Source organism: Oratosquilla oratoria, chromosome 33 (assembly GCF_046742065.1).
Source record: "Oratosquilla oratoria isolate Oo_2021 chromosome 33, ASM4674206v1, whole genome shotgun sequence".
Taxonomy (NCBI): Eukaryota; Metazoa; Arthropoda; class Malacostraca; order Stomatopoda; family Squillidae; genus Oratosquilla; species Oratosquilla oratoria.
In genome coordinates, this window is record NC_134809.1 from 14,828,039 (window position 1) to 14,895,917 (window position 67,879).

The 67,879-nt window shown below is 39.6% G+C and overlaps 3 protein-coding genes across 3 annotated transcripts in view; 2 read left to right on the top strand and 1 right to left on the bottom strand.

Moving 5' to 3' along the window:
• LOC143017775 (uncharacterized) overlaps positions 1–3,498 on the top strand; it is a 5,958-nt gene extending 2,460 nt beyond the window's left edge. Inside the window, exons 2-3 of the mRNA XM_076172648.1 lie at positions 2,396–2,552; positions 2,729–3,498. Coding sequence (XP_076028763.1) covers positions 2,396–2,552; positions 2,729–3,233 — 662 coding nt within the window. The 3' untranslated portion in view covers positions 3,234–3,498. The remainder of the gene's footprint in view (positions 1–2,395; positions 2,553–2,728) is intronic.
• A 4,149-nt stretch (positions 3,499–7,647) lies between these two features.
• LOC143017776 (U3 small nucleolar ribonucleoprotein MPP10) lies at positions 7,648–23,206 on the bottom strand. The gene is made up of 10 exons (XM_076172649.1): positions 23,053–23,206; positions 20,895–21,039; positions 20,061–20,663; positions 18,638–18,838; positions 16,818–16,989; positions 14,553–14,737; positions 12,915–13,058; positions 11,479–11,587; positions 9,816–10,030; positions 7,648–7,896 (listed from the first exon to the last, which is right to left on the bottom strand). Exons 1-10 carry the CDS (start codon positions 23,112–23,114, stop codon positions 7,780–7,782), a joined length of 1,953 nt encoding a protein of 650 aa, XP_076028764.1. The 5' UTR covers positions 23,115–23,206; the 3' UTR covers positions 7,648–7,779.
• A 9,005-nt stretch (positions 23,207–32,211) lies between these two features.
• LOC143017777 (negative elongation factor A-like) lies at positions 32,212–60,354 on the top strand. The gene is made up of 11 exons (XM_076172650.1): positions 32,212–32,445; positions 38,795–38,916; positions 39,918–40,062; positions 41,614–41,779; positions 45,788–45,951; positions 49,460–49,586; positions 50,144–50,260; positions 53,497–53,798; positions 53,906–54,088; positions 56,089–56,188; positions 59,452–60,354. The coding sequence occupies exons 1-11, from the start codon at positions 32,236–32,238 to the stop codon at positions 59,628–59,630; spliced, it is 1,815 nt and encodes a 604-aa protein (XP_076028765.1). The 5' UTR covers positions 32,212–32,235; the 3' UTR covers positions 59,631–60,354.
• Positions 60,355–67,879: the final 7,525 nt, after the last annotated feature.

Below are 67,879 nucleotides of genomic sequence, written 5' to 3' on the forward strand. Positions count from 1 at the left end.
ATGGTGTCTCCGTGCAGCAGCAAGGATGAGGCAACAATGGAATGCGTGTAAATGGGGTTTCCCCCACCCTATTCCTCCTACCCACTCCCACAAAATCCATCCTCCTACCCTCTCCCACCCCACTCTCCTTCGTAAGTGCTATGTGCGGGAAGAGACAATCACAAACGCTACAAAATCTGTGGGGCCGAGGTGTAGCCGCCCCATTACCTGCTAGAGTGTAGAGCCACGGCTATTCTTCGCCTAGCTCACCCCGACACTCACTGCGGCATCTCACAGTCTCCCCTTCTGAGGCAACCCTCAGCTTCTTGGGGGGCACACACCCCCGTTGGCGCCGCCTGCGGTTGAGAAATGCCCGCCCTCTGAGATCAGGGCATCGCGCGGACAACCGTGTATTTATGAACTGTGCCGGACCGCCTGAACGGTTGGGGTACGAGCGGGCACTTGCACCGCAAAAATAAATAAATAGATAAATAAGTAAATAAATAGAAATAATCTGGGAGTAAATTGATTGCAGTGTAAAAGATATGAAACACTTGCCCCAATCGCAATTCCAGAGGTACGTCTAGTGCGGGCCAATTCATACATACATATATTTACCAAAAGCTTTTTCCCCCTACACGGTGGGTATCCAAAAAAGACAAAGGCACAGAAACCACTCCCACCCATTCCATTTCCCAAATATTCCACTCCCCTCCACCCTCCCTCTTATCTTGGCACCTCCCGGATGACGGGTCATCCCTACATCCTGTCCACTGCCCTGGGTCAGAAGCAGTGTCGCAAGACACAGCACATCCACAGCAAGGCCGCTTCATAAATTCGGCGACCCCCCCCCCTCTCCGTCCCCTCATTCAGAAAAGGAGAAGACGAGGAGAAATCCCTTCGGGCTGCGTCAATTTTTTCTCATACAGTACATACTTCCTCATCCCCATCCCCCACCCACTCCCCCTCATGCATCACAGCATCATCTGTACACAACAACTCTCCATTCACCCCTATCTCCTCTCCTCTCCCGTCCTTCCTCCACAGACATTCCTCCCTTTTGTAATGCCCCTTTCACCCCATCCATCCATTTCATCCTAGGACGCCCCCTCATATTCACTTCTTCCACACTTCTTTTACTAATCTTTCTTCACTCATTATTTCCATGTGTCCAAACCATCCTAATACTCTTTCATCAACCCTATCTCCCAGTTCCCTTTCCACCCCTGTTCTCCTCAGACATTTAATCTCAAACACATTCAAACTCCTTCTCTCTTCCTCTCTCATATTCCACGTTTCTGCTCCGTACAATGCTGTTGGCACAATCACTCCTTCATATAACCTCCTCTTAGCATCCATTCCCAGCTGTCTATTTCTCATTACACTTTTCAATCCACGAAGGCATTTACTCACTTCTCTCAATCTACATTCTACCTCCACCCACACTCCTCCCCTTTCCTGCCACATTCGCACCCAAATATCTAAAACTATCCACTTCCTCCAGTCTCTCACCCTTAATGCTCACTTCCAGCCTGCTGTCACTCTCTCCCCTTGTACATCTCATCACCTTACTTTTACCCACATTTATCTTCAGCTTCCTTCTTTCACACACCTTCTCAAACTGTCACCAACTTCCTCAATCCCTCCTCTGATCCTGCTACAAGCGCAGTGTCGTCAGCAAACAACTGGCTTATCTCCCACTTTTCTCCGTTTTTTTTTAATCATCTCCAACCCCTGACCCACTACCCTTGCATTCACCTCTCGCACCACCCCATCCATGGAAAGATTGAACAGCCAGGGCAACATAACACATCTCTGACGAAGTCCCACCTTTATCTCAAACCATTCACTCTCTCCATGGGCCAACTCATGATTAAATATAATGGTTTCAACATGTTTGGGTGTAACCGGAAAGCATCATCACCGATAAAAATGTGAGGTAGCACAAGGTCAGACTCCGGTAGCTGGCCTGGAGAGTGGAAGTGGTGTGCCATAGTAGAACATCCTCCTCAAAGAGAACCTTATGAAAATTCCGGGATCATCTTTCTCAAAAGACCCAACGTCCATAGACATGAATATATAGTTCGCGTCAGTTGCAGTCGAGGGGAAAATGTTATTGTAAAAGAGGGAGCTGGATTTGTTGGTCTACATAATCTGGGTGTGTTTCGCATCAATTGATGCTCATTTTGGGAAATTCCATTTCTGATCAAATTTCTTTGCCTTTCGTTCTAAGTCCTCTGGCAGCGCTTCTTCCTTAGCGCTGCCAACGTATGTTTTATTATTTGGCTGATTTCACTCAACACGTAACTGAAACTGCAGTGAGTGAAAGGTAGCCAGAAACCTGTGAAAGAGAAATTTTAATATTTCTAAGGACTTTTACGACTACCTTCTAAATATTTTTTTGTGTCTTTTGTAGTTCATGACTGCAAGAAACGTTGGCGAAACATCAAAGACACGTACGACAGAAAAAAGATTAAGATAATTGTATCAGCTCCTCCACCTATGAAGAAAGGGAAAAAATGGGCCCTGGAGGAAAAATTGTCATTTCTTCAATCTGCTGATGAACTTCGAGGGTTAGTGAATTTTCATTGTCATTACCTGATTTAAGTTCCTAAATATATTAAAGGAATATGTGTGATTTAACTTAAAATCTGTTCTTCACTGTGCTCTTATTCTAAAGCCAAACAAAATATCACAATCTATACGTTGTTCAGTATATTTCATGAAACGAATTCTGTGTATTTTTCAGTTGTTTCTCAAGCGTCACTGCAACAAAAGAAGAATTTGTAGATGATCCAGAACAAGTCGTCATCGAGCCACTTTTGCCTGACGATACAAGTTCTAGGCACTCAGAACAGTCAATCCCTACTCCGTCAGCATCGTCGATCCCACTTCCTCCACAAACTTCATCTCAGCAGTCCTCCACTCGAACACAGGAAGCAACAAGCAACATATCGAGAACAAACCACCGAGAGAAAGATGTTGCCAATTTAGAGATGAGAATAGCAGAGCGAAACGAAATAATAAAGAACTTACTTTCCGCCGAACAAAACTTGGACGAGATCGACCTGTTTTTTCAAAGCATTGCCAAATCAGTTAAAAAATTACCACCTCACCTACAACATCGTGCAAAGGTCGAAACACTGACCACGATCGGTAAATTGGAGGTGGAAATGTTGAATTCATTTCATCCTGCATCTTTTCAATACCACCCTTCTCCCACTGCATCCGGTTCACTTCCAGCCAGTGAATAAAAACAATCCTCATTCTCCACCTTATGCATATTCAGCCCATACACACTACTCCCGATCATTCCCTATTTGATACATCTTCTCATCAATGTGAACCAACTCATGAATAGGCAGATAAGATATAATAATTCAAAGAGCATCACTGGTGTACTTTCTAGCGAAGATTTATTTACACTGCTCTCGTGATACATGTTAAAAATGGACGATGATTTTGTACCGTGACTTTTGGACGTTGTACTGTATCTTTCTATAAATTTGTTTAATATACTATGGTAATTACTGATCTTGTGTTTTATTTGATACCTCTTATTGATTTTTGTAAAATATATACATGAATTAGGCACTTGCCTCAATGTGATGTCAATTTTTTCTTCAAGGATCACTGGGTGTAGGTTTCTGTTGTAAGACTTCTTGGATAGGTATTTGATCAATTCAACCAGGAACTGTTGAAGAGAAAGGCGGGAAAATTCGGCAAATTTATGGTCCTCGCGTAAGTATTTTTCAATAGATTTCTGAAATACTCCCTCTTCATTCCTCAAATCAAACATAAAATAATTTTAACTCTTTTCCCTCCATGAATTTGAAAAAGAAATTCATCTTCCATTTCTTCAATTATATTCATCTAACAACTTTCCACTTTTACTCAATTTGCTCCAAGCCATTTTCTCGCGACAATACTTTCGTGGAACACCAGCCACGTAAGTCGAAAATCGCATAGACACGGACGCTCGAAGCAATATAACTTCTTTATCGTTCAACGATAATCGTTAAACAATCATCGTAGAGCGATAATCGTACTAAGCAAGACGTACGATAATTGTTCTCATTTTGGTGGACACTAACTAGTATGACGTCATGAGCACGTGTTCATTACTCATCTGTTACTACCCCTATTACACGAGTAAAGCAGATGAGGACAGTATTAGTGAAGGGGCTAGCTAACACCTGCAGGTACACCAGTCTGAGGGGTTAGCACTATACAATAATTGATATATGTGGGTAGAAAGACTGAGTTACATGCAGATCATAAATAAAATATATTTGGGAGTATTAACGGATAGATAGGACCATAGGTGACGCAAATATTAGCGACGAAAAAAATACCAACTTGAAACCAGCGAGTATCCAGTCGAGTTGCGTCAGTTTCTCGTGGTCCAAGGGACTTTGCCGCTGAATTGATTTGGCTGAAGTCCAGCAACTGGACAGGATTGATCGAATCGGCTCCATCCAGATTTGCTTCTTCTACCATTATGTTATTTCTCACGGTATCCATCAGCCCACCACCCATTTCATTTTCTCTGTCTCTTCTCTAGGGCCCATATTTATATATATATTTGGGGAAAGGGGAGCGTGTCCTCTTACTATGCACAAAATATCAGGCAGGTATACCCTTATGTAGGCTATTTATCTCCAACGTGGCTAATCATATCATTAATCATCTAATTCAGCATAGGCTACTTTAAGTTTTCCCTGTGCAATATTTTACTCATTTATTTATCTTAAAAAAAAAAAAATCTTTACACATTGGAAAAAAAAAAAGATTTTTGTCATTGATTTCCTTTAAAAGTTACTGTGTCTTTGCTCTTTCATCTTAAGTTGCATCTTTTCTAATCCAAATATTTTATATCTAACTTTTCTTCCTGTGCTCCCTTCCAAGATTTGCTGATCAATTAACCTACTATGGCTTGTGATTTAGTTGTTATTTCTATTTTCATTTGACATGAGCCATTCTCTTATACTGACGTAACCTAAACATGTCATCAATTTAATCCGCTGCAGCAGTCATTTCCCATAACCATGAAGATAATTTCCCCACTTTTGAATTTCAAATGCAGAAAGTAATCTCAATCATTTCAATTTAATTAAGTATTCACTTACCTCCAGTCTGAAGTTGTTGTGACCTTGAAAGCTATCCCTTTCTTTTATTTTAGCTACAGTGTGTATTTACCTAGTTGTATCTTACAGGAGAGGGAGCTATGCTCGTGGTGTCCCGTCTTTGTATTCTGCAGTGTCTAGTTTGCTTTTAAATTTGTGTGTTTTTTTAACACACTATTGTTTTGTCCAGTTTGATCCAGATTTCTACCACTCTGTGTGGATTTTTTTTTCTTCAGGCCTCTCCTATAACTGTCCTTTTTTATCTTTTTTTCATGTCCTCTTGTGTTTCTGTTTTCCCAATTTAGTAAGTCCTCTCTATCAAGGACTTCCATGCCCTTCATGATTCTGTAGATGGTCAGTAAGTTGCCTCTTTCTCTTCTTTGTTCCAAAGTCAGTGATTGATGATTTGATTTAATGTCACAAACTCCCTCCAATTGGGAGGCTAGGATGGTACCCCTTACAGTGGACTTTGTTATAGCATGGGATTTAATGAACCATGCCCTTAGTTCAACTTGCCCTAAGCAGGGTTTGAATTGCCATCATCTCGACCTTCACCACAAGTAACGATGCCCTAACCTGCTTGACCAGTCTCTCCTTATATGACAGGTTTGAAAGTGCTGGGGCAATTTTTGTGGTTGCTCTCTGGATTCTTTCAATTTTCTTTATATTCTTTTTGGTATTGGGTGACTATGGTGTCACAGCATACTCCAGTCTAGGCCTTATTAGTGTGACTAAGATTTTTTTAATTATTTCTTCATCTAAATAGGTAAAAGTCACCTTTATTGATGTTAGCAAGCTGTAGGATTCTCCAACAATTTTGTTTATTTGTTTATCAGGGGAAAAGTCATTTGAGATAATTACTCCCAAGTCTTTTTTAGATCCCACTTTCTTCACTTCCTTTGTTCCAATTGTATATTGTCCTGATATTTTTTTTTACTTTTTCTGAACTCCATTATGCTTCATTTTTTAATGTTGAAGTCTGCTTCCCACTTCTGACTCCATTTCCAAACCTTGTGTATGTGTGTGTATTTACCTAGTTTACCTAGTTGTATAATATGTGAAGGGGAGCTATGCCCATGTATTTACCTAGTTGTATTATATGGGAAGATGCTCATAGTGACCCATCTTTGTATCCCTCTGCATCTAGTTTCTTAAATTCTTGTATGGTTTTTGCACATACTATTTTTTTGTTCAATCTGTTCCAGACATATACCACTCTGTGCAGAAAACTATTCTATTTCAGATCTCTTCTATAATTATCCTTTTTGAGTTTCTTTTCATGTCTTCTTGTTTTTCTTCTGTCCTACTTTAATAAATCTTCTCTATCAAGGACTTCCATACCTTTCATGATTCTGTAAATGGCCAGTAGATCTCCCCTTTCTCTTCTTTGTTCCAGGGTTGTTGTTGTCGTTCCCTAGACTGTCTGTCTGAGCAGTTCTAGGGTTGTTAGTGCCAGTTTGGATAATCTTTGTTCATATGTCAATTTTTAGTGTTGTTGGTGCCATCTTTGTCATTGCTCTTTTGATTCTTTCTATTCCATTTTGTGTTAGGTGTCCATAGTGTCGCAGTGTACTCCAATCTTGGTCTTATCACCATTTCCTCATCCATGTAGTTAAAGGCCACCTTAATTGTTCTTAGTAAATTGTAGGTTTCTCCAACTATTTTGTTTATATGCTTGTCTGGTGACATATCTTTGCTAATAATTACTCCTAGGTCCTTTTCCGAGCTAACTCTTTTTACTTCTTTTGTACCAACCTTTATAACCCTGATATTCTGTTCTTACTTTTTCCAAACTCCATTTCTTGATGTTGAGGTTCACTTCCCACTTTTAGCTCCATTTCCAGACTTTGTCCAGATCTCTCTGAAGTGATTCAGTCTTTCTCTGTACTTATTTTCTTTAGTTTTTGCATCATATGCAAAGAAGTTCATAAATTATAACATTAAACACCTTCATCCATGTCATTTATATATATGGCAAACATTATCGGAGCTAGTACAGAACCTTGTGGGACTCCACTTATCATTTCTTCCCAGGTTGAGTTTTTGTCTCTAACTACCAGCCTCATTTTTCTCCCGGTCAGGAAATCTTCCATCCATTTAATTAATTTTCCTTGTACACCTCCTGTTGTTTTGAGTTTTTTTTTTTATTAGTTTTTTTGTGTGGTACCTTATCAAATGCCTTGTGTAAATCTAAAAAAGCACAACCCGCCCATCCGTCCCTTTCTTGTATTATGTCTATTAGCCTTGAATAAAAACAAATCAAGTTGGTGGAACATGATCTTTCTTGTCTAAAGCCAAATTGTTTTTATTCAGTATATTTTTTTTCCAGATATTTAGTCCATGTACATGTGTGTCCATATGTACTTATCCAATTGTATCTAACTGGTTGTAGTACATAAAGCCCACTCAACCACTTGTTCTGTCTCATCACCTCAGGGGTAAAGGGTTCCACTCTACTGGAAGGTTGTTTGGGTAACCTTTCCAACATAACACACGAAGTTACACAAAAGTTCTCTGGGTTCATGAAAGGAATCACCTTAACTAAAGATATAAATTTTATTTCTCAGTGCATTAAAAAATATGTTGTTTAAAGTATTTTACATGGATCTTCAATGTTATATCTACAGGAAGATTACCAACTACAGATGAGTTGGAAGAATTAATGTTAGTACTTTTATTTTTGGCGTTTTGCCCCTTGAACTGCCTTCTGCCTAGCCTCTGTTACACAGTCTTGTAACTGGCTGAAGAAGGCCTTAGAAGAAGTGAGTGACTGCCCTTCAGTAGATTCAAGCTGAAATGAAAACAGTCACATGAAATAACATACATACACCAAAGGCTTTTAACCCCTTACACGGGGGGTAGCCATTGAAATAACAACTATACATATTTGTATTTTTCATGTTTATTTACATATACACATTTTCTGCCAAGCAACAAGGAAAATAAAAACGTAAGTCACAAAGTTATTATAACTAATGAGACCAATGACAGCTGCCTGCATGTGTGGTCTTGCAAGGAAGTCAACACAGCTGCACATTCTCAAAACCCATCAACCCCCATTAAGACCATCTTTGGAATTGGTCCATGATCTCTATCATACATACATCAAATGCTTTTTTCCCCCTTATAAGGAAGGTAGCCAAAAAACAAAGGCATAAAAACCACTCCCACCCATTCCATCCCTAACATACTCCACTCCCATCCACCCTCTTCCCTCCCTCTTATCTTGGCACCACCTGGATCATCTCTATCAACTTCAGTTATATTTCTTACAGTTTTTCACGTGTGTAGACCTGACAACCAGTGACTGCTCTCCTCCTACTACTATTTTCAGCTAGTGACATAGAAATAGTCCCATACTAATGCAACATGGACAACTGTCAAATTTTCTCCCCCAGAAAAACATGTGGAAGAGCCCAAGAACCATTGCCAACCATTGCAGGGTTGCAGGTTTCCAGTCACAAAGACCTATGACAATAGTTAACCTCTTCAATACAATGACACCTACATAGGCATTGTGAGGTGCGAGTGGGTATATGAAAATGCCAGCGTCAGCATCATGATTATATTTATTTTGTTGTAGCTGAGTGACTCCCGAATTCTGTGAACTGGTTTGATAATATTTTCTGTGTTTATTATTACTTATCATTGGCTGCATTATGATGTGTTATGAGGATGTACCATGATGCAAATGTAACACAGGGGATGTAAACTTTCTTTGCACAAAAATAAAGAAGTGGAAGGAATGTATGAAGCCAGGTAAATAGGAATATAGAATAGGCCTATAGATATCGAAAAACGGCACCTGCCATTGGCACTGGGAAGTGCCCCACATATAAAAAAAAAAAAGGTTGCGTGCTGTAACACAGTCACACACTCATTCAGACCCCTTGTATCATGTGAGTCCACTCTGTAAATATTTTGTATCATGTAAGTAAACCAGGAGGTGCTAAGATAAGAGGGAGGGTGGAGGGGTGTGGAGTGTTTTCAGGGATGGAATGGGTGGGAATGATTTTATGCCTTTTCCTTTTTGGCTACCTCCCTTGTAAGGGGGGAAAAGCCTTGGTATATGTATGTATGTATGTAAGTAAACCAGTTATATATTTTGCATTTCACCTTTATTTCGTATCCAGTGTACGAAAGAAAATCTGATTAAAGGCAAAAAGCATGCTGACAACTGGATTGATACAACTGGTCAAACCATGGCCAGGTTTGATACAGAAAATAAAAAACAACACCAGAAGAAAGATCTTGGTAACAGTCCAGTGACTGAGTGTCAGCCCCTCAGGGCCGCACCTCCTGACGGAGTTGTGGAGTTCATGGGTTTTGAAAATGTGCAGCTCTTCTGCCCAATTTGCAGGATCACCCATGCAGGTACTTGTCACTGGTCCCTCAGGAGGTAGGAACGAAGCTTAAATGTGTTTTAGGACTATGGTAGATGTTACAAGGATGGAAATGTGGAGGTAAGGCAGAGAAAAGTAAAGAAAAAAAAAGGGCTGTCAAATAGGGTGGATAAAAGAGTGCTGAGGTCGTTTTGGCATGTGGAAACAATTGGAGAAGATAGAATAAAAAACAAGCATGGAAAGAAAAGGATGGAATAAATTCAAGAGGAATACAATGAACGACTGTTTAGTGAAATGACAGTTCCTGAGGATATCTAAACTTAGAATTATTTTCTATGGTACTAAACATCAAAATATGTTTACTTACCACTTTAACTCCTCCTGTCTTCACTGCTTTCTCGACTGCTTTGATGCTCATTCTTTTGTTGATCTTGCCACCTGGTCCTACCTTCTTCATTTCCTGCAGTTTTGCATCTTGGGCTTTAGCGTAATTCTTCTGTCTTGACTTCTTCTTCCTGCGGTCACGTTTTCTGTCTTCTGAAGTGCGTTCTGTCGCACCTTGTAATTCTCCTTTCCCTGGTTCTGTCAAAGTATACTCTATTTTAACAAGGTGCTATGTTTGTGAATATGAAGGATAAATTGCAGGAGAGGATGGAAAACTAAAACTAAAAATTTGTGTGCATTTGTACACTGGAAGACAAACCAAGACTACATTGACTTCAGTGAGTAAAGATAATTTTATAAATATATACCAAAAAGCCTTTTCCCTTTAAGGGAGGGGGCAGTCAAAGCATTCACCCATATCATTACCTATACCACACCCAACCCAGACTCTTCCCATCATGGATAAAGAGTCAGCCCCTTCTCCTGCCGCACCACTCAGGCCAAAGGCAATTCAGTGAGAAACTTTCCAGAACAGGGCCTAAAAGCCAGAACATATTTATCCCCCTTCATCCCATCCATCCATCTCATTCTTGGTCTATCCATTAGGTTCACTCCATCCACCTCTATCTTCCACACTTTTTTGGGTCATCTTTTTTCATATTTTTTGGCTACCTCCCTTGGAAGGGGGAAAAAGCCTTTGGTATATGTATGTATCTTTTTTCATTCATTCATTCCATGTGCCTAACCCATCACAGTACCCCTTCATCTACCCTTGCTGCCAGACCCCTTTCCACCATGTTCATCTCCTTTCTCACATTACCCATTCCATCCTTGTAACCCCCAAGATACTTCTAAAACATTTCATTTCAAACTCATCTAAATTTCTCCTTTCTGCCTCCCTTAAATTATAAGTCTCTCTTCCATACAGTGTCATAGGTGCAATAACCCCTTCATACACTCTTCTCTTCACATCCATCTCCAGATATCTATTTCTCATGATACTTTTCAGTCCCCCAAGACATTTACTTGTTTCCCTCACTCTACAGTTTACCTCCATTTTATGTTACATGTGACTCTAAATATTTAAAACTAGCCACATCCTCTAACCTCTCTACTTTAAAAATTACGCCGAACTCACTGCCGACTTCACCCCCTGAACATCTCATCACCTAACTTTTACCAACATTTACTTTAAACTCTCTCATCTTACGTATCTTCTCAAACCCCATTGGTAACTACATTAATCCCTCCCCTGATCCAGCCATCAGTGCAGTGTCATTCACAAATAACTGGATCATTCCACTTCCCTTCCCTCTCACTAACCATCTCCCATCCCTTATCCATCACCTTTGCATCTGCCTCCCATTCCACCCCATCTACGTACATATGTACATGTTCAACAACCATGGTGACATTATAAGGCAGGTGGCTAAATTAAAGCACACACCTACTTAATATACAAAACCCATAAAACAGTTAATTTCAGCAACTCATAGATGAAGGGTCATCCCTGTCCCATCACACCACTCAGGTGAGCGGCAATGCAGTGAGACATAGCTCTTCCACAGCTAGAGCTGATAAACTCTTACCATTTCAACACATGGAAACAATATATATTATAAACCACTCAACATTTATAAACCAACCTAGAACTTCCTCTGGTGCCAGTAAAGTTGCGTTGCTAACAAGAGTAGGCGTAGCTTCTTCCATCGTGATGGTGGGCATGTTGCTGACAATCTTTACCTCAGTATTTTTCTGTTGATTAAAAAAGAAAAGAAAAGAAAAAAATAAATAAATAAATAAATAAAAATACAAATATTCATTATAAACCAGAACTAAGTGGACTTGCATTATACACAATTTCTATTAGCTATCCCCCTCATACAATGTCATCTAGAAAGTTTTTAAGACAGTTTCTGGTTGTCTCGATTTTACTCATAAATATATCTCTATTTTTTATGGTTACCCTCTCATTTAAGTCCAGTGAGATGGTGTTTTTATTCTGCAACATTGAAGATTCTTGTATATAACTTATGTAACAACGGTACAACAAAATGTCATAACCTGGAAATTGCTCAGGTATTCAGCAATATTCTTTACTTGTACTCTTTTTAACATAACCTTGTTTTTTCTGTAACTCATCTTTTAACAAATGACTATTCAAACATATACAACAGCTTATGCCATAAAATACATTGACACAAAACACATTCACACCCAGATCACTATACAAGCTCTTCAAGACAGACCACTAAACTGAGTACTTCAACTACACACCCAAAACATCAACTCCACAAAAAAAAGTCCATCTCAAGGGAAGCAAGAACCACAATGGTACACTTGCATTCATGATACCACCCAGCACTAAAACAGTGTCAACACAGAATTGGTCTGACCATAGAATCACACTACTCTAGCTGCCCTAAATGCAACCACCACAGAAAAAACATTGATCACATCCTACAATCTCCACACTAACAATCCCAAGACAACAACACAGTATTTCTTCCCTGAGTAACCTATGGGCTCACCTGGTGGCTGTTGTTGATTCCATTCCATATATTTGCAGTGCAGTCCTCAATGCTTATCAACCCTGTCCTATGTCTTCTATAATTCCACACACACACACATATACAAAAATTCTTCCTCTTTGTCAAATACTTCTTTCATAGGTCTCTTACAACACTTGATTTATGTACCCTCTTCCTCTCCTATATCTGCACAACTTTTCCATAACTTCTCCCTCTGTTCCTCTCCTAATCCTCTTAGCATACACCTATAAAATTTGCTGATGACAGGAATCACACCAATCCTTCTAAAACTACTATTCATACTTAACCCCTTTCCCCTTGCACAGTGGTACTATACCGCACTCTTTCAATCCACCAGTACATTTCCTTCCCTTAGACACACATTAAACAATCTCACCCATCATTCCACTATAAATACTTAACCTTTTATAAGAAATTCCATGTAACACTGGTCCCTTGCCTACAACAGAGTAATTAGTTAAAATGTTATCACATTCTCTAAAAAAATTAATCTAATAGGAAATAGCTAAGAAATCACCCCTTGTATTTACCAATGACGGTGTGTAGTGGTTGTTGGCTAAGGCATCAAATTTACTAAATAAATCCAACATCATAGAATTAATCTCTTGGTGTTCTTTCAGCTCTTCCTGTTCTCCCATTCCTTCTTTCGCCTGTTTCTGCTTTTCAAGGTATTCCTGAAAGAATGATGAGCATAATTAAAATAAAAGAAAAAGTAAATAAAAAGACATCCATTATTCAGTCCTAAAACAGTTCTTTGTACAAATTGTTATTCTTATTTTAGGCATAGGGGATTGTATGGAGGGACGATTGTGCTGACAGCACTGTATGGGGCAAAATCATGAAACATAAGAGAAGAAATGTTTGGATGTGTTTGAAATGAAATGTCTGAGAAGTATGGTAGAGGTTACTAGGTTAGATAGAGTGAGAAATGAGGTGAGGAGGAGAGCGAGGGTGGAAAAGGAGTTGAGAGATAGGGTTGATGAAAGAGTATTGGGTTGGTTTGGACACATGTAAAGAATGAGTGAAGAAAGATTAGTAAAAGAGATGTGGAAGGTAGAGGTGGATGCAGTGAACAGGAGGGGATGACTGAGGATGAGATTGAAGGACAAGTTAAAATGGGCACTGAGAACGAGGGGGATGTCTGTTAGGAAGGGAGGGAGAAGACAGAAGATAGGGGTGAGTGGAGATGGTTGTATATTTATGAAGCTGTGATGCATGGAAGGGAGTGTGGATAGGGGGGTTAGGGGAGTGGTTATGTGTGAATGATATTTTGATGTAGCCCGAAGGGATTTCTCCCCATCTTCTCTTTATTTTGCATGAGGGGATGGAGAGGAGGATCACTAATTGAATGAAGTGGCCTTACTGTGGATGTGCTGTTTCTTGCTGCATTGCTTTTGACCCAGGGCAATGGTCAAGATGCAGGGATGACCCATCATCCAAAAGGAGCCAAGAAAAGAGTGAGAGAGGGAGGGGTGATGAATAGAAGTGGAGTGGGTGGGGATGAAATGGGTGGCAGTGGATTTATGCCATTTGACTTTGGCTACCTCCCTTGTAAGGGGGGGAAAAAGCCCTTAGTATATGTATGTATGTATATCCAAAGAACACATTTATATAATACATACATATACCTAGGCTTTTTCCCCCTTACAAGGGAGGTAGCCAAAAAGGAAAAGACATAAAATCATTTCCACCCATTCCATCCCTGAATACACTCCACACCCCCTCCACCCTTCCTCATATCTTAGCACCTCCTGGATGACGGGTCATCCCTGCACCTTGTCCACTGCCCTGGGTCAGAAGCAGTGTTGCAAGACACAGCACATCCACAGCAAGGCCACTTCATTAAATCGGCGACCCCACCTCTCCGTCCCCCCATTGCATAAAAGGAGAGGACGGGGAGAAATCCCTTCGGGCTGCGTCAAATTTTGCTCACACATACTACCTCACCCCCCATCCCCCCGCCCATTCCACCTCATGCAATAATAACTTATTATTTACATTCTATTTCCATAGCTTTAATCATACTTACATACTCAATTACAAATACTATACATAATCTTCCTTTACTTATCAAAATCAAATATATAGAGTGCATATTAATTATGACAAAGCTGTAAAGGTATAATTATTCACTGTTAATTTATTTTCCTATCTAATAATATACTTACTTTTTCATAAATTTCAGCCAAACTCTGTTTACTCTTTTCCTGTTCCAGCAATAATTTCTTCTTGAATTCATATGGATCCACATTTGGCTTGATTTTCCTTTCTACATCATCCCAAGCATTGCTTCGAATACGTTTCAAAATTAATTTTTCAACACTTACGGTTGTGTCTTCTGTAACCACTGGACCTGAGTAAACATATGAAAAAAAGATACTGTTTACAGTGGTCAGAGAATATAGGCATATCATTACTCTATCTACTGATGCAGTGCACATTCTGTGATACAAAACTAAATTATTATTGTACAAAAAATATGAATTTACCCAATTGATAGTACTGGTTCTGGAAGTCAAGAAAAATAATCTAATTTAGAGTAATAAACATTGTACTGGGGAACATGAGGACCCGTCATCCAGGAGGTGCCAAGATAAGAGGGAGGGTAGAGGGTGGAGGGGAGTGGAGTGTATTAGGGATGGAATGGGTGGGGATGGTTTTTATGCCTTTGTTTTTTGGCTACTTCCTTTGTAAGGGGGGGAAAGCCTTTGGTATATGTATGTATGTATTAATAAAGTAGAGCCTGTGTTAGATTTAGAAGTGGAGAGAGTGAGTGATTTGAGGTAAAGGTGGGACTTCACCAGGGATGTGTCATGTATGTTGCCATGGTTATTCAACTTATACATGGATGGGGTGGTGCAAGAGGTGGATGCTGGGGTGATGGGCAGGGAACTGGAGATGGTTAAAGAAAATGGAGAAAAATGGGAGATAAGCCAATTGTTGTTTGTTAATGACACTGTGCTTGTAGTAGGATCAGGGGAGGGATTAAGGAAGTTAGAGATGGAGTTTGGGGAGGTGTGTGAAAGAGGACAGTTGAAGATAAATGTGGGTAAAAGTAAGATGATGAGATGTACAAGGGGAGAAGATGGCAGCAAATTGGAAGTGAGTGTTAAGGGAGAGAGTCTGGAGGAAGCAAATAGCTTTAGATACTTGGGAGTGAGTGTGGCAGGGGGTGGAATGTTGACTGAAAGAAGTAGGTGAATGTCTTAAGGGATTAAAAAGTGTAATGAGAGGTAGACATTTGGGAGTGGATGCTGAAAGATGTATGAAGGGTTGACTGTGCCGACAGCACTGTATGGGGCAGAAATAATGAACATAAGAGAGGATGAGAGGTAGAGTTTAAATAATTTTTTAGATGAAATACCTGAGAAGTATAGCAGTGGTTACTAGGCTGAATGAAGTGAAAAACAAGATGAGGAGGAGAGTAGGGATGGAAAGGGAGCTGGGAGACAGAGTTGATGAAGGAGTATTGGGATGGTTTGGATGCATGGAGGGAATGAGTGAAGAAAGATTAATGAAAGAGGTGTGGAAGGCAGAAGTGGAGGGAGCGAACATGAGGGCATGACCAAGGATGAGATGGATGGATGGGGTGAAAGAGGCAATGGGTAAGAGGGTAGTGTCTGGTGGGGAAGGAAGGGAGAGGTCAGAAGATGGGGCAAGTGGAGAATGGATGTGTATGGATGATGCATCTCACTCATTGCCCTGGGTCAGAAACAATGCAGCAAGACACAACACATCCACACCAAGGCCGCTTCGTTGAATTGGTGATCCCACCCTACCTCTCTGTTCCCTCGTGCAGTGACACTGAAGATGGAGAGAAATCCCTTTGTGTTGCATCAAAAAATCATTCACACATAACCACTCCCTAACCCCCTTATCCCCCACCCACTCCCTTTTATGTATCACAGTATCATCCATACACAACCATTCTCCACTTACCCCTATCCTCTGCATTCTCCCTTCCTTCCTCTTCCTCAACATCCCTTTTACCCCATCCATCCACCTCATCCTCAGATGTCCCCTTATGTTCACTTCATCCACCTCTGCCTTCTACACTTCTTTCACTAATCTTTCTTCACTCATTCTTTCCATGTGTCAAAACCATTCCCAATGCTCTTTCATCAACCCTTTTGGTATGTGTGAATTAGGTATGTTCAATGACTTGACCTTCCCCCTTATGATCACAAGAGGGCCTTTGGTCTATTATGTATTTACCTAGTTGTATGTCCCTAGTTGCATTATACAGGAAGGGGAGCTATGCTCGTAGTGACCCGTCTTTGTATCTCACAACATCTAGTTTGCTCTTAAATTTTTGTATGGTGTTTGCACACACTATTGTTTCATCCAATTTGTTCCAGACATCCACCACTCTGTGTGGAAAACTACAACTAGGTAAATACACACTTTCTTTTCCAATGCTTTGCCATACTTACGATTTCTTACTGCAACATCACACTCTAGATCTTCCAAGGCTGAGTTTTCAGGTCTATTTTTCTTTTCAACTTCTCCTTGCAGGAACCACGGCTTTTCTTCCACATTTCCTTCTTCCAATTCCTCCATTGCTTTTAATTCTAACTTTCGCTTCTTCTCAAAGGTGGACTGTCCCTGTGGAAAGTTTGCTAGTTTTAATATATGCTGAAATTTCAATGAATTCTTCTGTAAGAAACCAACTCTAGCATCAAGTTTCTATGACTGGAAACCCACAACGCCAGAGTGGCAGGCAACAATCCTCATACCCTCTAAGAAATCATTCTTGGGGTGAGGCTGTGACTGCAGTCTGTATTGTATTGACCCCTTGAATAAGATGATACCTACATAGGTGTCATGGGGTGTGAGTTATATGAGGACACCAGCATTGGCTTCCTGATAATACTGGTATTTATTTTTTAGTTGTAGCCAAGTGACTTTCTTATTCTGTGAACAGGCTTTATCACTTTTTTTAGTGGTTGCAAACAATCTGGGCAAAAGAGAACGAGTATGACAGCTGTAACTTTATATTTTATAATGTGCATATTGTGATGCATCATTGCATGTTAGGCAGCTAATGTGTGCACAAATATTTGAGTTGTTTTGAAGAGGTTAATGTAAAATTGTTCATTGTCACTGGATTTTAGTAGCTGAGGATGGAAGACATCACTTATTGCCAGTTCTCCCGAGTAAAGGTTCAACAAGTTAAAAAAATTATTCTCTCTGATGTCTGTCTTAACAGGTACTAGCCCCTCCGGTTGCTATATAACCAACATTCACTGAACAAACCACAACTGGGGAAAACAAATAAACATCACAAACGTCAACTCGTAACAATACTACACAAGATCATATCCTTCTGTAACAAGACAAACTAAATAATTATTAACAAATACCACAGTAAATATAATCACAATCCAGACACAAATGGGTGTGAAGAATGAGGGCACCAGATTAGAACAGTGTTTTTATAATCTTCATATGATATTTTATGGGGAGGATTTTGGTTTAGGTCTGAGAGAATGACCACTAATGTACAATAATCATTAAAAAGATATATATATAATGGACCAAATTTTTTTTTATAAATTAGCTAGCTTTAGTGGTTTATTGATGTTATCACCATTAAGATTCTTATGCAATCAATGCATACAGATTTCATAATAAGATAATATCAAAATATAAATTTCATTGCTTTTTCCTTTAATTTTTAGGGGTACACAGGAATCTATAAAAATGCCCAAAGAGTACGGAGGGACAAACAGGTTGGGAACCCCTGCTATATACCATGGCAAAAAATAAAAGTACAGTTTTGGAAAAATTAGTAACCTATAATATGTTCATGACTGCTGGACTTTTGATTACTTTTTCTACCATAAAATCCCATATTTATAGCCCAGGTAAATTTCTATTGAATTTAAAATCCTTCTAGCCTCTCCAATTTATGCCGTCTCAAATCTTTTACCTATTATGTCACAAGAATTAATTTCAAGAGCTTCATTCCCATTTCCTCACATACCCAGCCAACAGAACAAGTCCTCCCTGCTATAGCACTTAATTTTCTTCACCACTCTTTACTCTATTGTCCTGTCTAGTCTTTATTCCCTGTTCCATATAAATACTTGTATAAAATTTCTACTTTTCTCCTTTTTACTTTCATAAATCATTTTACCAAGGCTGCTATTTCAAGGTTATTATGATTAGTCTATGAATGCATGTATACAACACAATACAGAACACTCTAATCATAATTTTCTCATTTATGAAAAAAAAATAGGAGTCTGACCTTTTCCTTATTTGAACCAAAGAGGGGAGAATTGTCTTCTGATTCTGCTGAATCCTCTTCGTCACTGGTCTCTCCTTCATCTTCATCATGATTACTTCCATCGTTATTATGAGTATCTTTTTTCGTATTTATTTTCTTGGTATTTTTTATGCCCTCCTCGGGAGTGTCAAAAAAGGCAGAGTACATGGCTGTGGCTCCATCCTGTAAAATACATTCACAGACAAGATATATAATCCAATAAAAATAAAATAACAGGAAAAGAAAAGAAGAAATAAAAAAGGGGGTATAAAATGGTTCTATGTTGGAAAAAGAAAAAAAAAAAGTCAACTCCCCCCCCTCCCCAACATACATAAAAAGTCCAAATTCTGTGTGAATGGATAGCATGACTTCCACAATAAATTCTAGTAGCTTTTTGGCTCAACACTGTCAGTAGAGGGGACAACTGATTGCCTGAGCAGTCTAATTCCAGTATCATGTATAAGAATGAAGGTAGGGTACCAGGATGATCAATCAATCCATTACCCTAAGTCTTACTCAAAGATAAAATATTGTGTTGTTGTCTGGGTATGGCTAATATACAAGCTTTTGAATGCCCTTAATAGGTTTTCCCTTATCTGCAATAAATACCTCCCACATTTCTCTCAGTTTTTGGTATTGTGTCCTTTTTCTTCTTACTCAACTTAACTCCAGCACCTATCTACCTCCCTACCTTTTCCTCATTCTCCATTTCCTCCATCCTCAATTTCCCTTTTACTAAAATAGGACCTGATATTCCCCCAGTTTCTCCCCTGAAAACATGAACATTCAGAATTCTTCCTATCCTTCCTTTGGATACCACTACACAGTCCATTAATGCCCTATGTCCACCACCTTTTCCCATGTATATTTCTAGCTCTGTTCTCAAACAATGTGTCCTTTTCTAAACAGATATATATACATACATATATATATATATATATATATATATATATATATATATACAGTACATATATATATATATATATACAGTACATATACCAAGGGCTTTTCCCCTTTACAAGGGAGGTAGCCAAAATCAAAAGGCATAATTCCACTCCTACCCATTTCACCACCACCCACTCAACTCCTATTCACCACCCCTCCCGCCCTCTCTCATCTTGACTCCTCATGGATGATGGGTCATTGATTTGATTTGATTTTGATGTGGTTTAACGTCACCCACTCCCCCCCCTATCGGGTGCCTAGGACGGTGCCCCTTAGAGAAGGCTTTGTAGAGTGGACTTTAATGAACCATGCCCTTGGTTCAACTTCACCGGTGGCAGGATTCGAACCACCCTCACCACGACCTTCACCACAAGTAACGATGCCTTAACCCGCTCAGCCAGCAAACTTCCTTATGATGGGTCATACATTCATCAAAATATGTACAGAAACTATAACGTACCTCATTGTCTGAACTATCGCCAGCATCTTCCATATAATCTAGCTCATCCTCCTTTTCATAATTGAAGTTATCGCCAATCATGTCATTGTCTGCAACCCATTCACTTTCTCGAAGCCTGAAGAACTGAGTATCAACTTGTGTTTTATCAAACTTGATTAAATCTTTCCTTTTTTTACTTTTAGCATCATGTTCGTCTTTCTCACTATCTGTACTTCCAGATTCCTGGTCTTCATCTTCGAATTCTCTTCCTTCTTCTTCTTCTTCTTCTGCATCATGTAGATCAAACTCATCTTTTTCATCATCAGATTCATCATCAAAAACATCAAAAGCATTATCTATCTCATGTTTATTTGATAGTTTTTTATCACCAAGGTCTACATCCTCATATTCTTGTCCTGAATCATAATCTACATCTTCTTCATGATTTTGAGTATTTTCTTCTACAAATGATACTTTGCCATTTGCTTCAATGCCAAGTCTGTTTAATTTTGCAAGACTACTAAGCTTTGCAACTGCATAGCACAAGCTTAACTCATCCACATTACTGAAGTCTTCAGATGCAGCTAGTAGATATCTGTTCTGTAGTTCCACCTGCTGCCATATCTGTCAAAGACAAAAGCATTCCCCATATAAAAACATTTCTTTCACATTAACATTGAAAATATATCTGCCATTATGTAGTAGAGTAATACAGTGTTTCTAATAAGAATATATATATATATATATATATATATATATATATACACACACACACACATATATATATATATACACTGTTCAAAGTCTATGCAAACTTCAGTAACTAAAATGTCATTAAACCTAATAACTTCATACCTGCTCACTATGAAGGCCATTTGTGCACAATTCTTTCAAAATCTCACTTGAAACTGTTAAGTCATAAATCTCTTCTTCATTCTTCATAAGATCATAAATCTCCTTTGTTTGTTGAACCCATGCATCTTGGAGAGTTCTACTTGCTCTGAAATAATCATAAAAATACAAGTTTAAATACAGGCTCACCATGAAAATTATTACTAATAGGTATCCCACAGTATACAAATTAACAAAATGCAGATATTTGTAAAATTAGCTAAAAATCTTGAGCATAAATATGGAATAGTATTTTTAATATTGACAAAAATTTGCTCACTTTGCAGTTGATTTAAACTAACTGCACCAATCACACTATCCGTCATTGAGATGGTGCCAACACTAAATAGGTTTGGCCACAGATTCAAACTGCCCCAGATGCAACCACCACACAGATGACATAGAACACCTCATACTACAATGACAACAACACAATGACTTATGGTCCTGCCTGCAGGCTGTCTGAAATGCCCTAGTTCTGCCACACAAAAAAAGTGATACCCAAGAAACAAAGAAGGTATAAAGATCCTTCACTAGACTCAGCTACTTGAACTAATAATATATGACTGTAAAATCCTGGAAAACATTGTGCCCAACCCTTCACACTCCACAACATATGCATGTGAAGATAAAAGGACTGGAAGATATAGCAGAATTACCTTGCTAGCATGTGCATTACAGGATGGATACAGAACTTATTAGCCTTAAGCTTCTGTCATGATGTGCTTAGAATCTTCAACATCCACCCTAAATGACTCAAAGAAATGAAGAGGTGTTCTGTGGCTACCTTCAAGAGGATGCTGGACAATTTCTGAGAACACTTACACTACCTGATGAGGCAGCAGCAGAGGGATACACTGTTAGCTGCTGAGTAGTCACTAACTCAATACCAGACCAGATGTCTCAAATGATGAAAGACATCAGGGACAGGGGTCTGCCTAAATACACCACCAAACTGCATTAGACCATAAGAGACCCAATCAGACTCTACTGTACCAAACCAAACCCCACCAGAGGCAATGAGATGGCTATCAAACCCAACTATTGCTATATCACATAGGTGTGCACTTCTAAAAAAAAATACCTGGAATTAATGTTCAATTTTCAATTGAAAAAAACAAAATAAAAAAACAAACAGAATTAATGTTTAATTTCTTATTGCTATATAACTTAGGTGTGTACTTCTTTAAGTTTACTAAAACTGGAAAGTGACGCCCGCTCAAACAGCTACTCATGATTGGTTCAACTGGATTCAATATGAATATGGTCCAATGCAGCTCACTGGTGTATTTAGTCATTCCAAGGGAGAGCAGCAGCATTGGACCACCACAAATGTGAAGCAAAAGCCTCTAAAATCAACCAAGTAAACCAAGTGAGGGAGGATGAGACCAGAGTTAATTCACAGGTCTACAAAAGTAAGACAAGAACAGGAAGTATCCTTATAAGGCTTATTCAAACAGGATTGTCAACGATTGGAATGACTTCCCTGATTGGGTTGTACATGCAGAACAAATGCAATGGTGAGATTTCAAATTAACCTTAACTAACAATGTGTGGGTCGGAAACATAAATTCAATTATAGGGCAAAGACTGGCCATAGTGAGGTTACCTAAAACTGCAACAAGGTAGGTAGATTATAGATACAACCATCTCACAAAACAAATGTCACAGTAACAGGGTCTTAAACTGGAGTCACAGGTACTTTTACCAGAACTTTATTTGTGCATATTTCCAAGTTTCTGATTTATCTAACACGAGCCCAGGGGTTTCCTGGATGTAAATGGGTTCCTCAGACAGTCACAGTGGAATCTTTCAAATCCAAATTATAATAGTTAATACCAATTGGATATATTCCTAGGACCCTAGGGCCTAGCCAAACTGGAAGACATCCCCAGATGTCCAGAAGGTCAAAACTCATTATTGAGGGCCAAGGAAAACTGGTAGCGGACACTACGTGTTGGCCTGGTGGGATGATAAACGATCATAAACCCACCAAAGTCCTAACCTAAATAATTATAATCGTCTATAGACTAGCACTGTGACTATAGTAATTTAAGCGCAACTAATATGTGCAATATAATAATAGTGTGTTTGTGAAAATTACTTAGGATTTCTTACAAACCTGAGATAGTCTTCGGGATGGTTTAAAAGCCTACGAGCATTTTCAAACACCCCCTCCATCATTCATTATAATTGTTTTGATTCGCGACTCACGAGGTATTGTGATGTCGCTGATCCTTCAAAACAAACGAAATCCGATTAGTTCGTTTTAGCGAGCCTCACTTCTCAACCCACTTGACCAAAACAATAATATATAATCCTTGCGCAAAATCGTGAAGTAAACAAGGTGCATGATATATACAATTTTTATCATCTAATTCGTCAAAATCCAAGTAAACCTTTTCCCCAAAACGAGTAGATAATTTTTGAAAATGGAAGATGTATGTTCGTTTATGTGTCAAGTTATACCGCTCACAATCGCTCTAAGCGAAGTCGTCACAAATGCTTCTGCTTGCAAAAATAAACAAACAAAATTTAGAAATAGAAATAAAAATACAATTGAAGAATAGATAAACGTTTGAAAATTACTCTTGTAAAAATAATTCTTGTAAGGAAAACCAATTGTCAATGGCCCATAATTGACAAATTTACTTATATAAATAGACATTTACATTTTCAATGGTGAGAACAACCCATTTCACATAAGTTAATTTGTTTATTTGAAAACTAAAATCAAGGTCCCACACAGCCATAGCAGAACTGCGCAGGACCTCCCTCGCTCTGAGCTTCTAGTCCAGCACGTGATCAAAGACCTTGGTGAATCACGTTCTGCACCCTGTAGCCAGGGCCAATGAATAAATCGTTGAAATCATATGACTTCAGTTTTCGCTTGAAGATCTCCAGGTTATCACTATCCTTGGCATATGTTATCCGCTTGCAGAGCTCCAGGACACACCTTACGATTATGATGAACAAATGATTTTTTATGAAATATGCCAGGGCGCCTTGTAATCACGGCTCTACGTTGCAGTAGTATCGCTCTCGAGCGCGATTTCAGCGGAGTTCCAGTCCCATCCTCGGCTGAAAATTGTATCGTTGCTGCATTGAGGGGCGTGCACAGAAACGACCTTCTTCTTGCGATTCTTCCTCTCGTTGAGTCGTCGCCTCGTGTAGGAGGGGAACCGCCTTCGGAGAATTAGAGAAGGCTTTGGGGTTAGTGACTTGTAATCCTAAACTTGTATCTAGTGTTTCTGAAGATATATTCATCGACTAAATATACTGTTAAGTGAACGTAGCTCTTTACTTGTCCCCCTACTGCATTCTTTGTTACAACTTTACTCCATACAGGCCTCTATATCAAGGATATAGAGGAGTGATTGTAACTACAGTAACCTGGACGTAATCTCTTGAGAAGGATTTTCTGTGGGGCTGATGTCTGCGTGGTGTTGGTGGAATACCGAGTTTGATTGTCTTGGAGAGATTGTTTAGTGATCTGAGAGTGAATGTGTTTTTGTATGAATGTATTGTGAGATAAAAGAGGAAGGTTGTTGTATATGTTTCGCCAATAAGTGGATGGTGCACAGAACGCTAAATGAGATCAAACAGAAGGAAGCAGCCCGGAGTAGTTATCATCATAAGAGATCCACAGGTAGATTCAGAACTTACTGCAAAGCAAGAAACAATTCAACCCGAGCAGTGGAAGAAGAAAAATATGAATTTTAAAGAACTCTTGCCCAAGCCTATGCTCTAAGTAAAACACGATGGAAGGAAACTGTCCAGACTTAAGAAACCGGATGGAAATTTAACCAAATTTATACAGGAGGAATGTGAGTTTTTATAGCTCACAAGGAGTTCCAGAAGGTAGTTACTATGGGAATAAGAATTTTCAATCCAAGGGTGCGAAATGATTCTCTCAGGGAAGAGCTAATTGCTTGCGAGTTCACAGTAAACGATGTCGAGATACAATTAGAAGACATTCGAGGAGATTCAGAACTGGTCCAGATATAGTTCAACTGAAAATACTGAAGAAGGGCGCAGTGACCTTGATTTTTCATCTTTAGTTACTGTTTAGGAAGACTCGAATAAATAGAAAAAATACCGATGACTGAAAAAAAGCAATTGTTATCCCAATTTTCAAAAAAGGAAATTAATTAAATCCTCTCGACTACAGGTACCCTATCCAAGGTATGATCTGATCTTGAAGCCGCCTGACAAATCTGGTCGGATCCTATCTGGAAGTGTTGGGACAGTCCTATGTCCGAGCCCATAATACGATGCCAAACGTCAAAAGATGATCAGCAAATGACTGAACATGCCGAGGTTGATCTTTTTGACGATGATGAACATGGGAAGTCCGACCATATAAAGAGAGTGGGAACCGGACCAGGAAGAGGAAAACCAGGGATACAGGGCAGAAAAAATAGGAAATACTGACTGGTATGTCTAGGGATAGGCTAGCCCTGAGACGAAAGTAGATCATCATCTTATTCTTAAATGTTAACCTGATAAATTGGTGTTGTGGCCATAGACCTAACCATAACTTTACTCACCCATCCTGGCCAGGTTAGATGGGTGGGTTGGTTGGTTAGGGGTTCTGGGGGATAGCCATAGGTCTAGTCTAGTGCCTGTCATGACAGCCTCGGTATCATGTCACATAGGCATAAGCCAACAACATAAGCCATAACCTGGAAGTGTTGGGAGAATCATGTTGAAGTCCATGGATCACAGGGCCTAGGCCTACATGTGTATGTCATTTGTGTAGGCTGCCATGCACATTTTGTGAATTTGCACAAATTATGAATATTCGTTTAAGTATGCAGCACCTACAATTTCATAATTGAGTGCACAGATAACGAATTCATTAGACATACATTGTGAACCTAAACTAACCTTTTTATTAATCTTCATATGTACATGTCAAATGGATTTGTTATATCTGCGTCCAATTATGAATTCATTGTTGAAGCTGTACATTTTATTAGTATTTATAATCTGTGCATATTCGCAAAATGTTACATAAGCTTCCTAGGCCTACAGCCTAAGCTATGCCCTGTGTTGTTGGCTTAGTGCCAAACACTTCAGTGCAACTAGCAATGCGTCACCTCTAGCCTGCGGTGTTTGTTGAATGCCGAACTTCTTCGACTATCGGCCAATTTGGGGAACGATCCAAGGACTGGCTTGGGTGCACAGATCATTGGGGTCGCATCTGCCTTTAGATAGGCCTTACAACTCCCGAATATCCAATAGAATGAGCCACATTCTTCATAAAACATTCGGGCTCAAAGTGATCCATGTAAAGCTTATGTCCAATGGGCAACGATCCCTTCTTTCTCCCGGATCTATTCACCTTCCAGACCCATTCATCCCGTCGATCTGCATCATTGGGGAATTGAAATAAACTCCGACCGCTACCTAGCCAGTTTTTACACTAAGCAGCTACACAATAGACCACATTTTATTACATTTTCTCACAGCTATTCAATAGATTCAATATTTAACAATGACGTGTGAAAAGCGTTGTTTAGCTACTAATACGTCACATTTCCTCCCGAAGATTCCCGACGATAGCCGAAGGTATGAAGGCACTGTTTTTGAACTGCAGGTGATTTATTCAGAGTTGAAATATGTCGTTTTTGTTGCCTAAAATAAATTGTAATAGCCAAAATATTTCGTGGGAATGATTGTCAATGCTTTTTCATTTACTCTACTTGGAATTTCGAGTCTCCCGTTGTGCAATCTGACCTTTAACAAACAAATTTAAAGGAGTGGGTATTTCTTGGGGGAGGGATGACCTGGTTATTAAAAATCGCAGTGGGAAAATTCATCGAGTTGCATTTAAGGAATCTCACTTAGAATGTCGACTAGTTTGGAGTGGTGTACCACAGGGAAGCGTGTTCGGACCAGTACTATTTTCTTGTGTTTATTAACGACCCCATGGTATATGTAGCGGTCAAATACCCGCCCTCCGAGAGTCCTCATTCCAAACACTCGATTTTCATTTAACTTTAGCTACTTCGATTAAATTCATTTCACATCATTATCTTTACCCAGTTTCTTTCAGCAATATATAAAATTGGGTATCGTCATCAAATATTTTAACTTAAAATCTATGCTTCTCTAGTAAAACTGATAGTTCAGTTGTATATATGCAAAGTAAAACGGAACTTACACACTGCCCTACAGTCAAACCTCTCGCTCCAGATGCACTGTGGCTTAAATTTATTGTCCTGTTTGAACATACTATATTCTTCTCTCGATGTATTTTCCCGAGGAGAGCAAAGCATCTTCCTCAATAGCAATAGTATTGTTATCTTGAAATAAAATGCTATCTTTATATGGCCGTGTAGAGAGCACTCAAGTACTCAACTTCAGTACGAGCAGCCTACAATTAGATAACTTATTGTCGAACATAGACTCTTTTATTCTAATAGTCCTGTCAATAAGAGACAAAGCTTGTACACAATACAAATGTTCCAGCAATTGATCTAACATTACATTTTCTATTATCTTGAATAAAAATGTCAAATTAAAAACCGGTCTAAAAGATGGACACTGCGGATTAAGATTAGCCTACTTTGGGCTCCATTATCGCCAATCTCTTACCCTCATGAAATACACTACTTTCTATATCAATGTAAAAAATATCCACAAATAAGTGCAAGATATCACGGATAGAATCACACCGCACAATTTCACCGAAAAATGAACGCTATCCCAAAGTTGGTTTCGTCTTTCGGATTCTTTAACCACATTGAGGTTCACTGGCAAAGGGCGAGGCAATGTCCGTGGGAGTGCCGTGATATGATATCCTGATAGTCATACCCACTAAAATACCCCTTTGGAAATTAATTTTATTTTATATTTCCCGCTAGGCTATCAAGCGCCTTCTATAATTTGTATTCGACCCAGCACTCATAGTTTTCTGCCTGTAGTATGCAGATTTCTTCCTTTGAATTCCTCTTTAGTTTTTGCAACCGAGTAAGCGCACCGTGATTCAACAAGTTTCCTTCGCCATAAACGTTCCTTTGTCTTCTTTAGTTTTTCCGCCCATTTTCTCCATTGAAATTGATGGCGAGATATTTCACAATCGTTTCTTTCTCAGTTACCGGGAAGTATATGTCAAATTTGTTTAACAGTATCGTTCAGCAGATTCGAAAATCGAGTAGCTCATTTCTCAACTCTATTACACAACGAAAACATCGTTTCAAGTTTACCTGAAGTACATACATACATACATACATATACCAAGGCTTTTTCCCCCTTACAAGGGAGGTAGCCAAAAAGGGAAAGGCATAAAAACACTCCCACCCATTTCATCCCTACATACACTCCACACCCCTCCCTCTCATCTGAGCACCTCCTGGATGACGGGTCATCCCTGCACCCTGCCCACCGCCCTGGGTCAGAAGCAGTGTCGCAAGACACAGCACATCCACCTGAAGTACTAAACATATTTGGTATAATTTCGTTTTTTCCTCTTAAAGTGATCCATTGACATACGGAATCCAAATAATTCACTAACCTATACGCAAGAGAAACAGAACATTCTGCAACATACACTTCTTTGGAAAGATCATAGTCCACACAAAAAAGCGAGTCTTTGTTCAATAGATTAAGAGCTTATCAATGAGCTCCACAGCGTAGTAGCCATTGTGATCAAAGCCAAAAATTGAAATTACCGCAGATAAAAATATTCACACTTAACCTAACATGTTTAATGATTCCAAGTACGAGTATGTTCTAAATTAATCATTAAATAAGCTAGCACTCAGATTCGGAGGCCTATACACCGCAACAGAAATAAAATCGTTTCCCTGCAGTTTACAGATAACTTAATATGTTCAAAAGTATCACTTCTTGTGCCCATTATGATCTTAATTTCCTTAAACGAGTTCACAAGGATAATTCCAAGACCCGCCTCTTTATTTTACCATGGAATGTGTATAAAAGTATTGGTAGCTGGTGACTTATCCAGATGCCTGGCATTGTCAAATGAAATCGACCAAGTTTACGTAAGTTCTAACACACCAAAACAATTGTTTTGGATAAGGGCATGAATATCTATATTTTTTAGTCACTAACTGAACATTCAATAGACCACATTCGATATTATATGACCTGTGATTTTCTTGATCCCGTTGTTGTGCGCTTGGACTGTCATGGATATTCTGAATCGTACTTATTGTGTAGTTTCTGCAGAGCTGCATTTCTTCTGTAGATGAGCCTTTTTTTCTGCGGGCGTTGTATCTAGTTATCTACCTTGTTTGCAGTAGAATCACGTGTTCCTCCCATACTCGTACACATATAAAAAAAATTATTTATTTTTTTGCGGGGCTAGTACCCGCTCAGACCTCAACCTTGAAATTGGTTCGGAATAGTTTGTATTCACAGTTTGTTGTCTACGCAATGCCACTGTTATTAGCGGCGGGACGTGGCAATCTGTTCTGAGCGTCGGCACAAAGAAAGCAAATAGACACAGTGAGCGTGCGTATGCCTCTGCGTTTAGTGACAATCGCAGGCACCCGGCGATTCTGTGGGCCAAATGAAAGAGCATAGTTCGGATTACCGGCAATGTAGATTCGATCCACTCTGACGACGATTTGCCTCTGTGACTTGGCTGCTTATTTTGTCTGTTTGCTTTGAGCAACGTGCACAGACATGGACAGCAAAGAGTAAATATTTGCCCGAATTTGCTGAGATTAGCAAATCGCTTTGAGAATATCCTATTGGAGTTTCGAATATGACAGAACTTCATCAGAAACTCCTGCAGCGCTTTTCTCGGTGGATGGCTAGACAACGATTGTTTGAACGTTTGGACAAGTCGCATTGCTGATATATTTGTTTCAGGATGATATGGAACACCAGTGAGGTGTGTGATTCCTCTTTCTTTGCACGACTCCTGAAACTCCTCTGGCAGGAAGGCTGAAGCATCGTCCGTAACCAGCGTATGAGGATATCCGAAGTGAGCAGTCTTGCTCTAGTAGATCGATCATCGCTTCAGCCTGGGCCTATTGGATTGCATGAATGCAGTGATACTTCGAGTACACATCTGTCAGAACTATCCAGTTAGTTCCAAGTAGCTCATGGCATGGTCCAGATCCGACTCCATGGTTACTTTGGAAACATCCATGGATGAACCTGGTTTCAGATGTTTGTCATGGTGTTCACTGTACGGTATACAGGTGCTCCAAGATAATTTGGTGTCTTCCTCGATGTGATGTAAATCCCATGACATATTAAAGTCTTTATTCCAGTTCCTCTCGCCACACTAGCAGTAGCTCCTGAAGATGAACTGTTAGTCGAAAGATGTCTTAAGTAAACGAAATAAAAATTGGGGAACTTGTACGTTGTACAATACATAACCTGAATATCGGCCATTGCATACTCAATGCTCTTTCTGCTGGAGATAAAGACAACGTTTGAGCTCCAAGTAGCCCCTACCCAGTGTGTATGTATATATATATATATATATATATATATATATATATATATATATATGTATATATATATACATACTGTATATACATATATATACATATATACATATATGTAAGCGGAATAGGAAACACAGGAGTCTTAGTCTTGAGTTTATTCCTGACTAGTTTCGCAGGTATGCTTTTTCAAAGCATACCTGCGAAATTAGTCAGGAATAAACTCAAGTCTAAGACTCCTGTGTTTCCTATTCCGCGTACATCAACCTGTCAGTATGTCTCAATATATATATATATATATATATATATATATATATATATATATATATATATATATATATATATATATATATATAAAGTACATACACATTCAAACCTTTCATACCGCTCCCACCTCAGTACCTCGTAGGGGTAAATGCTACATAGTTATATGCAGTCAATATCATAAGGAGTTTTTTGGGGCGTATTTCTTCGTACCAGTCACACATGATTTATGTTACAGACAACACATGAGGAGCTACACTTTTGCCATTGCTGGTTCTACTTCCTGCTAACCTTTTTTAATCTGTATTTATTACTCCTAAATCTTCCCTCCTTTTTCCTTATGCCCTTGTGATGGGGGATAAGAATGATGCCACTATACTCCCATGGAACTGATGAATGGGATTCACTTTCTTGTGTTTTTCTCCAGTGGAGTCAACTACATAAATGCAGTTCGAGAAATACACACATCCAGGAGGGTAATAGCTGCATATAAAAGATCGAACATGTGATCCAAAACCATTAAGAATCACACACGCGCACTTACACACACAGGCTTAAGTTAGGTATGATAGGATGGGGATAGAGGTGGGGGACTACCTGTACATATTTCCTTTCCTGAACACTATGATAAATAAATACATACTCTTGTGAATATATATATATATATATATGTATATATATATATATTTATATACATATATATATATATGTGTGTGTATATAATATATATATATATATATATATATATATATATATATATATATATATATATGCGTAAGTAACCACTAGGAAAAGTAAGCTAACGAAGCACTTTAGATGTAATTATACGAAAGCGCTCTGCTTCGCTAGTTTACTTTTCCTAATGGTTACTTACGCATTTGTGAACACACGTTCCTAGTGTTTTGTTGCAGTATATATATATATATATATATATATATATATATATAATGTGTGTGTGTTTATGTATATTTACCTAATTGTATACAGGAACAGGAACGGAGCATATATATATATAAACATATATATATATGTATATTATATATATATATATATATATATATATATATATATGTATGTATATATATATATATATATATATATATATATATATATATATATATATTTATAAACAGAAATGTAGTAGCACATTTGTAAATGACACACAGGAACCCACAGTCGGAGAAAATAAACTTCGAATAAAGAAGAATCCTATATTTCGGCTATCTACTGTAGCCCTCTTCAGGAGAGTCTCCTGAAGAGGGCTACAGTTGATAGCCGAAATATAGGATTCTTCTTTATTCGAAGTTTATTTTCTCCGACTGTGGGTTTCCTGTGTGTCATATATATATATATATATATATATATATATATATATATATATATATATATATATATATATATATATATATATATATATATTACAAACACATAAATATGTGCGTGTGTACATACATATATACACACACATACATTAATAAATACATCTATATGAATACATAAATCCATACATATATATACGTCCAACTAAGTGGTTTCAAATAGTCCGCGCATATTTTCTTCCAACATGGCTGTATTAACATTACGTTACGTCAGATTTGTATACACCTACAATGGCGGCGGTACGCGACAGTGACATCTCGCTCTGGCTTCACAATAAACTCGGAACCTCCTCAGATACGTGGACTGAAGGTTCAATATGTTCACAGTTGAATATTGAAGTGCTAAGGAACATAAAGGAGTGCTTTGTAGAACTTCAAACTCAAGTGAAATTGAAATTATTGCTGTCGTTCTTCCAAATTCCAAAGCGCAATGTTGAAGAGGTGAGTGGAAGTGAAGCACTGAAGGTACATCTGGAGTTGGAGTTGATCTTAGGGCGGGTAGCAGGGTAGTACGAAGTACGGGCCTGCTTAGACGTCACGCTACTTTCTGTGTGCCCTGGTCAAATTGAAATCTTTTCATATGAGTCGTGAGACGCAGAAAGAGAGTGAGGTTTGAGCGGAAGATTATGAGATGTCGTGATAGTTGTGATGCACTGGTGTTTAGGTCAAAGTTGTCGCACCTCTCGCTTCACCCTATCTTTACACATGGATGAGGCGGGAAACTGGGTTCAAAAGTCTCAAGCCTTACTTATAGTAGTATTGAGTTTTATATATGATAACGTCTACGATAATAAGTATTCAAATGAAATTGGAATTCTAAGAAAACGAGTTGGGGCAATAAGATATATCAGAAGGTAGTGGGAGGACCCGCGTATATTCCGAATAAGTGCAATGTCTTATTTTTTTTTTTACTTAAAACGACTGCAAAGTTTGTTATTTTATACATTATTGAAGGACTTGCACACTTTTGCGATTGGATTCATTCTAATTAATAATTTGTAGATTAAAACCGTCGTTAGTTTTTCCATGAACTTGTCACTTGCCTGGCATAGATAATTTCATCAGCTTCAGCATCATCGTGTTGCTTAATTAGACCCAGTTTGTTGACGTGGAACGTTCTGTAGGACCTCAAATGATCTATGCATTGCATTCCAGTATTTTGTTTACTTCTTAATATACAGGCCAACAAAAGTTGTAAGGCACAACTGGGGTATTATCTGCCATAACTAAAGATTTCTTTCCTGACATAATCATATTTTCACTGCTCTTCATTCTTGGTAGTCAGTTGTATAATTCCTACATCTATAAAGACAGCTGATATTGTACCAATTCACGAAGTAGGGAATAAGAAAGTGGCTAAAAGTTATTGGCTATATCTCTCAGTATTCATGTAAACTTAAGATGGTTGTGAAAAGATAATTGGAGGACAATGATTTCTTGAAAGAAGCACAATATTTATACAACATGGCTTAAAAAATAATATGATAGATCATGCCTGTCTACCCCTATTAACACCAATGATACATTCTTGTCTAACAAGGGTGTCTAATTAAGTACAGTTAGGTTCCCTTGCTGATGTGTACTTTGTTAAAGCATTTGGCAAAGTGGATCATGCGATTCTGTTTTAGAAACTATTGTCTTGTTAGTTCAGGGGAAGCTGGATCATGAATAGTTGCATTCTTAATGAATAGGAATCTGTCTAAACCTAAAAACAAAAAAGTAGTATGAAAATTATACTGAGCTCTGTTCTACATGATACCATCCCAGTATCGTTGCTTTTTCTCACCCTTATGTTTGACATTAATCCTAATTTAAATAACATAATCAACTTGGCTGAGGACCAAACTCCAAAGGCACGTGATAGCAGTGTACGCTTAATGACGTAGATCATTTACAACAGGACCTAGTGTATAAATGAGCTGGTGCCAATAACATCAACAGAAACAAGTTTCAGTTCATTAATCTTAACTGTTCAGAAGATTGTAGTAGGAGTCCCTGGATCGTACACAAAACATCACACATGAAGTTGAATATGTTGTGCTGTGACTTCAACGATTTCATAACAATGAGTAAGTAAAGGTATTTCATTGATGATAACAAATGCATCTGTTTTTTGGGACATTGTGGTGAACTGTTTATCTTAGAGGTGATTAAGGAAAGATTTAAGGAAGGTAGTAGAAAGGAGGGAGAGTAGAACCCCCAATTTGGAAAAAAAAAAAATCCCTGGTCAGCAAGGTCACTGGTTTGTAGGATGTTGTGGTGTGTCTTAGTGAGACTAGGAGCCCATGTGGAGCTCATATAATTCATCACTGAGGATATTGTATACAGTAGTAACATATATATATTTTTTTCCAAATGTTGTTCCTGCAATTTATTTAAGTGCGTTAAGTCTAGGTGTACATTTTGTCCTTATGTTTGTGAACTGTTTTTGAATGACATGGATTTGTACGTTATGCCAAGAATCTTGGGAGTATGTGTGTGAAATGAGTGTTGTTGATTTCTGATGAAGAATAGTGCATAACTGCACCAGAAATAACTCATGCTGCTAAAAAATCAGACATTGTGGCTCATGCAAAAACAACTTTTATCACACTAGTAGTGTACTATGGAATGACCTCCCTTCAGACATAAGAATCTTACCAACAAATATGCCTTTAAAGGTCAGGTTAAAAAAATCTTTTCATTTCTCAATTGATAGCCAGAAATCAGGAGTCTTTTATATACTATTAAGTCTCATATATAGCATGGTGCTATTCCTAATGCTTAATTTTTTTCTCTCATGCTTACTGTACTCCATATAAAAATATTTATGTGAAAGCAGCTATTATAGCGTCAGTTTTTGTTTCTACTAGATTTTTTCATGTAAAGTTGTCAATATTTGTATTACTCATGCATCAGTGTTATCATTATATTATGTTATTATTTTTATTTTTATTTTTTGTTATATTCTTCCATGAAGAAAGATCAATAAAATAGGTGTGGAAGGCATAGGTGAATAAATAGAAAAAGTCAGATCATAAGGACATTCAGATAATGGTATCAGAAATATGGTATGGAAAAAATTCACAGGAAGTTTATAAAACATATTGAAATCTTAAAGAACTATAGTTACCCTGAAACATTAAAGTGGTTAATAACTTAAACCTCAGAAAGAAGATACAGATATATGTTGATATACTTATGGACAATCCTGGAGATAAAAGTTTGAAATCTCAAGGTGATGGGCTGAATGCATACCTGCAATTCTAGCTTACCTTAGAAGTGATTTCTCTGTTGTTGTTGTCATTATTCCCTAGACTGTCTGTCTGAGCAGTCCCACCTCCTTGAGGAACCCCACGGCTGGAATGGGGTTTTCCCACAAATCCCCTATAGAGTGTATATTGTGTTGCTGGCATTCATGATTGTGTACAATGCAGTCTTCCATAATGTCTTGTATAGTATGGGGTGAGGTGTTGTATCCTGGACAGGTATTTACAATGTGGTCATCCAACCTCTTATGTTAACTTAGAAAGGCTGGATGGTGGCTGCATTGCAGTCTTGCCAAATGGACTTTGTCATCTCAGGGGAGAGAGGATTCAGAGGGATGGATATCTGGGGGTCTGGCATGCAGCAATGTATTATCTTTCAGTTTGTTGATGGAGCAGTGAGCAATATGATTATGGATATGCCTATGGAGGCTGGTGTCTCATGGTTGTAGAGGAAGAGAAGAGAGTATTTGTGTGTTGTTTTGATGTTTCTAGGTGTGTGTGGGTGTTCTGTTATGGGTGTGCTGTGTCTGTGTGCCTCTCATGTCAACGTGGTCCTTGACTTTGAGAACTTTCATTTCATGGCATAGATGGTCTGTATGTGTTGTATTTGTGCAGCCTGTAATTGTCTTTAGGGCTTTGTTTTGTATGGTTTGTAGGATGTTGTGATGTGTTGTAGAATTTGCCAGTTTATTGTGGAGTGCATCTTTTGTGATCTGAGTATGTATTTTTGTGGGGGCACTAGAGGCAGGATTTGTAAATGTTTAAGTAGAATACTGTTGGGGTCGTATTTATGTTTAGTGGGCTCTGTTGGTATCATGGCCCTCTTTGAACCCATGTTGATTTGGTGATGTTTGTATGTGTGTGTGTTTTTTTTTTGTTATGGTATAGAGCAGAGATGTCTATATAGGATGCTGGATTATCTTGAATTTTGTTTAATTTCATTGTAGGGATTACGTGTACTCGTTTCCAGATTGTTGGGATGTTATTGTGAGACTAGGAATGGTTGATATTTGTCAAAGCATTTATTGCTGTAGGGTCCACATGTGTCAGTGTTTTTATTTTTATATATATGACAATCTCCATGACCATTGCACAGAGGATTCGAACCCGCTGCTTCTGGACCCAAGAGAGGCTCCATAACACCCGCCTTAGACCACTTATCACTGGGAACTGCAGTAGGTGCCTGTGATTGTTGCTTAATGCAGAAGTGTATATATTTACTTAAACACTCTACAGTGCGGTGGTAGCATTCACAACCACTGCTACAGTGATCAGAGTTCAAATCTTGCCCAGGGCTGAAATAGTTTCAGTATTGCTGCGTTGCGAGTCGTTACTCCAACTCTCGTGGGTAGGGACTTGGGTGTACATGTGCGTGTAAGGTCACAACATTACCCATAGATCGGTCATATATGAGCTCTGAGCTCTCTTCTGGGAGAGAAATAGCTGTTGATCATGAGTCCAACATATGATCCAAGACCATGGTGAATCACAAGGACCAGCTTTATGTGGACATGCAATGCTAGGGGGCAGAGACTTGGAATTGAAGAGAAGCAGAACTGAGAAATTTAAATGTGTTTGAGATGAAGTGTTTGCAAATTATGGTGGATGGTATGAGGATGGATAGGTTAAGAAATTGGATGAGTAGGAGAGCAGGGGTGGAAAGGAAGCCGGCAGATAGGGTTGATGGAAAAATATTGGGATGGTTTGGGGACATGGAAAGAGTGAATGAGGGAAGACTAGCAAAAAGGGGAATATCTGTTGAGTAGGGGAGGGAGAAGGCAAGAGAAAGGTGTGAGTGGAGAATGGTTGTGAATAGAATATAAATTGACACATCCCAAAGGGATTTCTTCTCATCATCTCCATTTTTACATGAAGGACAAGGAGGGGTGGTGGGTCACTGTTTAAATAAAGTGACTGGCCTTCTGTGGATGTGTTGCTTTACTTCTGACCCGAGCAATGGGTGGAGAGGGGGATGACCTTTTATCCCTAAGGAGCTAAGGGAAAAATGTGAGGAGAGTGGCTAACTACCTGTGTTCATCTCTAAGATTTTGATCCGTAGATCTTTGCTGTGTGTAGATGTTTTTTTTTTTCACACTCTTGGAAACTATCTTTTGTAGGCCTTCTGAGTGGTTAATGTTTGTTGAAGGGAGTGGTGAGGGAGTATGTGTGAATGATTTTTTGATGCAGCCCGAAGGGATTTCTCCCCATCTTCTTTTCTACATGAGGAGACAGAGAGGGGGAGTCACCTATTAAATGAAGCAGCTTGCTGTGGATGTGTTGTCTTGCTACATTGATTCTGACCCAGGGCAGTGGGTGAGATGCAGGGATGACCTGTCTTGCAGGAGGAACCAAGATAAAAGGAAGGGAAGTGGGTGAATGTGAGTGGAGTATATGAGGATGAAATAGGTGCAAATGGATTTTATGTCCTTTTTTTCCCTCGTAAGGGGGAAAAGCCATCTGTATATTTATGTATGTATTATTATTATTATTACTATTTTTTTTTATCAATCTGAGCTTGTTTGGGTCTAGTCACTGAGCAGTACTGTACTTCTGATTGGTTGGATGGATTTTCATAATTTGGTCATTGAATATAATTTTTTTTATCTAAAACAGTTCTAATATGTTTGAGCATATTCTTTGAATCTTAATATTTTTAGACATCTGTTGTATGTGTTGTACAGGTGTGGGTCTTTCTGTCACTGACTAGCAAGAGTAATGGGACAGTCACATGTTGTCAACTTTCCTTAAGTTAAAGGGTAAGAGAAAGTAGATGAACCTGATAGATATCTTGGTCTTAGTCCAGTGACTAAGTGCCATCCACTCAAGGCTGCACCTTTAGATGCTGTGTTTCATATTACTGGGTGGCTTTACCATCGGGACTGCAGTGTTTAAGGTCCATGAATTAATATACCAAATTGGTAGTTTTGGTGATAATCACCATATTTCTTTTTTCCTTGCTGTGAAAATCCTGATTTATGGCTGCAACTTGTAAAAAATGGAGTATCTGCTGCATGTGTATGATCAAATGTAATTTCAACACATTCTTCATTGTGTAACTATAATTGTGAATGTCCAAGATATATGGAAATTAAGATCTGGGTAGAAAAAACATCTTGTCAGCTGCATAATCAGTAAATGGAACAAATTTCACATCAATGTAATGCAGTTTAAATTTTTAAGTTTCAGGTCATAAACAACTGAAGTGTAATGCAGTTTAAAGTTTTAAGTTTCAGTTAAATAAACAGCTGCAGTGACAAAAATTTTCATCCTTCTTATGTAACTTCTATATGGACCAAAGTGTAACCAGCCAGCATGGTTTTCCACTATAACTCTGATGATGTACAATCTTTGCGTGGTTGAAACGAAAAGGAGTCAAGGGACATGTGTGAAGGGAGTGAAGAGGGGTGAGGAGTTACCTCCCCTTGATTAGCCACCCAACTTTGTGGATAATGGGTGATTGAATGAATGTAGGGTTTATTTCTTTATTTCATTACCACCTTCATCTCTGGTGATTTATGCTAAAGATTTTCTCAATGTTGCAGTGGCGTATGGAGCTGGAGGAGATCCTGGAAATTGCTGTCATGGACAGCGAGCCCTGGGTAGCAATGCTGGCGGAGATCATGAAGACTTTCCCTGCATCAGGCTCACTCAATCTTGACATTAGGTAAACTCAAGATATGCATAGCCATTATAAAATTGTGTGTGTGTGTTTACCAATTTACCTAGTTGTATTATATAGAAGGGAGCTATGCTCGTAGTGACCCATCTCTGAATCTTTCAGCATTGTTTGTTCTCAAATTCTTTTTATGGTTTTTGCACACACTGTTGCCTCATCCAAATTGTTCCAATTTGTTGTGTGTGTATATATGTATGTGTATATATATATATATATATATATATATTTTTTTTTTTTTTTTTTGGGGGGGGGAGGGCTTGCTTGCTTGCCTGTGGGGTACATTAAAAGTTTAAAAATCTGAATAGCAGTAGATTGAAAGTTGTTCAAATTATTTTCATTTTCATTTATTTCATTTGTTTTTATTTATTAATATATTATTGTTGAGTGGGACTCCTAAGAATACAAAATATATTCTCACAATTCTATCCATATACCAAGTGCTTCTTCCCTCTTACAAGGAAGGTAATCAAGTCATGCACCCACTTTGGGAGTGAGTATTAAAGGAGAGAGGCTGGAGAAAATGGATAGCTGTGGCAGGAAAGGTAGGAGTGGAGGTGGAGGTAGATTGTAGATTGAGAGAAGTAAGTAAATACCTTGGGGAATTAAAAATTGTAATGAGAAATAGACATTTGGGAATGAATGCTAAGAGGAAATTTTATGAAGAGGTGATTGTGCCAACAGCACTGTATGGGGCAGAAACATGGAACATAAGAAATAGTTTAAATGTATTGGAGAAGAAATGTCTGAGAAGTAGGGTAGGGGTTACTTCGCTGGATAGAGTGAGAAATGAGGAGGAGAGCGGAGATGGAAAGGAGCTGGGAGATAGGGTTGATGAAAGAGTATTGGGATGGTTTGGACACATGGAAAGAATGAAGAAAGATTAGTAAAAGAAGTGCAGGAGGCAGATGTAAATCATGTAAGTTATGAGTTTAGACCTAAGAAGGCAATTGTAATGTGATCATGATTTTTAATTGTAATTTATTTCACAGGGACCCAGCTGAAAATCAAAGGATAACCCATGACCTTACCACCGAACTCCGCAAGATGGTTAGAAAACATTCTGAATTAGGACTGCTGCCAATGGAGTGTAATTATCTGAACCGCAATGCTTTTGTTTCTGCAGCAGGCCAACAGGTAAATATTTAGTATCATTGGAAAGTTTGAATGTTTATGATTTTTTTTTTTTCACATCAATGTGCAGGGATGACCCGTCATCCAGGAGGTTCTAAGATGAGAGGGAGGGTGGAGGAGTGTGGAGTGTATTCAGGGATGGAATGGGTGGGAATGATTTTATGCCTTTTCCTTTTTGGTTACCTCCCTTGTAAGTGGGAAAAAGCTTTGGTATATGTATGTATGTTTTTTTTTTTTTTTTTTTTTTTTTTTTTTTTTTTTTTTTTTCTCCCTTCAATGCTACCCAATGAAATGAATAAGGATAGTAACCTTGTTATGGTAATGACCTTTACAAGAGAAATCCGAGTGCCAATGGCATAACTAAGGCGGGGGACAGAGGGGGGCAAATTTTAAAGTTACTCTGGGCACCCATTGGAGACGGGTCCCAAAAAAAAGTATCTCAAATTTTCCCTGTGACAAAAACAGTCAATGAAAGGGTTAGATATAGAGACAAGTAAAGATATAAACAGAAATATTACATTCAAAGTGGCAACATATATTACGGTTATGTTGACTTCTTTTAGGTAGGTTGTCTTGCGATTTACAAAATCTTCAGATTTTCTGCTACAATTTTTTTTTAGATTTTTATTTATCTTACTCGGCATTGCTGCTCTCAGATTATGCACACACTTGTGCTGTTGTAGGACCTATGCTGGAACCCTGATATCCTGATTAATCCTGAATCTGTATGTAACCAACTGCCTATTTTCAAGACAGTTCATAGTATATGATAGGTTTCTATATTATACCACCCAGCAATATGTTGGGAGTGGGGCCCAAAGGAGATAATCCACCAGGCCCCCAGATCCATAGCTATGCTCCTGCTGAGTGCCATAACATGTATCTCTTGTTTTTCATGAATAGAAGATTAGACTGTATATGCATTGTTATCCATTCTTATAGTTAATAAGAACACATACTTGATAGTTATCATTCAGTTTTATTTTTGCCTTATTCATACATTTTTTTTTCAAATATTTACAATCTACACCCAAAACCCCACAAGTTATTCAGTCCATTATCCCAGAGTTCTCTTGCAGGAGACCCACAGCTCTAAAGTAACTGCCAGCAGTCACTAGATTGGCCCATATGTCACTCAAGAAAGATATTTTTTTATTGTCTGGTTATGACTAGAGTGGGGCATTGTAAGATGAGGTTGTTCTATGTCTTTTGTGTGATGGTTGTATCTGGGGCAATATGTTTCTATAATGAGGCCTGTTCTGTGTTGGTATTGTTTTAGTGGTGGATGATGATGTAAACATAGTCATACGAGTGTGGTTTTTGTTTATCTTGAGACATTTTTCTGTGGGACTATCAAGAGGGGTTTGGTGGACCAAGGAGTTTGATGTTCAGTCTTGGAGTGTATGTTTTGTGATCTGAGTGTGAATGTGTTTTTGTATGGATGTGTGTGTTGCAGGTGATAGGTTGATACTCCAAATGCATGTATTTATATGTTCAGGACTACTTATGTAATATAATGCAAGTGATATCTGTTTCTTTTTTTTTTTTTTGCAGCCTCCATTAACCAAGCATTTTACACTCAAGAGAAAACCCAAAGCAGCAGCGCTGCGAGTGGAACTTTTGAACCGGTCAGCTGATGCACAAACCAATGTCAAGAAATCACAGTTGCCTACTGTCCCAGTCAGATCACGAGGAATGCCACGTAAAATGACTGACACAAGTATGTGTTTCAGGTATATGTTTGATCAATTGTACTTGTAGCTTGTCACTATTTAATTTTTTTTTATAGTTTTGTCTCTAAATAAAAAGGGGTTACAAGGTTGGATAGAGTGGGAAATGAGGAGGTGAGGAGGAGAGCAGGGGGTGGAAAAGGAGATGTCAGATAGGGCTGATGAAAGAGTATTGGGTGGTTTGGACACATGAAAACAATGAGTGAAGAAAGTTTAGTAAAATAGATGGAATGTGAGGTGGATAGAATGAATTTGGGGAATGACTGAGGATGAAATGGACGGATGGGGTGAAAGGAGTTTTGAGCAAGTGGGGAATATCTGTTAAACAAGGAAAGGGGAAGACAGGAGATAGGGATGAGTGGAGAATGGCTGTGTATAGATGATACTTTGATGCAAAGAAAGGAGGGGGCAGGGGATGGGGGGTGTAGTAGGGAAGGGTTGTATTTACCTAGTTGCATTATACGGGAAGGGAGCTATGCTCGTGGTGACCCATCTTTGTATCTTTCAGCATCAAGTTTTTTCTTAAAATCATGAATAGTGTTTTTACACACTATTTCTTTATCCAAATTATTCCAGGTATCCAGTACTCTATGTGGGAAGCCTTTTTTTTTTTTTTTTTTTTATTCTCATATCTCTTCTATAGTTATCCTTCAGTGGATTTTTTTTTGCTGCAGCCTGAAGAGATTCTCCCCCATCTTCTCTATTTTACACATGAGGGGATGGAGAAGGGGATTGCCAATTAAATGAAGTGGCAGATGTGGAGGGAGTGAACATGAGGGGACGTCCTAGGATGAGGTGAAGGGGGCTTTGGGGAAGAGGGGAATGTCTGTTGAGGAAGGACGGGAGAGGACAGAAGACAGGGGTGAATGGAGAATGGTTGTATATGGATGATGTTGTGATTGCATGAGGTGGAATGGGCGGGTGGATGGGGGGTGAGGTAGTATGTGTGAGCAAAATTTGACGCAGCCCGAAGGGATCCTCTCATTTTATGCAATGGGGGGACGGAGAGGGGGGGTCGCCGATTTAATGAAGCGGCCTTCCTGTGGATGTGCTGTGTCTTGCGACACTGCTTCTGACCCAGGGCAGTGGACAAGGTGCAGGGATGACCCGTCATTCAGGAGGTGCTAAGATAAGAGGGAGGGTGGAAGGGTGTGGAGTGTATTCAGGGATGGAATGGGTGGGAATGATTTTATGCCTTTTCCTTTTTAGCTACCTCCCTTGTAAGGGGGAAAAAGCCTTGGTATATGTGTGTATGCCTTGCCGTAGATGTACTGTGTCTTGTGTTGCTTCTGACCCAGGGCAGAGGACGCAGGAATGACCACAAGAAGCAAAGATGAGAGGGAAACAAAGGTGGCAGAAGGGAATGGGATGGGTGGGAGTGGCTTTGTGCCTTTTGACTTGGCTACCTCCCATATAAGGGAGGAAAAGCCCTTGGTATATAGATAGGTATATGAAAGGGTGCATAATAGTGGTAGAAAAGAGGCATACGTATAAAGAATGGTTGCAAAGAACTGAAAAAGTATATGAGAAGTATAGAATAATGAGGAGGAAGCTAAATGCAAGGTGAGGGAGGCCAAAAGAAGACTGGATGTGAAGTAGGTTAGGTGTATGTCTGAGAAGATTAAGGGCATGTAAAGAGGTTTTAAAAGGGGGTAAAAAAGTGTGAAGATGCAAGTTGGGTAGAGTGGATATGATAAAGCAAGTAGATCGATAGTTGTTAATGTAAGAAAAGGCTGTGAGAGGATCAATCAATCCATTTCCCAAGGTGTCTCTTGCAGGAGATCCAAGGCTCCCAAGTAACCAATAATGGCTATTAGACAAGCCCATATGTCACTCAAAGAAGAAATATTGTTTTGTTGTCTGTCTGGGGATAGTGCAAGGGCAGTGTAGGATGAAGGTCATTTGTGGGATGGTTACATCTAGGGCAGTGATTCTGTGGCCAGACCTATTCTGTGTTGGTATTGTGTAAGGTATGGAAGGCAGTGTGGAGGGAGTGAACATGAGGGGGTGACCTAGGATGAGATGGATGGATGGGGTGAAAGGGGCTTTGGGAAAGAGGGGAATGGAAAATGGTAGTATATGGATGATGTTGTGATGCATGAGGTGGAATGGATGGGGGGATCGGGGATGAGGTAGTATGTGTTAGAAAAAATTGACGCAGCCCGAAGGGATTTCTCCCCGTCTTCTCCTTTTCTGCATGAGGGGACAGAGAGGGCGGGTTGCCGATTTAATGAAGTGTCCTTGCTGTGGATGTGTTGTGTCTTGCGACACTGCTTCTTCAGGGCAGTGGACAAGATGCAAGGGTGACCTGTCATCCAGGAGGTGCCAAGATAAGAGGGAGGGTAGAGGGTGGAGGGGAGCGGAGTGTATTAGGGATGGAATGGGTAGGGATGGTTTTTATGTCTTTGTTTTTTGGCTACCTCCCATGTTAGGGGAAAAAGCCTTTGGTATATGTATGTACGTATGTATGTATTGGGTAAGAGCTGGATGGTGCCTGAATCCAGGTATACTTGTGTGGCTCTTGCTTCTCTAGAGGGATTCTGCTCTAGGACTAGTATGAGTGGGTATTAATATAAGTTTGGTGGTCTGTCTTGAAGAGCTTGTTTTGGGATCTGGGTGTGAATGTGTTTTTTGTGTGGATGTGTTTTTTGTGTGGATGTGTTGTGTGGTACATATGATAGGTTGTTTAATATATCTGTGTTTTTTTTTGTTATGTTTTGGTTGTTGTGCATGTGTGATGTAATGACATGGGTACATAAGGTCGAGGGCTCCAGCATAGAACTGTTGTGCCTATGTGATGTCTTTTTGGGAGAGTATTGGATTCAAAGAGTTGGTGTTCAGTTTGGGTTCTGTAACCTAAACATGTCAAGCTTCATGGTTCTTGCTTCTCTTGAGATGAATTTTTCTGTAGGTCTAATGTCTGAAAGGTTTTGTGGAGTAAGGAGTTTGATTGTTGGTCTTGTATTGCATGCTTTGTGGAATATGAATATGTTTTTGTATGGATGTGTTGTGGGGTACAGATAGGTTAGTGTAGATGTTAGAATAGTATGTTGATGGTTTAAGTTTTTATTTGCATTTAGTTGTGTATTTGTGTGATATAATGATATTGATGAGAAGGGTTGAGGGTTCATACATAGAACTGTGTACCTATCCTTTTCATGTGATGTTGTATAGGAAGGATTTTGGTTTCTGTATGCAAATATTCTTTTTGACTGATTTTGGTGTATGTTTTTATTATTTTCAGTGATTTATTTTGTTTAGTTTGTAAGGTGTCTGTGTTTGTTTTCCTTATTTTTCATCCCTGTCCCCTGCCCACTGTTTAGGTCAAAGCCGATGCAGCAAGATACAGGATGATGGCAGGACATGACAAATTTGGTTCCCTTGTACCATTTTATTACTTGACAACCTTTCCCTTTCAACTACTTTAGAATTTACAGAGATGACAAGAAAAAATTCCTTTGGGTCACATCCACTTGGACCTCTTGCCCTCTCTCTTCTCTGCTTGACAAACATTCCTTTTGTAACCAATGTCCCTTTCACCCCATCCATCTACCTCATCCTCAGTCTTCCCCTCAGGTGTATCCCATCCACCTTTGCATCTCATACTCTTTGTGCTAGTTTTTTTAATGTGTTTCATATGCCCAAACCATATAAATACATATACCAAAGGCTTTTTCCCCCTAACAAGGGCAGTGGATAAGGTCCAGGGATGACCCATCATCCAGGAGGTGCTAAGATAAGAGGGAGGGTGGAGGGGTGTGGAGTGTATTCAGGGATGGAATGGGTGGAAATGATTTTATGCCTTTTCCTTTTTGGCTACCTCCCTTGTAAGGGGGAAAAAGCCTTGGTATATGTATGTATGTATGTACAAGGGAGGTAGCCAAAAAACAAATGTATAGAAAAACCACTCCCACCCATTGCATCCCCACACATTCCCTCTTTTCTGACCCACACCATATACTATATTAAAATTAATTTATTTCATATCTAATTTTCAGCACCACTAAAGGGCATTCCAAGTCGATTACCAGGATCTGGAGCAAGAGGCTCTGGTTTAGGATCTACACCAATGTCTCGACCAATGGGCAGGTCGTCATTACCACGCAAGGATGGTGGAAGCAAATTGTTGGACATATCAGAATCTCCATTAGCAGCACAACAGGTAATGTATGCAGTAGGATATTACAAAAAATATTGAATTAATACAAATATATATCAAAAGGCCTTTTCTCTCCTCTAATAGGGCTGGTCAAGTCAAAGTATACACATACTCTACAGCCATTTCATACCCATCCAAACACCCGTTCATTGTTCCTCCCATCTAAACCACTTCAGTACGATGACACCTACGTAGGCATCATGAGACATGAGTGGGTACATGAGGATGCCAGCATCGGCGTCTTGATTATAATTTTTTTTGTAGTTGTACGTGAGTTACCTCCGAATTCTGTGAACTGGGTGGATCACATTTTCTGTGTTTATTATTACTCAGAGTAAAAGAGAACAAGTAATACAGCAGTGACTTAGTGTTTTATAATGTGAGTGGTGTGACGAATCATACATATGGCAGCTGATGCTGCATACAAGAATTTGACTTGCACTGAAGTGGTTAATTCCTCATGGATGATGGGCCCTCCCTGCCTGATACCACACTGCTTGGGTTTAAAGATAAAAGAGCAGACCACAGGAGGGCCTGATAGTTGGTTTGACCCAACTTCTTCTTTATATTGTGACCCCCTCATATATACATACACACATACATGTACCAAAGGCTCTTTCCCCCATACAAGGGAGGTATCCAGAAAACAAAGGCATAAAATCCACTCCCACTCATTCCATCCCCACATACTCCATTCTCATCCACCCCCCTCCCTCCCTCTTATCTTGGCTCCTCATACACTCAAGAAATTTATGGAACATACAAGAAGTACAACCATTTGAGCTGTGTCATTCTTCATCCTTTTGCGACCACTCTCCATTCGCTCCTATTTTTTGCACGCCCTTGTCTTTATTCGGTAGACAATTTCTTGTATCTAGTTACCTTTAGGGAAGAGGGGAATGTCTGTTGAGGAAAGACAAGAGAGGATAGAAGACATGGGTGAATGGAGAATGGTTGTATATGGATGATGTGATGCATGAGGTGGAATGGGCGGTGGGATGGGGGGTGAGGTAGTATGTGTGAGCAAAATTTGACGCAGCCCAAAGGGATTTCTCCCTGTCTTCTCCTTTTATGCATGGGGGGACGGAGAGGGGGGGTCGCCGATTTAATGAAGCGGCCTTGCTGTGGATGTGCTGTCTTGCAACACTGCTTCTGACCCAGGGCAGTGGACAAGGTGCAGGGTTGACCCGTCATCCAGGAGGTGCTAAGATAAGAGGGAGGGTGGAGGGGTGTGGAGTGTATTCAGGGATGGAATGGGTGGGAATGATTTTATGCCTTTTCCTTTTTGGCTACCTCCCTTGTAAGGGGGAAAAAAGCCTTGGTATATGTATGTATGTAGTTACCTCTTCATCCTGTCCCACATTATTCTTTGTCCTCCCCTCAAGTTCACTTCATCTACCGCTTTCTACGCTCTTTTTGCCATTCTTTCCTTACATATTCTTTACATATCCTCAAGCCAGTTGTTGTTTGCTGACGACACTGTGCTTGTAGCAGGATCAGAGGAGGGATTGAGGAAGTTAGTGACAGAGTTTGAAATGGTGTGTGAAAGAAGGAAGCTGAAGATAAATGTGGGCAAAAGTAAGGTGATGAGATGTACAAGGGGAGAGAGTGACAGTAGGCCGGAAGTGAGCATTAAGGGTGAGAAACTGGAGGAAGTGAATAGTTTCAGATACTTGGGTGCGAATGTGACAGGAAAGGGAGGAGGGGGGGTGGAAGTAGAATGTAGATTGAGAGAAGCAAGTAAATGCCTTGGTGGATTAAAAAGTGTAATGAGAAATAGACATCTGGGAATGGATGTTAAGAGGAGGTTATATGAAGGAGTGATTGTGCCAACAGCAATGTACGGGGTAGAAACATGGAACATGAGAGAGGAAGAGAGAAGGAGTTTGAATGTGTTTGAGATGAAATCTCTGAGAAGTATGATAGGGATTACTAGGCTAGATAGAGTGAGAAATGAGGAGGTGAGGAGAAGAACGTGTGGAAAAGGAGCTGGGAGATAAGGTTGATGAAGGAGTATTAGGATGGTTTGGACACATGGAAAGAATGAGTGAAGAAAGATTAGTGAAAAAAAGAAGTGTGGAAGGTGGAGGTGGAAGGAGTGAATATGAGGGGGCATCCTAGGATGAGATGGATGGATGGGGTGAAAGGGGTTTTACAAAAGAGAGGAATGTCTGTAGAGGAAGGACAGGAGAGGACAGAAGATAGGGGTGAATGGAGAAGGGTTGTGTATGGATGAGGCTGTGATGCATGAGGTGGAGTGGGTGAGGGATGGTGGGTGAGGAAGTATGTATGAGAAAAAAAATTGACGCAGCCCGAAGGAATTTCTCCCCGTCTTCTCCTTTCCTGCATGGGGGGACAGAGAGGGGGAGTCGCCGAATTTATGAAGCGGCCTTGCTGTGGATGTGCTGTGTCTTGCAACACTGCTTCTGACCCAGGGCAGTGGACAGGATGCAGGGATGACCCGTCATCCAGGAGGTGCCGAGATGGGAGGGAGGGAGGAGGGTGGAGGGGAGTGGAATATATGGGAAATGAAATGGGTGGGAGAGATTTCTATGCCTTTTTCTTTTTGGCTACCCCCCGTGTAGGGGGGAGGAAGCTTTTGGTATATGTATGTATGTATCTCAGCATTCATTGATCAACCCTATCTGCTAGCTCTCTTTCCAACTTCACCTCCACATTTCTCACTATCCAGCTTCATAATTCACACCATATTTCGTAAACACTTAATCTCACTAACTTATCCATCTTTCACAAACATGTTACCAATCTTTCCTCTTTTACTGTTATATGTATTCATGCATACATGGTAACCCAGTAATTAGGGTTTTGGTTAAAGACCTCCTCCCAGATCTACTTCTACCTTGACATTTTTGTTGGAGAAAAATGCAGAGTCGGGGATCCTTGGTGTCTCACTCCATTCCACTTAGTCACCTATGACACACATGGGAATGGCATTCTTCCCCATCTCCCTCGCTAGAGGGGGAATTAATTGAACTAATCATGTATATACCATACATATACCAAAGGCTTTTTTTCCCCATACACAGGAGGTAGCCGAAAGACAAAGACATCGAAACCACTCCTACTCATTCCATCCCCTACATACTCCATTCCCCTCTACCCTCTTCCCTCCCTCTTATCTTGGCACCTCCTGGATGACGTCAATTTATTTCTCATACATACTCCCTCACCCCCCATCCCCCACCCACTCCCCCTCATGCATCACAGCATTATCCATGCACAACCATTCTCCATTCACCCCTACCTTCTGTCCTCTCCCATCCTTCCTCAACAGATATTCCCCTCTTTCCCAATACTTCTACTTATTCTAATAGTGATGATGTTGTTGTTAGTATCATGACTAGCTGTGCTTTTGTGATTGCAGAAGCTAAGGAATCCAAAGAGGATGTATGTCAATTTTATTGCTAGACTTAGAAAAATAAGATAAGAATTTAAACATTAATTAAGTGCATGTTCTCATGAACTAGACTAAATTATGTGATTAATTCAGGCAAAGAAACGAAGAAAGTACCAAGATGCAACTGACGCTAAAGCAGCAGACGTGGAAAACAAGTTAAAGGAGCAACAGCATCAGGCTGAAGGGAAGCAGGCAGCACAACAACAACAACAGCAACAACAACAGCAGCAGCAACAACAACAACAACAGCAACAACAACAGCAACAACAGCAACAGCCACAACAACAGCAACAGCAGCAGCAACAGCAACAACAACCACAGCCACAGCAACAACAGCAGCCACAGCAACAGCCACAACCACAGCCTCAACCACAGCCACAGCCACAACAGACTACACAACAAAATCAACAACAGCAGGTAATGTACCATGGTTATAACACCTCTTTTTACCCGAGGGGTTCAACAGAGATTGATAAACTAACCTGGTGGTAGTGATAATAAAAGAATTCATACCTTTCAGTATAGAAGTGGTTAAGATAAAAAGAAATGATAGTCCCATAGAAGTTATGACCCAGTTGTAACAGTAGAATTGGTTTTATATGCATATGATCTAGATATACTTTAACTCAGCCTTTGAGGGACGAAGGCTTGGTGGTGAATGTATGCATATATGTGTATATAAATATAGCTGAATAGATAAGTAAGAATATGTCTGTATGTATAATTTGTTCATTTGTCATTTGATGATAATTATCTTTTATTCTTTCGGACACTTTTAACAGCCAACACCAGATTATGCTGCTGGCCTTACACCATCCAACCCAGCCACACCTGCTCCTGCGACACCTTCAGCACCAAATATTTTGACCACTGGAGGCGGAACAACATTACATAGTGAGTACAGCTGAGTATTGGGTTTAAGGATTTTTATGTGCACAAGTTATATGGCAGATATATTGAGATTAGGCTATTAGATTTATATCATGTTACTTCAAGGAAAATATCCTTTCTCTCTCTTTCTCTCTCTCTCTCTCTCTCTCTCTCTCTCTCTCTCTCTCTCTCTCTCTCTCTTTTTAAAGTAACATGATATAAATCTAATTTCTGCATGAGGTGACAGAGAGGGGGGTCACCGATTTAATGAATTGACCTTGCTGTGGATGTGCTGTGTCTTGCAACACTGCTACTGACCCAGGGCAGTGGGCGAGATGCAGGGATCTGTCATCCAGGAGGAGCCAAGATAAGAGGAAGGGAGGGGAGTGGAGTATGTGGGGATGGAATGGGTGGGAGTGGATTTTATGCCTTTGTTTTTTGGCTGCCCCCCCTTGTAAGGGGGAAATGCCTTTGGTATATGTATATACTTTAAGGAGAGACTAATAGTGGCTACATGCAAATGGTGGTACTGCTAGGTGGATAGCAAAGAGAAGCAGCTTTCTATTGCTTGTTTTCAAAGCCCTTGAACACCTTCACCTCCATTTGAATGTGCAAGGCTGACACTCACTTTATCAGCTTCTTTTATATTTCCTCCACATTTTCACATTGAGCTGACAACTGGTACATACATACATATACCCTTCTCTCTCTCTCTCTCTCTCTCTCTCTCTCTCTCTCTCTCTCTCTCTCTCTCTGTCTGTCTGTCTCTCTCTCTCTCTCTCTCTCTCTCTCTCTCTCTCTCTCTCTCTCTTTCTTTTACAAGGAAGGTAGCAAAAAAATAACAATGGCATAAAATCCACTCCCACCCATTCCATCCCCACATACTCCGCTACCTTTCACCCCACTCTTGGCTCCTTCTGGATGAACGGATCATTCCTGCATTTCACTCACTCTCCTGGGTCAGAAGCAGTATCACAAGAGACAGCATATCCACAGCAAGTCTGCTTCATTTAATTGGCGACCCTCCTCTTTGTCACTTCATGCAGAAAAAGAGAAGACAGGGAGAAATCCCTTCATGCTGCATCAATTTATTTTTCATACATACTCCCTCACCCACCATCCCTCACCCACTCCCTTTTATGCATCACAGCACCATCCATACGCAACCATTCTCCATTCACCCCTATCCTCTGTCTTCTCCCATCCTTCCACCACAGACATTCCCCTCTTTCATAATGCCCCTTTAAAGCAAGGTTTACACACTACGATAAATTGTAGCTATTTATTGTAATGAAAAGGTTGTTACAATTTGTCATTACGTGTAAACAGGAAATCGTAGTGATTTATCGCTACGATCTCCTGTTTACACGTAATGACAAATTGTAACAACCTTTTCATTACAATAAATTGCTACAATTTATCGCAGCGTGTAAACCTTGCTTTACCCCAGCCATCCATCTCATCCTGTGTTGCCCCCTCATATTCACTCCTTCCTCTTCTGCCTTCTACACCTCTTTTATTAATCTTTCTTCATTCATTCTTTCCATGTGTCCAAACCATCCCAATACTCTTTCATCAACCCTATCTCCCAACTCCCTTGCCCCCCTGTTCTCCTCCTCACCTCCTCAGTTCTCACTCTATCCAGCCTAGTAACCCCTATCATACTCCCATCTATTTCATCCCCACACATCCCACTCCCATTCACCACCTCCTCCTTCCCTTTCATTTTGGCTCCTCGTGGATGACAGGTCATCCCAGCATCTTGCCCATCGCCCTGGGTCAGAACCAATGCAGGAAGACACAGCTCAACCACAGCAAGGAGAGACAGAAAATGAGATAGATGGGTGGGGTGAGCAGGGCATTAGATGCAAGAGAATGTTTGTTGAGGAAGGAAGAGAGAATGCAAAAGATACTAGTGAATGGAGAATGGTTGTAAACAGATGAGGAAGTAATGTGGCCTGAATTTATTTTATTCTTCCCTATTCATAGTTTTAGATACTTGGGTGCGAATGTGGCAGGAAAGGGAGGAGTGGGGATGGAAGTAGAATGTAGATTGAGAGAAGCGATGAGTAAATGCCTTGGTGTATTAAAAAGTATAATGAGAAATAGACATCTGGGAATGGATGCTAAGAGGAGGTTATATGAAGGAGTGATTGTGCCGACAGCACTGTATGGGGCAGAAACATGGAACATAAGAGAGAAGGAGTTTGAATGTGTTTAACATGAAATGTCTGAGAAGTATGATAGGGGTTACTAGGCTAGATAGAGTGAGAAATGAGGAGGTGAGGAGGAGAACAGGGGTGGAAAGGGAGTTGGGAGATAGGGTTGATGAAAGAATATTGGGATGGTTTGGACACATGGAGAGAATGAATGAAGAAAGATTAGTGAATGAGGTGTGGAAGGAGTGAATATGAGGGGGCGTACTGAGATGAGATGGATGGATGGGGTAAAAGGGGCATTACAAAAAAGAGGCATGTCTGTTGAGGAAGGACAGGAGAGGACAGAAGACAGGTGAATGGAGAAGGGTTGTGTATAGATGAGTGGGGGAGTGGGTGGGGGATGGGGGGTGAGGAAGTATGTATGAGAAATAATTTGACGCAGCCCGAAGGGATTTCTCCCCGTCTTCTCCTTCTCTGCATGAGGGGACGGAGAGAGGGGGTCGCCGAATTAATGATGCGGCCTTGCTGTGGATGTACTGTCTTGCAACGCTACTTCTGACCCAGGGCAGTGGACAGGATGCAGGGATGACCTGTCATCCAGGAGGTGCCAAGATAAGAGGGAGGGAGGAGGGTGGAGGGGAGTGGAATATGTTGGGGATGGAATGGGTGGGAGTAGTTTCTATGCCTTTTTCTTTTTGGCTACCTCCTGTGTAAGGGGGGAAAAAGCCTTTGGTATATGTATGTATGATTCTTGAATTGGTGAGGAAGGGGGTTTTTATATCATAAAACAGTGGAAGCGAACCAGCTGTAGCTACTGGAACTTGCTGTGAAAGTGCTGCATCATATTGCATTGACTTTTACCCAAGGTGTGTAGCAGAGGAGAGGGATACTTCTTTATCCAAAGCTTGGATGGGAGGGACAACAAATAGATACTTGGATGGGTATGGGATGGATATAGAATTGCTCTGATTCAAGCATCCCCCTTGAAGCATCGGCTTCTGTTATATGGATATGTGTTCATGATAATGACATTGATAAATTGTATTCTTTAGTCCTTTAGATTACTTTTCATGTAATATCTTTGTGGTACTTGTGTTACAGCCAATGCAGTTGCTGTTGGAACCTTGACTGCAAGGTCCAGTCTCCAAAGTAGTGAACGTGCTTCCCCATCAGCTCCTACTCCTCCTCCTGCAAATGTAATCCCAGCTGGAACTACCACAACTCCACAGCGCATCATTGTTAATGCTTCACCCCAAGTCAGTGCACCGACTGTTGTCTATAGAACAGTTACTCCAGTTACAACTTATGCCCAGCAAACGGCAACACCATTACAGCCTACAGTTATCACCACTCAGCCTGCTCCTGACAACAGTTCTTCTACGCCACAGTATGCAACACTCCAGGTGAATATTATGTTTATCTTAAGTTCAAGGAATCACAGTATACATGTGTGAAAAGTCAAATTGAATCTGTATTTTCATATTAAAGATAATGTATGTTTATCTTTCAGCCATTACAACCAGATAACCTAGTGTATACGACTACAACCAGCCTTAGTAATGCAGCACCACAGCAAACTCTCCTTGTTTCAACAACCACAGCTAGCACACAGCCACAGCAATCGGCCCATACTCAAGCCACAATTAACCCACAGCCCCAACAGCCTCAGCAAAGACGAGGATTATCACTTACTGTAAGTATGAACACATAAATATTAGGACCCATAACATTAAGTTCACTATTTGATAGGCAGGTTTATGAATCATTCTCATATTGGGATATTGAATGCATGGTACCATGTGGTCAATACTTTAGGAATTGTTTTGGTGTGTCCCTGCAGAGTAGAACCTCACATCATTCATCTGTGTTAGTTTGAAATATCTGCTTTTGAAGGAATGATGATACTATTTTTACTACTGCTGTTCCCTTGAACCTGTCCTTTACTACTTCTATGACTACCTCTTCCTGAGTTGGGGGGGGATGATTCTACCACTGTATTGTCAAGTGCAATGTAAAAGGCAACTAAATGGAATGGAGTGAGGGGACTGGTGGTCCTCCACTCTATATTTTTCTACTGTGGAAAGTCAAAGCATACAAGGGTCTGGGAGAACTTCAATCAGAATCCTTGTAGTAGGCCATTATATGGGGCAGAGAGATGGAATTTAAGAGAGGCAGAAAGGAAAAGATTAAATGTGTTTGAGATTAAATGTCTAAGAGGTATGGTAGGGGTTACAAGATTGGATGGAGTGAGAAACAAGGCAAGGAGGAGAGCAGGGTTGGAAAAGGAGATGACAAATAGGGTTGATGAAAGAGTATTGGGATGGTTTGGACACATGGAAAGAATGAGTGAAGAAATAGTAGCAAAACAGGTGTGAAAGGCAGAGATGGATGGAGTGAACAGGAAGGGGCGACTGAGAATGAGATGGATGGGTGGGTGAAAGGGGCATTGAGCAGGAGGGAGATGTCTGGTGACCAAGGAAGAGAGAAGGCAGGAGATAGGAGTGAGTGGAGAATAGCTGTGTAAAGATGATATTGTGATGCAAGGAAGGGAGTGGCTGGGGAATGGGTGAGGTTAAGGAGTGGTTATGTGTGAGTGATATTTTAACGCAGCACAGAGAGTTCTCCCTATCTTGTATTTTTCTGAACAAGAGGAAGGTAGAAGCGAGGGTTGCTGATTAAGTGAAACAGCTTTGCTGTGGATGTGCTGTGCCTTGCTGCATTGCTTCTGACCCAGGACAGTGGGTGGGATGAGAGAGAGAGGAAAGGGTAGTGAATGGGAGTGGAATGGGTAGGAATGAAATGAGTGGGAATGGGTATACATGCCTTTTGACTTTGGTTACCTCCCTGGTAAGGGAGAAAAAGCCCTTGTTATGTAGATAAATAGGTCATTTAAATGTGCATGAATTCAGTACAGAGTAAAGGGGAAGAGATTGATAGTATGTTTGTGAGAAGAAAGATTGACATATTACAGTAAAACTAAATTGAAAGGGAAGAGGTGAGTTTGAGTTTGGGAGTGGTGGGTAGGGTATTAGGAGTGATGAGGGGGCTAGGGATCAAAGTAGTGGTCACTGCTGGAAAGTGATGATATAGGTGTGTGGTGGAGTGGAGGGAAGTGTCTTTGAGGACAGTGTGAGCAAAGGGGAAATGGAGATGGGAGATTTTTTCATGAAAGTAGCAGTTGCCGACAAGACTGACGAGTTAAACACCATATGAGGACGGAGCCTTTATTTGTACGACGTTTCGATTATTACAGCTTTTTCAAGTACTTGAAAAAGCTGTAATAAGCAAAACGTCGTACAAATAAAGGCTCCGTCTTCATATGGTGTTTAACTCTTCAGATGGAAGAAATGGGTTCTTGTGAGTGCATGTGGTCATGGTAGTAAGAAAAGGGATTTTTTATTTATTCATTTATTTAAATGAGTGTATAGGGAGTTTTGGGATGAATGTAAATGTAGTGATGTTGAGAGCTCTGAATGCTAGAGTATGCAATGAACCAGTAGTGGAGTAGTAGGGAGGTTTGAGGTGTCAGGTAAGAATGTTAGAAAGAAAAAAAAATGAGTGACCACTTAAAAAAAAAAAAAAATGAGTGACCATTTTATTGCCCTTCAGAACATGCAGATATTAAAAGAGAATGTAACTATTAATGATCATGAACATGGAATAATTAATATTGGTATTTTCTTGTGGCTACAGAAAGAGCAGATGTTGGAAGCACAGGAGATGTTCCGCAGCAGCAACAAAGTTACCAGACCAGAGAAGGCTTTGATTCTTGGTTTTATGGCAGGGTCAAGAGGTAAGAACATTTATGTATATATTAAATAAGAATTTTAATATTGTGTATTATAAAACCTGTACAAAGTATTGGTTTATTTTAGAAACAAATAAACAGCTGTATAAGTGTGGTATTTACTTAATTGTCTTGAGTGCTATCAGGTGATTATATTTAGTCCAGGGAAGCCACATATCCCAGAGAGTTAGAACCTATCATGATTAACATGGTGCTGAGGTGGGAGGATGCGGCTAGGTGGCTCTATCTGATGGTGTTTTCAGTTGCATTTGATGTGGTTTGGTGCTAGTGTATTTGTGATTTTGCCCTTTACACTTGTGACTGTGCTTGTGTTTATGATTCATGGTGGGTGCCAGTAAGGATGCTACTGCTTTCTCTGGAGCAAAAGTTAAAGCAAATTCGCTTAAGGATGAGCAAGCAGTGATCAAGCACTGCATAGCAGGCAAGAAGATTGTTGCCATTGTCAAAACTTTAGGTCTAAGTTGGTCATAGACTGCTAGGCAGCATTAACTGATGGAGGAACCAAGAAAAGAGGGAGGGGTGGTGAATGGGGATGGAGTGTGTAGGGATGAAAAAAGTGGGAGTGGATTTATGCCTTTTGACTTTGGTTACCTCCATTGTAAGGAGGAAAAAAGCCCTTGGTAGCGGGAAAGGTCGAGGGGATGGCGGTTCGAATCCTGCCACCAGCGAAGTTGAACCAAGGGCATGGTTCATTAAATTCCACGCTACAAAGCCCTCTGTGAGGGGCACTGTCCTAGCCTTCCGATAGGGGGGAGTTTGTGATGTTAAACCATATCATCATCATGTATGTATATATGTTTTGTAGAAGGGAAATTGAGAGTTGAGGAGAAGTAGAGGAGGAGGAAAAGAGTGGGAGGTAGAGAGGTATTGAGAGTTAAAAAGCAGAATGAGAAGGAAAAGCTGAGAGAACAGGTAGTGAGGGATAAAGGGGAAATAGGAGTAGAAGAATATGCATGTTTCGAGGAGAAAGTGACAAAATGTGCAAAGATGGTATGTGGGATGAGGAGGATGAAAGGGAACAGAAGGAAGGGTAGTGAATGGTGAGATGAGGCAAAAAAGGTGGTAAAGAAGCAAGGGTATGTAGACTGAATACAAGGTAGAACTAAGGAAGCATACGAGAGGTACAAGAAGAGAGGAGAATGAAATCATAAGGTGAAAGAGGCAAAGAAGAGAACAGATGTAAAATGGGGTAGGAGTTTGATAGATAATAAAGATGATAATAATAATAATAAAAAGATGTTACAAAAGGAAGTAATGAGTGTGAGGGAGGTGTGAGTCAGGTAGAGAGGTTTTGAAAGGGTAAAGGAGGCAGATGGACAAGTGTTAATGGAAGTGTATATGGTGAAGGGAAGATGGGTAGAATATTTCAGATAATTGTTGAATGTAGAGGAGGTTTGGGAGGCATTGATTGTAGCAGTGGGAGGAGCTAGGAAAATGACTGTTGGGAAAGGAAAACCACAGAGCTACAGTAAAAGATGAGATGCAGAGAGCATTGAAAGTGATGGAAGCTGGTAAGGCACCTGGGTTGAATGGGTGTTGATGTGGAGTGTCTGACAAAGGGAGGAATAGTTATAGTGGATTGGCTGGTGAGGTTGTTTAATGTGCACCTAAGGTAGTGGAATGTGCTATAGGACTGTAGGAGTGCTTGTATAAATCCACTGTATTGAAAAACAGAACAAATGTGAATGTAGTAATTTTAGAGGCATCAGTTTGTTGAGTGTAGCTGGAAAGGCATGTAGGAGGGTGTTAGCTGGAAAAATTAGGAGAGGAACAGGAGTGATTGGTGACGAACAGTGTTCCTCTAGGAGAAGTAGGTGTATGGCTCAAATCATTGTGGTAAGCCAGATATATGAGAAGTTTTTGGCAAAATGTAAGAATTTTTGGAAGGCTTTTGTGACGGGTCAACAGGAGGGCATTGTTTGAGATGTTGCAGATACATGGGATAGAGGAAAGCTGTTCAAGGCTGCCAAAATCTTGTATATGAGTAGTGGAGCATGTTGGGTTAGGAATGGTGAGAATGAGTAATTTGAGATGAAAGTGGGATTGTGCCATGTCACTATAGCTGTTCAATATGTACATGGAATGGGTGGTGGAGTAGGTAATTGTTAGGGTGATGGGCAAAGGATTAGAAGTGGTTAGATTAAGTGAAGGGAAGTGGGACATGAGCCAGTTGTTGTTTGCTAGTGACATTGTGCTTGTGGCTAGGTCAGAGGAGGGTCTAAGGCAGTTAGTAACAGAAATTGGGAATGTATGTGGCAGGAGGGTGTTAACCCCTTCAATATGATGACGCCTACGTAGGCGTCATGAGGAGCAAGTGGGCACGCGAGGATGCCAATGTCGGTGTCTTGATTATATTTATTGTAGTTGTACCTGCGTGACCCCCATACTCTGTAAACTGGCTTCATCATATTTTCTATGGTTGTCAAAATTCACGGGTGAAAGAGAGAATGAGCAATACAGCGGTGACTTTATTTTTTATAATGCGAGTATTATGACGCAACATCGCACGTCTGGCAGCTAATGCTGCCCGCGAGATTTTGGCCCGGAGTGAAGGGGTTAAAAGTAAATGTGGTGATGCTGTGTTTGAGAGAAGTGTTTGGGAATTATGATGGGGCTTATGAAGATGGGTAGAATGAGAAATGAAGAAATAAGACAAAGAGCACTGGTGGGAAGGGAACTTGCTGATAGATTTGATCTAAGAATACTGGGACATCTTAGGGATGTGGAAAGAACGAGTGAGGTAATGCTTGTAAAAAGTGTGTGGAAGGCAGATGTGGATGGGGTGAATTTGAGGGAAAGATAAACTGTGTTGTGATGGATGGATAGGGTGAAGTGGGCCTTAGGTGACCTGGGAATGTCTGTTGAGCAGGGAAAGAAGAGGGCAAATTATAGGGGTGAGTGGAGAGTGGTTGTCAGTGGATGATAAATTGACTTAGTCCAAAGGTATTCCTCCTTGTCCTCTCTAATTATTCATTAGTGGATAAAGAAGGAGGGTTACCATGTGATGAAACTGTTGAGGAAATCAGCTCTGACTGTCATGCCTAGCTGTGAAGGTGCTGTGTCTTGTTGAATTTGTTCTGACCCAGGTAGTGGGAAGGGTGCAGTTATGGCCTTTGATCCACAAGGAACTAAGATAAGGAAAATAAATGGGTGAAGGGTGGGAGATTACCTTGGCTGGTCACTTTGTTTGTAAGTAGGAAAAGGCCTTTTGGTATATGTATGTAATTTTTATTTCTCCTCTCTTGCAGAAAATCCATGTCCACATTTGGGTAGCATCGTGACAATCAAATTGAGTGAAGGTGAGGAAACTATTGCTCAAAGTGATGGTTCACTAGTCCCCATGTTGGCAGAAACCCACTTCCAGATGAACTACAACTCAGGTGAATGGAAGAGAATCAAGAAATATCGACCATTACCAGCAGAATGATTTAACATTCCTAAGAGCACGTCAAGACGATGCTCAACCCCAGCCAAGAATGGATTTCTGCATGGGCACATGGACAGGCAGTTCATATCGGTGCATTAAGTAATTGTAACACAGTAACTTGACTGTCTGGTGTAGGTACATGAAGAACTTCCATTGTGTCACTGTGATCTGTGATTGCAGTGGTGTACATAAGATAATTGTATTTTTTTTAATAAACATTGTTGTGTAATAATGGAAACCTTTACATACCACAAAAGACTTGTAATAGCATTTTTTTTTTTTTTTTTTTTTTTTTCTGATGTGAAACACCTTGGGGATGTAATATACAACAGTATCAGACTGTTGGTGAATGAATTGGCTTGATTCAAGCCATCTTCATTAAGAAATTGAAAGATGTTTCCCAAGTCAGTTTTCAAGGTGTGGATCCTAGTAGTTGCTTTTATATGATGGTCATATCTGTACTAAACTTATTGCTACAGTTGTATATTTGCAATCTGCTTTAGCTGATTGGATTTTGATTTGCGATTTTGTGAGGAACAAAAACTACTAGTGGATGGTAGCATATTTGCTACTGTATTATTTCCACATCAAACCTGAGTATAGAATCTGTTCCCAGACCAAACTGTCATAGGAAGCATTGTAAACTAAGATTGCCCATGTATAATTATATTGTTTATACAAACTTCACAGCACTCATTGCAATAAACTTGTTCATAAAGCATGATCATTAGTTTCGTTAACATGCTCCACTGATCTTGTTTTGTAGGAATAAATTGAGAGAGAGGTGAGAGGAATGGAAAGGCTTAGAAACTGGAGAGGTGGAAGGAGAGTGGTAGAAGTTGAAATTGACAATGACATATTCAATATGAGAAGGGCTGGAAGGAGAAGAGAGGAACTGACTGGTGGAATAAAGAATAAAAAGATGGGAGAACAGCTACTTACTAAAAAAACAAATATTATTGATTCTTTGAAACAACTTTGCCAATACAAATAAGTGACCATGTAACAATTCAATTTTAGTTCATATATGGGGTAATCCAGACAAGGAACAAATCATACAGGCAAGGCAGAGTCAGTTTTAGGAAAGCAGACTTCTTAGGCTTGAAGAATTTTTTTTAGATAGAATGGGAAAAATTCTTTAATACCACAGTACCGGGCAGTGGACAAGGTGCAGGGATGACCCGTCATCCAGGAGGTGCTAAGATAAGAGGGAGGGTGGAGGGGTGTGGAGTGTATTCAGGGATGGAATGGGTGGGAATGATTTTATGCCTTTTCCGTTTTTGGCTACCTCCCTTGTAAGGAGAAAAAAGCCTTGGTATATGTATGGTACAAAGGATTATGTCACTACCATGATGGCATCAACTTAGAATAATGCCTGGGCATAGAATGTATGTACCATGGTATGTTGCTGTGAAAATCCAAATGCCTGCAAGTTGGAGAGAGTGTTGCTCTGTGAGGATGGGTTGCATACACGGCTGAAGGCTGTGATGTAAAGAATGTATTGTGATGTCTGCATCAGAAAATTGCAGAAGGAAGTTGACGAGGTGCTTGTTGGTGTAGTGTGCCTTGTATACTGATGGGAGATTTGAAGAACCACCAGTCTCTTCAGAGTTGTGGGTTCAAATCCCACTGATGCCACCGTCTATGTAGCCATTGATACTACATAAGGTCAAAGCTGATTAGGAGTTCTTCGATTTATTAGGATGAGAAGTTCATGGCTTACAGAATGGGTCAAGTCTCCCTTTGGACATTGTCACCATCCACTTATAATCCTAATATTTGCTTACTTGACATTTTATCAAAGGGTTGCGGTTAATATTATTATTCACTAATTGTAATATGTGTGTGTTAGTTAAGTCTGAGGGATTGATCTAATATTAGTAAATGTGTCTTGACATATATGTTTCTCTTATATTGAGTCTTTTGTTGGATATGTGAATGCTTCATGTGTTTCTGGTGAGACATGAAATCATGTTTTTTCATTTGTGACTTGTGACCATGACGTCACTTGTTTACTGGTAGTTGGCATCAGGAGTCTGAATGACTCATGTCATGAGTGTAAGTTTGTATGTCATTCTACCTATGTGTAACATATATCTATAGCTATACAAGCGATGATACACCAAGCCAAAGAAAAGGGAGAGAGCACGTCCTTGGCTATGAACGAGGAGGGAACAATTAACCATATTCTCAATAAATAATATGATTGTTACCTCGGAGCCTGTTATTAAAGTTGGTTAGAATAATATTACACACACACACGCGCGCCCGCCTATCTAGCGGCCGATAACGAAGGAAACCAGTTGTTGTTGTATGGGATGGGTAGGCTATGGTACTTGTATGACCGGTAAAAGCCTTTCCAGTTCTTAAAATAAGTACAGTATAGTTTTTGGCAAAATGGAGAAAGAATAACAAATGAACCAACAAAGAGAGGACTGGACGTAAGTATAGTGGAAAGTTCTAGAGGTGTCATCCCCAAACGCCATTGTTTCCTAGATACTCAAAAAAAAAAAAAAAAAGTGGGAAAGTAACTTTTTTCAAGTTTGCTACGAAACCCAAGTGAAATAGGTAAAAACTTAGACATGGAGAAATTAGATATAGTAATGCATTAAGAAATTGTTAAGTAAATAACTTAATGGAAGAAATAGATTTAAAATTGGATTACTGAGCTGTACATAGGGAATTGATTACTTTGTGTAAGAGTAATGAGCAAACAATTAAAGAATTAAGTGACCTAAAGAGCGAAATTGAAATCCTTAAAAGAGAAAACGAGAGAATGAAAAATTAGGACAAAAATAAAAATCATGAACTGAAAAAGGTCAAAGAGCAATTACAATTACAAGCAATTACTGGAAAGGTGGAAGAGTCAATCAAAGAAACAGACCTCATTGAAATAAAAATGGAAACAAGAACAGGAAAATAAAAAAAAGTATGTTTTAGAGAAATGTTACAAAAACAGATTAAGGAAAATACAAAAGAAACAGTTATGAAGGTATTTAAAGAAAAGGAAAATTGGGTGAGAGATACAGTTGACAAAGTGCATTGTGGTTCCTGGTATCCAGGGAAAACATATGAATAGATACCAGAGAGAAATGGAGGAGAAGGAAATAGCTAAGGAGATTCTGAAAGAAATACAGGATGAAGGACAAAATTTCGATAAAGAAATCGACGAAATCCATAGGATAGGCAAATATTCAAAAGAAAAACAACATAGACCTCTGAAAATAAAACTAAGAACTCAAATGATAGCCGAGGAGGTATTATCGAAAGCGGTTAAACTGGCAAACAGCGAAAAATTAAAACATATATTATATGGGTACAAGAGGAAATGAGTGATGAGGAAAAAGAGAAAGATAAAGCTCTCAGAATTGAAGCCAATGGTAGAAATGAGAAGAGAACAGAGATGGAAAAAAACGAGTTTTTTTGGAGAGTGCTGGACTTGAGACTGAAAAAAGGTACATAAAAAATGAAAAAAGGAAAATATGAAACAAAAAGTGGCATACACAAATATCGATGGCATGATCTCTGGAATCAATTAACTAAATGACTATCTAGAAACAGAAAAACCTGACATCATGGGAATAGTGGAGACAAAATTGAAAGGACCTCTATCAACAAGCATAGTGGGACATGGTCTATACAACCACTGGGTGAAAAATAGAACAGACAAGCAGGGAGGTGTCATGATATTGACCAAAAAGGGTCTAAATGTGACAAAGATTATTGAAGGCCAAGGCAATGTAGAATTAATTATGATCAAAATTGCAAACAAAAAGATGAAAAGCAGAAAATTTGTAGCAGTGTATGTACCACCAAAAACACGTGTGGTCGGACAGCGAACATTCTAAATTACTGGAAGACACAATGATTGTGCTAAACGAGTTACTGAAAGAGGGTGGAAACAGTAATCATGGGCGATTTTAATGCAAAAGACATAATCTGGGAAGAAATGATAGTAAAAGGGGGAGATGAACTTTGGAGCAACATTCTACTGGATATGACCATCGAATACACTCTAACACAATGGGTTAAGGAAAATACTAGATATAGAAACAATGAGGAACCGTCGAAACTAAACTTAATATTAACTTCTGAACTAGATATTGTGAACAAAATGGAGTATAAAATATCAATTGGAAAGAGTGACCATATACTAAGAGTTTGAATCAAAAGAACAGATCTATGTAGATAGGAATGACAAACATAGAGAAGGAAGATTAATGTAGGCTACAACAAAACGGACTTTGTAAAACTAAGAGAATTTTTCCAATACACAAACTGGGATAAATTCTCTAAAGAGGAAACAAAGATGGAAGACAAATGTAACATTCAAAGGAAAGTACAAGGAAGGAATTAGCAAATATGTACCAAAAAAGAAACAAAAAGAGATTTACATAAAGTGTTGGTTCAACAGAAGGTGTAGTGAGGCTAGAGACAGGAGAGATCAAGCCTGAAAAAGATGGAAAAAATATTAAAAAATAAATTCAAATGGCAAACGTATATAAAACTTAGGAAATATGTGAATATACGCAGGAAAGGAAAATAAAATCATGAAAAAGATATTATAGACAAATGTAATGCTCAACCTAAACTCTTTTACAGATATATATATGAAAAACTAAGGGATAAATATGAAATAGGGAAATTGCGTGAAAGAGATAAAGAATATATAGACGACACAGAGATGGCAGAAGTTATGATCAGACATTTTAGGTCTGTCTCTACATTTGAGAGCTCACAATCTTGGGAAGATGGACAACAAGAAAGATCACCCACGATGAAAGAAATAAAGGTATCACAAAATGAAATAAGAGACCAGATAAAAAAACGAGATGTCAGGAAATCGCATGGACCAGATGGAATCGCAAATTGGATACTGAAAGAGCGTATAGACGAACTATACAAGATAATTGACTTCTCACTCAAAGAGGAAAAGGTGCCGCAAGATTGGAAAGATGCAAACATAGTACCAATATATAAAGGAAGAAATAGGGAAGATCCTATAAACATCAGACCGGTATCCCTTACAAGCACAGTAGCAAAAATATGCGAAAAGGTCATCAGAAACAAATGGACCAAACACTTGGAAGAAAATAAAATAATAAACCCCAAACAATTTGGCTTTAGAAGTGGCAGATCGTGCACCACAAACCTAATCTGCTTTTACTCGAGATTAATTGAGATAATACAAGAAAGAGATGGCTGGGCAGATTGCGCCTTCTTGGATTTGCAGAAGGCATTCGACAAAGTACCACATAAAAAATTAATAAGAAAAATTGAAATAATAGGAGGAATACAAGGTAAACTGCTGGAATGGATGAAGGATTTCTTAACTGGGAGAAAAATGAGAGTGGTACTTAGAGACAAAAATTCGAACTGGGAAGATGTGAAAAGTGGCGTCCCGCAAGGCTCTGTATTGGCTCCTTTAATGTTTGCCATATATATAAATGATATGGATGAGGGAGTAAATTGTTACATGAACTTCTTTGCTGACAATGCCAAATTACTCAAGAGAGTAAGAACAGAAGAAGATTGCAGATCGCTGCAAGATGACCTAGACAAAATATGGGAATGGAGTCGGAGATGTGAGATGAACTTCAACATTAAAAAATGTAGCATAATGGAATTTGGAAAAAGTAAAAATAGAGTATCGGGACAGTATAAAATTGGAAACAAAGAAGTCAAAAAAGTCGATTCAGAAAGGGACCTAGGAGTAATCATCTCAAGTGACTTGACACCTGATAAACATGTCAATAAATTATTCGGAGAGACTTATAACTTATTGAGATCAATGAAAGTGGCCTTCGACTACATAGATGAGGAGACGGTTAAAAAAATAGTTGTTACACTGATAAGACCTAAACTAGAATATGCTGCAACATTGTGGACACCTAGTACAAAGAACATAAGAAAATTAGAAAGAATCCAAAGAACAGCGACAAAAATGGCACCTACACTGTCAAATCTGACATACGAACAAAGATTGGAGAAATTACATCTGTCAACACTGGAACAGAGAAGAGAAAGAGGCAATTTGTTGACCATTTTCAGAATTATGAAAGGGATGGAAATTCTCGATTGAGACGACTTGTTAAAGTGGGACAGAAGAGAAACAAGAGGACACGAAAAGAAACTAAAGAAAGACAGTTACAGAAGAGACCTGAAAAAATAGCTTCCCACACAGAATGATTGATGTCTGGAACAAACTGAACGGAGAAACAGTGAATACCAGAACTATACACGACTTTAAAAGTAAACTGGATGTGGAGAGATACGAAAACGGGTCACCACGAGCATAGCTCTCGTCCCGTAAAATACAACTAGGTAAACTAGGTACACACACACACACACATGTATATATACGAACACGATATATAAGATGCCCAAAATCCTTGTCTTACCACAAGGCATATATTTACACAAGCATATATATATATATATATATATATATATATATATATATATATATATATATATATATAGATATAGATATATATATATATACATATATATATATATAATGTATGTATGAACAACTATATGACATAAAAAGAACAAAATAATTGAAGAAAAAGGTAAAAAAGAAGAAGGAAACTCTCAAGGACTCAGGAAACATTTTGAGAAAATGGAGGAAAGGGGAGGGGGGTAATCGAAAACGTGAGAGTAAAACTGTAAGTACGAAAAACTCCCAGAAATATACTACGAGCGAATCAGGAATTCAACACCAAATACGACCAAACACTGAGCCAGAGAAGGAAGGGTCTGTTTCAGTTAAAGTTGCTGCTTGTTACCAAAAGAAAGTGTACATGTATATGTGTGCGCCCGCATGCATATGCACACACACACTAAGCAAATTTTGGCAAATGGAGAAAAGCAAACAGGACTCCATAAGCATTGCCTTAACCCCGTACACTACAACGAGGTAAATACGTTACTACCAGAGTGCGAGTTATTCGGCAAAGGGAGGCGTCAAGACTGCTTAAGGGAGTGTGCTGGTGGGATGTAGGGGGATGGAGAGTGACTGACTGTACATGTGAGCCCGGATCTTAGGTCACTATGAAAGTAGTCTTTGTACAGTACGTTGGGTGTTGGGTCTGAGATAAGGTTGAAGGATCGGCCTAAGATTCCAGAAAGAAAGGTTCACAATGGGATTGGAGAATAAAGCTATGAGCTGCAGAGAATTCGGAGACCCGTGAAGAATGTGGCGGAAAGTCAGTTGGATTAGGTCGGGAGAGCTGTATATTGAATTTAGCTTTATCATAGTGAAAAAGTGATGACCCTACAAATCGTGGCAGTGCAAGTCTCGCCGCTAAGAGAGTCGTGCACAGGGAATGTGCTCGTGCTGTGTGGACGCGGACCACAGAGCGTCGAGCATCATAGACAGACAAGTGAAGTGGGCATCGTCTTGTGCACGTGGTAGAGCGGTAGATCTCATATGAGCCATGGAATGAAAGATAGTTCATTAAAAGATTATGCTAGGTTAGGTTAGGTTAGGCTAAATGAGGGTTATGCTCATTGTCATCAACTTTATACAATCGAAGATTCGTAAACCCAGGATAGCCCACATGAAGAATTGTCACACTAGGATAACCCACACGAAGAGGTGTCACCCTAGGATAGCCCACTTGAAGAATTGTCACACTAGGAGAGCCCAATGGAAGAACTGTCACTCTGTCGAAGTCTGCGGTGACGATTCTTCATGTGATTCAATGTAAAATTAAGGAACAACGAAAGCAGGGATTATAGAGGGAAGAATGATTTGTGATAACGTTAAAGAAAGGAGGTGAGAGGAGTTGAGAGAGGTTCAGCAGTAGGGTTGAAGTTTGGATTGAAGGAATGTAAAAACTGATTCATTGAAACTAAACCTGAACAGTCGCTTTGGGTGAAGGATTTTTTGGTTTTCAATCATATGATCATACGGATAAGAAAAATAGAAATGGTAGAATGAGATGGGACTGACCGAGGTAAAGGTGTGTGTGTGTGTGTGTGTGTGTGTGTGTGTGTGTGTGTGTGTGTGTGTGTGTGTGTGTGTGTGTGTGTGTGTGTGTGTGTGTGTGTGTGTGTGTGTGTGTGTGTGTGTGTGTGTGTGTGTGTGTGTGTGTGTGTGTGTGTGTGTGTGTGTGTGTGGCAAGGGGATGGAGATACTGGAGTTAAGAGGTGACGCGACTGAAGGGGGAGGGGGGGAATTCTGAGAGGGGAGAGGAGGGAATATTAGGGGATGGCGGAATGGGGGCAAGAGAGGGGAGGGG

Excerpts from the sequence above, each read along its gene's own strand:
- LOC143017776 (XM_076172649.1), bottom strand. The coding sequence starts at position 23,114 with ATGATGGAGGGGGTGTTTGAAAATGCTCGTAGGCTTTTAAACCATCCC. Across the intron at positions 13,059-14,552 it reads TGGCTGAAATTTATGAAAAA|GAATACCTTGAAAAGCAGAA; the intron begins GTAAGTATATTA and ends TCATTCTTTCAG. Across the intron at positions 11,588-12,914 it reads ACCACTACACACCGTCATTG|AAAAATACTGAGGTAAAGAT; the intron begins GTAAATACAAGG and ends TTTAATCAACAG.
- LOC143017777 (XM_076172650.1), top strand. The coding sequence starts at position 32,236 with ATGGCGGCGGTACGCGACAGTGACATCTCGCTCTGGCTTCACAATAAA. Across the intron at positions 38,917-39,917 it reads TCACTCAATCTTGACATTAG|GGACCCAGCTGAAAATCAAA; the intron begins GTAAACTCAAGA and ends TTTATTTCACAG. Across the intron at positions 53,799-53,905 it reads CACAGTATGCAACACTCCAG|CCATTACAACCAGATAACCT; the intron begins GTGAATATTATG and ends TTTATCTTTCAG.